Source organism: Ctenopharyngodon idella, chromosome 17 (genome assembly GCF_019924925.1).
Source record: "Ctenopharyngodon idella isolate HZGC_01 chromosome 17, HZGC01, whole genome shotgun sequence".
Lineage (NCBI taxonomy): Eukaryota > Metazoa > Chordata > Actinopteri > Cypriniformes > Xenocyprididae > Ctenopharyngodon > Ctenopharyngodon idella.
In genome coordinates, this window is record NC_067236.1 from 25,100,406 (window position 1) to 25,172,494 (window position 72,089).

The window sequence follows — 72,089 nt, forward strand, 5'->3', positions numbered from 1 at the left end:
CACTGCACTATTTTTTTTACACAATATTTTATTTGTTTATACTACTTGTTTATTCCATGTATACTATGATTTTACTTTATTTTATACATTTTACACAATACAAATACAAATGTAAGTTTTGGGCAATTTTATGACCCAGTTTTTTACATGAAGGTCACAAAAAATTGTCTTGGAAACCTTTTACCATTTTATTTAATTATTTATTTAATTATTTGTTTATTTATTCTATTTTTACTACTTTTTGAATGCCTAGTGTATAGATTTTAATGTTATCACAAACTTTCATGATAGAAATATTCATAAACTATTTCGGTGATTATTATGTAAAAAAAAAAAAAAATATTATTATTACATAAACGTTTTAAAAACATATCGCACGGTTGTGACGTCATTCTCACCGCAATGCTTGAGGTAGAATTTTAGACACAAACACAAATATTGAGTTAAATATAATTTGTGGACCGAATGCGAAAGTGTAAAAAATAAAATATTATTTAATTCGTTTACTAATTAATGTTAGCAGAACAAAAAAAAAAAGTTTACTCAAACACAACACAAATTTTGAGTTACGCAACACATGACGCTGGAATTATTTATGACTTTAACAGACTAGTGTGAGTATGAGATGTATGCTTCTTTTTCTTAAAAGGTCCACAGCCCATAGTTAAAGTTACCCGTTTATTTTCTGTCAGAGAACGGCGGAGACTTTTATTTTAAAGAACTATCTTTGCTATCGAATTGTTGTTTTGTCATAGTAGCTGTGCTCACATTTCCCGCATTCCTCGCAGTCGCAGGCTTCACACGCGTGCAGAAGCCTGACAACAGCAGCAGCAGCAGGAGGGAATGGGGAGAGAGGGGCGCCGCACCGTTTAACAAGACATTCTTCAACACAACACGACCAATAAAACAATTCACCATCGGTGAGCACGCGCCTCAATCTACAAACACATCGCGGCCTGATAGCTTGTGTTTTTCCTCTTGTGATCTTGAAATAATAAATAAAAACAACCGAAGCTAACACGAGCTCGCGTGCTAACCACTATCACCATTAAAAACAGAACTGTCCGGCTTACATTTGTTGAAAACTGTTCGTGCATTCAATCCCTGGCAGTGTAAATGCAGTACGGGGTCTATTATAAGACGTTTTAAGTGAGGTAAATCAATGCATGGTGTGTTTTTTTCTTGCATGACGGTGCCTTTTTAGCTACACGCGTCTGTTAGCCCCTGAAAGACTGATTCACATGGCAGACGTATTTATTATCAGGACAGTTTCAGATTCGGTAACGTTCTTCACATGTAATCAAATATGAGCATAGTGCAAGAATCACGTTTGTGATTGGCAAACTGACAGATTTACGATTTTGGGGGGGCCTTGGGTGTGTTGCTGGCTTAAAGGCCAAGGTCGCAATGAGGCCTAACTAATATGCATGAATAATAACTTTTAGCATGTAACGAATAGTGTTTAGATGCATCTGTGATTGTTATGATGTGTATAGTGCGGTAAATATGTTGCTGGAGGGCGTTGGCTGTCATCTGCTTGTTTAAGAAATGTGTGCAAAAATGCTTGTGTGCCACCAAGGATGATTAAAAGCGTTTTGTTTTTCCTTTTAATTTTAGAATAAAGTAAATGTGATGTTGCATTAAGATTATTGAAAATAATGTGCCTTTTTTTTGTTATCAAGGTAATATCATGCTATTTGGACATGAACTTTAGTAATTCCACAAGCTTTTTTTATAAATACCATGATAAATGAATATGTTATGATGTCTCTTACAAAAGAAAAAAAAAAAAATTTGCTGTGGTGGAATTATTACCATGATGCTTTAAAATATATCATAGAACTAAAAGTCATCCATTATTCCATGTTGCAGTTGTTGTACATGTCCAAAAAAACTATGGTAGTAGCATTTTATTTTTTATTTTTGTATGTAATTTATACAAGTCATGGCATCAGATGGTACTATTGTACTTCGATATAAACCATGCTACTGAAATAGAACATGAATATAATCTGCAGGATGAAGCTTCATAATTGGGATTATTTTAACATGCTTTACTTTTAAACTACTCAGTATTTGCTGTGAAGTTGAGTTGATTTGGTGACTAACTATATGCTGACATTTGGTGTTTTTATATTAAAGGATTTGTTCACTTTTAAATGAAAATTACCCAAAGCTTTAGTCACCCTCAAGCCATCTTAGGTGTATATGACTTTCTTCTTTCTGATGAACACAATTGGAGATATATTAATAAATATCCTCCTGACACATCCGAGCTCTGGGTGGTTAGTAAAGGCCTTCTAAAGTGAAGCGATGCATTTGTGAAAAAAAATCCGTAGTTAACAAGTTATGAAGTAAAATATTTAGCTTTTGCCAGGCCGCCTTCCGGAAAAAAAACGCAAGTAGCGCAGGTGTTTTGAACTGCGAGAGTTTTACACTTTCTTCGTAAGTTGAATATGGAAGGCGGTCTGACGGAAGCTAGATATTTTACTTGTTTAATATGGATTTTTTTTTTTCGTTTTTTTTTTTTTTTTTTACACAAATGCATCGCTTTCCTTCAGAAGGCCTTTATTAACCCCCTGAAGCTGTGTGGAGTACGTTTATTATGGATGGATGTGGATGGAGGCACTTTCTTCAGCTTCATACGCGTGACACCTGTTCACTGCCATTATAAAGCTTGGATACGTCAGGATATTTATTAATATATCTCCTGTTGTGTTCATCAGAAAGAAGAAAGTCATACACCTAGGATGGCTTGAGGGTGAGTAAATCATGGGGTAATTTTCATTTGAAAGTGAACTAATCCTTTAATGTTTTGAAAGTAAAATAATAATTTATTATTTTTATTGATTGAAAGATTGCATTAGAAGCCAGTTATAAATATTGCTTTAAAAATTCCATGTCATACAAAAGCTTTTTTCTTTTTTTTTCTTTTTGATTGGAAGATTGAAATACAAGTAACAAGATTTGCCATAAATTTAGCATGTTATTAATAAAGTAATCATCTTACTAATACATCTGGATAGAGTCATCAATTGCCTCTTAACAAAGGCTTCAAACTCTAAACTAAGTGTGATGCCATTTGATATGTGCTTATTTCATGAACGGTTTTTATCTGGAAACTGGTTTTAATAACTGATTTTAGTCTGAAGGTCAGGGTTACTATGAGCTGTAGATATGCAGACATCACAGAAGAATAACACATTGTAAAGTTGTGTACCACTTGGCTAAGTTTATAAATTGCTTACTGCTGCATCTCTTTAGAAAATTTCACCCTTGTAAACACAGGCGCTGCAAATGCCATATCGCACTGAATCAACTAGTTGCATTCTTCAAAATAAAAGTGACAGTAATGTAAGCAGAATGAATTATTGATGAGAATTTATGAGTGCATGAGAGACGGAGGTTATGGAAACTAGCCCTTTATTTTCAGGGTCAAATCAGGTGACCCGCTGGATAGGTTGGCCTGAGGGGCCCTTTCATGTGACAAGTGTGAGTTTGGAGGCCTGAAATCAGGTGTTGGGCACGTTTATGTTGGTACTCCTGCATGTGGAATTACTTTGAAGCCAGTTTTTGTCTTGTTTGTATATGAATATCTTCTTATTGGCTATGTAAGTGATTGAAGTTGTAATGGAACTCATAGTTCTCCTAAATGCATGATTCAGTGTATTGATTTATTTTTTTCTGCAGTCTCTAAATGAACCAATTTAAGGACAGCTGGTTTCACTACTGTTCACTACTTGCTCCACAGTGCATGTTCTCCTTTCTTGGCCACGTGTTTCTGCTGTAGTAAGCACTTTCTTGAGAGATTTTAGCTGTTTAATCTTGGATTGAATCTTACTAGTAAACAGTCAGTCCTCACAGAATCATAGCTGCTGCTATATTCAGAGTCATTCACATGGTAATGTAGGTCAGGCTCAGTGCTTTGTTCTGAAATTCGACTGGGTCTGCAGTATGCAGCCAGTCTGGCCTGCCGTTTTGCCTACAGTGTGTCTAGAAGTTTACAGGAAGTCTAGACGTCCATGCTGGTTTGTTTCAAGTGGGTGTAGTTCTGCTCAGTGAAAAAAAGCACTTTATTTTTAATTTGCAGTAAATCAACCTTGAAGTTAGTCAATGATCCTAACTTGAATTATAGATAGAATTAAGAATACTGGCTTTAGAAAAGTTAGTCATTGTAATTAGGGTTGGGAATCGAAAATTGATTCCAGTTCTGGAATCGGATACTTATCTTAGTTCACCCAAAAATGAAAATTCTGTCATTAATTACTCATCCTCATGTCGTTCCAAACCCGCAAGACCTTCTTTCATCTTCAGAAAACAAATTAAGATATTTTTGATGAAATCCGTGAGCTTTCTGGCCTCTGATAGACTGCAACGTTATTACCACTTTCAAAGCCCAGAAAGGTAGTAAAGACATTGTTAAAATAGTCCATGTGACTACAGTAGTTCAACCTTAATGTTATGAAGCGACGCTAAAGCGAAAAATAACGAATTTATTCAACAATTTCTTCTCTTCCCTGTCATTCTCCTATGTTGTTTACTTTGTTAACACAGTGCAGCACTTCTGGGTTCTACGTCAGAACGCCGGCTCAGTATTGGCCGATGCTGTACACTAGGGCTAAAACGATTAGTCGACATTATCGACAACGTCGACAATAAATAATTGTCGACAGATATTTTTGTTGCACTGTAGCGCAGTACTGTAATGCAGCCTTCCCAGATGCAATCCAATAAAAGACACGGCGCTTTGGAGTGCATAGTGCAAACAAAGTCAATCCTGTAAAATGTGGGAGTTTAATATAGCATAAAACATAACAAACATAACGTTTAGCATAACTACAAAAAAATGCTGTCATGCAGGGCCACCAACTCTCATTCAGACTCACTGTTCTCATGCCACACGTCCATTGTCTCATGCAGTAAAAGATACATAGCAGAACAAAGAGGACACAGACAACGCGCCGACAGATCAGGTTACTTTTGATATAAAACCAGTCTCTGCTTTTAAATTCGGTCAGTTTTACTGTGGGATTCAAACAATACATGTGGTTTTGGCGCTCTTTAATGTGGCGTGACAGATCGCTGTAGTGCCTCAGTTCAAGCGGCACATGAACCTATTATCTCTTCCTTTTTTCTGCTATTACAGCATGAAATAAACATGAATGAACATCAAAAAGTATGTTGAAATATACAGTACAATTTACTGAAATGAATCCATCTCTAATTTAATCACTTAATCAGAGTTATAACCACAGAAAGACGTCAATAAAACAGCTTGCAAACAAATATGTCACAAAATGTTACATTTACCTCAGGAAAGCCATTCAATCCCATAAACTCAATAGTAAAAAAAAAAAAAGAAATCTATAGAGAAGAGCATTTTTCAAAAAATATGCACAATATTACATTCATATTTTTACTCTTATTAAAAAGTTATTATTACAATTCCCAGACTCCCAGAAAACACAGTACCAGTCATTGTAACAGTTTGACTATTAATGGCTTCTGAGGAAGAAAGAAAACCTGAAGGAGATTGGTCTATTCAGTTAGCTCGAAATTCATTAAAAAATACACTTTCAAAAGCTGTAGTGATTTTTATTTATTAGTTAAAGTATAACATTATAATATAATAATATTTGGTAACACTTTATTTTAGGGTCTTTTAACTAGTTGCTTATTAGCATGTATATTACTAGAATATTGGCTGTTTATTAATAATTATTAAGCAAATATTAATGCCTTATTCTGCATGACCTTATTCTACATTCTTAATCCTACCCAGTACCTAAACTTAACAACTACCTTACTAACTATTAATAAGCAGTAAATTAGGAGTTTGAGGGAAAAGTCGTAGTTAATAGTGAATACATGTTCCCTATACTAAAGTGTTACCCAATATTTTAACTAATTGCTAAAGTGGAATAATCGAACAAAGCATATCAAAATTCAAAAATTATCAAAATAATCATTTGTTGCAGCCCTACTGTTCATGTGAGCAGCACAACGCATGCATGTGATGCTGACGCAGGAGCCGGCTAATAATGAGCCGGTGTTCTGAAGTAGAACCCGGTCTACAATGTAAAGTAGTGAGTGTACAACAGTGTAAATTTGCTGTCCCCTCAAAATAACTCAACACACAGCCATTAATGTCTAAACCGCTGGCCACAAAAGTGAGTACACCCCTAAGTGAAAATGTCCAAATTGGGCCCAATTAGCAATTTTCTCTCCCTGGTGTCATGTGACTCGTTAATGTTACAAGGTCTCAGGTGTGGATGGGGAGCAGGTGTGTTAAATTTGGTGTTATCGCTCTCGCTCTCTGATACTGGTCACTGGAAGTTCAACATGGCACCTCATGGCAAAGAACTCTCTGAGGATCTGAAAAAAAGAATTGTTGCTCTATATAATGATGGCGTAGGCTATAAGAAGATTGCCAAGACCCTGAAACTGAGCTGCAGCACGGTGGCCAAGACCATACAGCGGTTTAACAGGACAGGTTCCACTCAGAATAGGCCTCGCCATGGTCGACCAAAGAAGTTGAGTGCACGAGCTGAGGGTAAAGGTGATGGACTGGCCAAGCATGTCTCCAGACCTAAACCCTATTGAGCATCTGTGTGGCATCCTCAAACGGAAGGTGGAGGAGCGCAAAGTCTCTAACCTCCACCAGCTCCGTGATGTCGTCATGGAGGAGTGGAAGAGGACTCCAGTGGCAACCTGTGAAGCTCTGGTGAACTCCATGCCCAAGAGGGTTAAGGCAGTGCTGGAAAATAACAGTGGCCACACAAAATATTGACACTTTGGGCCCAATCTGGACATTTTCACTTAGGGGTGTACTCACTTTTGTGGCCAGCGGTTTAGACATTACTGGCTGTGTGTTGAGTTATTTTGAGGGGACAGCAAATTTACACTTATACAAGCTGTACACTCACTACTTTACATTGTAGCAAAGTGTTATTTCTTCAGTGTTGTCACATGAAAAGATATAATAAAATATTTACAAAAATGTGAGGGGTGTACTCACTTCTGTGAGATACTGTATATTTAAGAAAAATGTTATATTTATATATAAAAATTTTATATTTATATACAGGGCTCGACAATAAGGACTGCCCGATGGCCCGGGGCCAGTGTGAACGATGCTCGGGACAGTTGACAGAACTGTCACTTGCCCGATCGGGCCACTGTTGTAGGAGTGTGCGTTATATATCGCCTATGATATCGTAATTGTTGATTTAACAATCTGACATAATCTAGTATGTCCCCCACTTTACAAAAACCAAACAAAAACACACACATTGAATGCACGCATACACTACGTGACGTGGTCTAGTAGGTTAGACTAGTGCACGTGCATATTTAGAGTGCACGATTTCACTGCGTGATTAGTCTACTAAAATGCCTTTAGAATGTACCCAAAATTCAAGATAAGTGGCAAAAATGCCTCTGTATGTCTTTTATATGTATATAATTTAATATACTTAACCAATATTACACGAAGAGCGACATTTTTCTCCAAATATAAGCATGATTACAAATGTGATACTGATTTTATACAATGTACAGTTTAATAAACAAGCAGTTTATATTAATTGACTCACATTTTAGATACCAAATCGCCTGTTTCGCTCTATTTCGCCAACGATAATAGTTCCAAAGTCCACAGCATTGCTTTGCGTCTGAGCAACACTTCCTGAATGAATCAGCCGTTTGAATGAATCGGTTGAATCTCAATGACTCGCTCATTAACAGGGACTTGCTGCCACCTACTGGCGTGTTTAATTTCACATTTAAAGTATCTTTTCATTTTATAAATCATTTCAAATAACATTATTTAATGTTTTATATTTTCAACATTTCAAAACATTATTTATGCATCTGTAACTGCTCTTAACTTAGATAAAGTTTAATCTAGTTATATAGTTATACATTATATTACAATTTCTTTACCTGAAAATGGGCTGTTTATGCCTACATAAAAAACCTGAAAAGCCCTGTTTATTTCATTTGTTTATTCTGTTTTATTTATTTGTGCTATTACTTGTAATTTATTTGTTCCTATTTTATTAATTAATGTTTACTTGTCTAACAATATTTAAAATTTAAGAGAGTTAATCTAGGTGTCTTAACCTTATTTATTAAGGTTATATGAATCAAAAACAGTAAAAAATAACTAGGCTTATTTTATAGGCCCATTTTCTTTTCTTTTACTTTATACATTTTTTTTTTTTTTTTTTTTTTTTTGTGGGGCTAGTGAAAATTTTGGCAGGGCAAGTAAAAATGTGATATATTTATACATACATGTATATATTTCTTAAATATATACATATGTATTATGGGTGGGACGGTTCGCTGTAAAAAATCGGTTCTCCACCCACGGTTCGGCACGCGCTTGCAACGCGGTTCATCCCAAATCTGATGACGTATCTATAATATGGTTTGTTGAAAACAACGTGCAAAACAGACAGACGGATTTGGCTAATGTATGTTTCAGTTGATGGATATGCATTCTAGTTTCCCAATAAGTTACTACAGCGATGATCAAAAGAACATGGACAAAACTGTTCAGTGACGTGCCGAAAGCTCTGTGACCAGTCATTTATGCCGTCATCACCCGGGTGTTGATAGCGCAACGCGAGCGCAGGTGAGACCTGAACATCTCACGTTGCTATCTGTGTTTAAACTAAACTCCTTTAAACCTTGCCAATTTAAACATTCATCCGTAAGACGCGAAAAAGAACAAGAGACAACCCATGTGTATCAGTATCAGTGTACTGGGTCTTTGAACTTAGAGGGACAGCAGTGTAATATTCCTGCTCTTTGTTTTAATGTTAATCGAACAACAAAGCACGAAGAAATCACTCTTGACTGAATAGCTTTTGTAACTTCAATAATGTTTCAACTTTATTTAATTATTCAAAGAAGTTTATATTCAGTGTTATTTTATATTTGATTACTTTATTAAATTTCTGTACCTGAAAGCTGTTAGATACCTGAAAAAACCTGTAAAGCATTGCTTATTTTATTTGTATCTTAGCTCATGTATTTATTTGTGCTGTTTCTTGTAGTTAGATTATTTGTTTTTATTTTCTTTATCTTTATTTGACAATTGTCCTAGTTTTTACTGAACATAGCACTTACCGAACTGTACCGAAACCGTGACACTAAAACCATGATACAAACCGAACCGTGAGAAATCTGAACCGTCCCACACCTAATATGTATGTATATTTATATATACATAATTATACACAGAACACACACACATATTACGTAAACACAGACTTATATTTTGGAAACGATTAATCGTTGAACAGCCCTAGTCCCGTGCTTATTTAAAGACTTCTACTTACAGCACGATTTGCAGCGCTGAGCATTGTAACCAGTCGTGCTGCATCTGATTGAAAGCTATAGTGATTACATTAAAGGGAGTTCGCTTTGCTCACTTTATGTAGGCTATTTAATATATTCAAAATTTGAATAAAAGTTTCAGCCTATTTTTCATGCTGCTACAAAGAGGACCAGGACCGAGTGAATCTGCTAAACCCGGCAAACCCGGCATTGCGATGTTCATCACGGCGCCAAATAATATCCAGTATCCAGAAATTGTTGACTAAAGTTGTTGTTTTTGTTTGTTTTTTGCTCACAAAAGTATTCTCACCGCTTCATAACATTAAGGTTGAACCACTGTAGTCACATAGACTATTTTAATGATGTCTTTACTACCTTTCTGGGCTTTGCAGCCTTTGGTGGTCAGAAAGCTCACGGATTTTATCAAACATATCTTAATTTACGGGGTTGGAACGACAAGAGGGTGAGTAATTAATGACAGAATTTTCATTTTTGGGTGAACTAACCCTTTAAGGTCAGGAATCAGGATCGGATACTTGTTATGAAATTAACATTTAGATTCCTCTTATTGATTCCTTTTTGTGCATTTTAATGTGGTTTTAAACTATTCAAGCGCAAGAAAACTTGCACACTCTTTTCAGTGCTACACACACATCAGAAGCGTGTGCACAGAAATCCACCTCTCATGTTGCACAAATACTGAATTGAGTTCTCTTTCGTGGCATCTTGCACTTGAATGGACAAATACACAAAATTATATCAAATTATCCTCGTAAACGCAGTCGGTTTTGTCTTAACTTGAGAAAGAAAAAGCATGTGTAACAGTAAATTGGATCTGTGCTTTCGGGTTTAAAGTAATAGCAGCCTAATAATCCTGCTGCCGTCTGTGTAATTAACGTTAACCAAACAACAAAAGACTGAATAACTTTTGTAACTATAATTGTAATGTACTGTATTTATATTTTATTTAAAAAGTTCTTTATTTTTTATTTGATTACAGTTTCTGTACCTGAATACCTAAAAATCCTAAACTGTTTTTCATTTGTATCTTGGTTCAGTTGTTTATTTGTCTTCAGTAATGCTTGAAATTTATATTAGTTAGGCTAGTTGTTTTTGCTAATTTGGTATTTTTATTAAAACCATAGGCAAAAGTTCCTTGTGTAAGTGTTCTTTAGGCTGTTGACTTTTGTTAATTGAATTCAGCTGCAACAAAATGTTTTGCAAAAAGAAATGCAATTGATCCTATAATTTAACTTTGTCTATTCATGCATCCTGTTGCCTATTCATGCACCATAATAAAAAAAAATCTAACAAGTGATAATGCCGTTTTTGTTGACTATTATATATTTTCAGATATTTTTTTTCTTATTTTATTAGTTGTTCAAAATGACAGAGATTCTGGAATCTCTTATGCTGTTTAAAAGAAATATTTTTGATTTTTTTAATGGTTTTATGATACTGTAATTACTGTAGTAACGATTTTTGTGAAGATCTTGATCTGACTAATTAAGATAAAGTACCAGTAACAAGTTGTCCCGAGCCTTGATTTTCAACACTGGAAATCTGCTTGTGCGTAGTCGAATCGGGCAGCCGTGACCTGGCCAGCTGTTTTGCAGTCAAGCATTTAACATCGAATGTTTCGTTCACTGAAACAGATGTGTGTCAGCGTTTTCAAAATCTGAAAGTAAATAACCTATGTGGTTGCATTAGAGATTCATGAACCCGAACATGAAGTCTGAGAGCAGATTTTTAACCAAGAGCAAATGTGTTCACTCACTGAAAATGAAGCCTTGTGTTACTTGAGCTGAAATGACTTGTGGTGATTTGTTGCAGCTGTGTCGAACAGCGGTTGTCAGGAGGAAAGTGTGCGCTCGATCCTGAGTGGCAAAAATGTGTTGACAAGCCAGTTGTCATCCAAATTCAGCTGTCTTCTCCTTGCCAGAGATATGTCCATTATCACAAGCTATATTTTCTCTCTCTTCTTTTTCAGAGTATTGAAAGAATATTATCTCAGGCCCCCTCCCCCATCTGCAGCATTAAGGTACTGCGATTATTTCTGTTTGCTGAAATAGTTATATCATGTATTTAAATGTCCACTGTTAATGGATCAAAGCAGTGGATAATATATGTATGATTAAGTCAACTATTTAGTGCAAATAAGAAACATTTTCATTATTGAGGTGTTTCATTTATTATTTAGTAACACTTCCATTCAAATGTTTGGGGTCAGTAAGATTTCTTTAAAAAAAAAAAAAAAAAGTAATACTTTTTATTCAGCAAGGAGGTATTAAATTCATCAGAAATAAAAGTAAAGCCATTTATAATGTTACAAAGGTTTTTTTTTAAATAAATACTGCTTTTTTGAACTTTAAATTCTGAAAAAAATCATGGTTTCCACAAAAATTTTAATCAGCACAACTGTTTTCAACAATGATAATAAGAAGAAATGTTTCTTTAGCACCAAATCAGCATAAGATTGGAGCAATAATGGTTGAAAATTCAGCTTTACCATCACAGGAATATTACGTTTTAAAATAACAATAATTACTGTATTTTTGATCAAATAAATGCAGCTTTGGTGAGCCTAAGATGCTTCTTTCCAAACATAAAAAAATAATCTTACTGACCCCAAACTTTTGAACGCTAGTGTATATTAAAATTAATTGTTTCAAAAATAATTTTCACTTAAAGTTTAAATAAAACATTTTAGTTGTACTTTCCTTCCACATATATAAATAATGATGACTGCAGTAGAATAATTAGGCAATTAATCAAACAAAATTTGAATGAATGTCAGTTTAGGCTTGTAATTACACTCAGCTTTTTTTACACAGAGCTTTTTTTATTTTTTTTATTTTTATTTTTTTATTAAAGAATCACACAATTTAAATGATAGTAAAATTCCATCAAATTAAAGGGTTAGTTCACCCAAAAATGAAAATAATGTCAGTTATTACTCACCCTCATGCTGTTCCACACCCGTAAGACCTTCGTTAATCTTCGGAACACAAATTGAGATTTTTATTGAAATCCGATGGCTCCGTGAGACCTACATAGGGAGCAATGACATTTCCTCTCTCGAGATCCATAAAGGTACTAAAAACATATTTAAATCAGTTCATGTGAGTACAGTGGTTCAATATTAATATTATAAAGCGACGAGAATATTTTTGGTGCGCCAAAAAAAACAAAATAACGACTTATTTAGTGATGGCCGATTTCAAAACACTGCTTCAGGAAGCTTCGGAGCATAATGAATCAGCGTATCGAATCATGATTCGGATCGCGTGTCAAACTGCTGAAATCACGTGACTCTGGCGCTCCGAACCGCTGATTCGACACGCTGATTCATTATGCTCCGAAGCTTCCTGAAGCAGTGTTTTAAAATCGGCCATCACTATATAAGTCGTTATTTTGTTTTTTTTGGCACACCAAAAATATTCTCATCGCTTTATAATATTAATATTGAACGACTGTACTCACATGAACTGATTTAAATATGTTTTTAATACTTTTATGGATTTTGAGAGAGGAAATGTCATTGCTCCCTATGCAGGCCTCACGGAGCCATCGGATTTCAACAAAAATATCTCAATTTGCATTCCGAAGATTAACGAAGGTCTTACGGGTATGGAACGGCATGAGGGTGATTAATAAATGACAGAATTTTCATTTTTGGGTGAACTAACCCTTTAAATTGAATAAACTTTACGTACTTTAATTGAATAATAATAATAATAATAATTTTACTATTAATTAAATTGTGTAAATCTTAAAAAAAAAAGAGGCTAAATTTTGTGTACAAAATTGTTGGTCGCTTAACATGTAAAACAAGTGAATGCTTTGGCCAGAGTAAAATACAAAGTGGACCCAAATTATGCCTATGACCAAAGGAAAATTTTACCAGCAGCTTTTTCAATAAATAAGGCACTTGTCCTGCTTTTAAATATTTTTTTTATTGAATTTTGAGTTAATATTTTGTGTAAATAGGCGTTTTTTTTTGTTGTTTTTTTTGTTAATAATTTGTGTAAAATTTCAGAACATTTGTTTTTGCTTTAGAGTTGTGCAGGTTCTAAGTGTGTCTGTTTTTCTTAGCAGAGTAACTCGAGGGGAACAAGAATGAGCTGATTTTAAAAGCTCTGATAATGACGCCCAGAATAAGTGTGGCCTGGTCACACAGCAAAGTGGGGAACGTACAAGCTGTGAGTAAAAACACTCATCTATAATCAGTAACCCACCTGATCCAGATAACCCCTAACCAGCACTGAATAACATGTTTCTCAAAATACCACCGGACATAACAGCGACGTGACATAGTTGAATTCAGTGCTATTGTTTGTGACCTCTCACTGATCTGATGTTACGTGGTCTGTGTCTTGTAGTGAGCATTAGAAGGCCATGATGCAATGAGATAAACACTGGATGACTGGAGGTCCCCTGCTTAACTATCTATAAGCATGGCTGGCCTACAGCTGGTGACCCCTGCCTCCTCACCCATGGGGCCCTTCTTCGGTCTCCCGTGGCAACAGGAAGCTATCCATGACAACATATACACACCAAGGAAATATCAGGCAAGTCTTTTGAAATGGTTCTTAGGTTGGGAGATTACTGTGTTGTCCTTTAAAGGGATAGTTCACCCAAAAATGAAAATTCTGTCATTATTTACTCACCCTCAAGTTGTTCCAAAACTGTGTTCATTTCTTTCTTCTGTTGAACATAAATGATGATATTTGAAGAATGTTGGTAAACAAAACAGTTGCTGGTCCCCATTGACTGCCATAGTATAGAAAAAAAAAAATATTATGGAAGTCAGTGGGGACCAAAAACTGTTTGGTTACTGACATTCTTCAAAATATCTTCTTTTGTGTTCAGCACAAGAAAGAAATTAATACAGGTTTGGAACAACTTGAGTCTGAGTAAATGATGACAGAATTTTCATTTTTGTGAACTATCCCTTTAAGTTTTTGTTGATTGTTCATAGCTTTTATTAGGGATGTAATGGTACACACAAGTCACGGTTCGGTACATACCTCGGTTTTGGGGTCACGGTTCGATACAAGTTTGGTACAACAGGAAAAAGCATCAAATCCCCAGTGCTAGGTTTCTTTTCATTTATTTTGAACAGACAGTAGTGCAAAGTACAGTTTGTTCCACCTAGCGGCATTTAGTCCCCCTAAGGTAATCGGTACAGTACAGCCTCCTTTAGTGTATTAAAGGTATAGTTCACCCAAAAATTAAAATTATCCCATGATTTACTCAGCCTCAAGCCATCCTAGGTGTATATGACTATATTTCAGATGAACACAATCTGATTCTGATGTATATAAAAATAAAAATATCCTGGCTCTTCCAAGCATTATAATGGTAGTGAACAGGGGGTGTGTTTTGAAGCCCAAAATAAATTAATCCATCCATCATAAATATAATCCACCAGCTCCAGAGGGTTAATAAAGGCCTTCTGAAGCGAAGCGATGGGTTTTTGTAAGAAAAATATCTGTATTTAAAACTTTATAAAATAAAATAACTAGCTTCCGCCGGATGACCGTTACTTCTTTCAAAAAAAAAAAAAAAAAAAACACTGTTTAATTGTAGTGTACGTGGTATGTTACATTTTGATGAATAATTTCACCCAATTGCTTTTTCCCACCAGGTTGAACTTCTTGAAGCAGCTCTTGAACACAATACTATAGTCTGCTTAAATACTGGCTCAGGGAAGACCTTTATCGCAGTACTCCTAATCAAAGAACTCTCCCACCAAATCCGTGGAGAGGATAGAAAGAGAACAGTTTTCCTGGTGAATGCAGGTGAGTAATTGTCTAGTCTGCCATGTCACAAATGCGTTTCCATGTACCCCATTTAAAACATGATTCTCTGTTGATTAATCTTAATTCTCGTTTGTTCATTTTTCCCAAATTAAAGCATCATCTGTGGTTCAGCAAGCGTCTACTGTAAGAACCCACTCTGATCTCCAGGTAGGCGACTACATGTCAGAGGAAATGACAACATGGCCTGAGGAGATATGGAACAGAGAGATGATGGGAAATCAGGTGTGATTTATACATGTTCGTTTTAACGTGCCCATGAATTCATTCATATAATTGTTGAACGTCTTAATGAGGTGTCATGGTTCAATATGTGATATTTTCCATCCTCCTCATCCCTCTCTTTTCCATAATGTCTTGTCTTTCAGGTGCTGGTGATGACGTGCCACATCTTCCTGCATGTGTTAAAGAATGGAGTCTTGCCACTATCAAAAATCAACCTGCTGGTTTTTGACGAATGCCACCTCGCAATCACGGACCATCCTTATCAGGAAATAATGAAGGTGAAATTGCAGTCTGTTACAGCACTGAACGGATGCTATGAAATCATATCTGTCAGTGTAAAGAGAGGGATGATAGAGGTCTCATCTAACTGTCACTCCATAAAATGCTAAAAAGATGCCGATCCATTGGTATAATATTGGTATAATTTAATGGGCATGTATTTAGTCCTGAACATAGACACTCTGAGAAGATATTGTTGCTCATTTGAAACACATTCTTAACTGAACGTATTTATTTTGAAGGCTAACACTGTGCCATTTGGCCATATGTCAAAACATCTTAAATTCAGAATTAAAGTCAACATGAAATGGAAGTTGTGATCATCTTTCAGAATTGAGCTCTCTTTCGCGCCTTCTTGCACTCAAATGGTTTAAAATTGCTTGAATGTTTAAACTGACAGGACCTAAAACACGTGCAAATGACAAACTTTCTTTGTATGATGGTCAACTTTGCTATTAATCTGAGAATCAATGCATTTTGAACCGTAATGTCTGGTCCGTACGGATTAACAGCGCCTATACTAGACATCGCACATCCTGCAATGTGACTATCGTGGATGTGCACATCGCAATATCGATGCTAAAATGATATATCGTGCAGCCCTAATTGAGAATATAGTTTTTTTTTTTTTTTCCCTAACAATAAAAAAAAACATTTGCTGGGGATATAAATCAGTTTATGCAATTGTGTTTTCATGATTAATCACTGCTGTCACTTGAGTACTTTTGCCTAACTGCAATCCAAGATAAACGGATATTATATTGTAAGCTGGTGATATCCATCCCTCATTATAATGCTTTATTAAATGGTGTAAATCTTCTTTGCAGATTTGTGAGGGTTGCCCGGGCTGTCCTCGCATTTTGGGTCTGACTGCTTCCATTTTAAATGGCAAATGTGACCCTTGTGATCTGGAGGAAAAGATTCAGAACCTGGAGAAGATTTTGCAGAGCAATGCAGAAACTGCCACCGATCTTGTGGTGCTGGATAGGTAGTGTTTCCTTTTAAAAATTTGTCTAATTTATACAACAGGACTGTAAAAATGACTTTTAAATTGGTAATATGATGCTATTTTAAAAGTTTATTATCCGAAAAGCTTAGAGTGGCCAGCTGACCTAATGCATTGTGATTGGCCAAACACCTCAAGCGTGTGTCGGAAATGTAACGCCTCTTAACATAGTCACGAGTTTAAGCTTCCAAGGCTTAAAGCAATTGTAAACATAGATAATAATGTTGTCAGTTTTCCTGTATTGGGAATATATCATGGTACTGCTCAGGAACAGCTTTATAAATAAATCTTAACCTCTGATTCCTAGTTTCATCTGTTTTCGGAAGGCCAAACAAAGGCATCTAAACACACAGCGTCTCCGCAACATGATGACAACACTACAATTCACTGAAGCCTCGTCTTCTTTCTTTGCTTATGCCTTTGGGTGGACATTATGCTAATATTTTGCATTTGTGACGTAGACGTTTGTGGAAGTAGTATAGATCTTCTTGAAGTATTTTCTTACCTGTGAATTTACATCCAGGTATGCGTCCCAGCCTCGTGAGGTGGTGCTGGACTGTGGGCTGTATCACGATCAGAGTGGGCTCTCTGATAGGCTTTTGAGCGAGTTGGACGAAGCCCTTCATTTTCTTAATGACTGCAACTTATCTACTCATCGAGAAGATAGAGACCCCACGTTCATCTCCAAACAGGTTCTCACCTTAGGGTCTTAAAGCAACAAGACTCTTGACAGAAACGTCCTGTAATTGTATGATTTGTTTTGATTATGTGATTGTTTATCCCAAGGTGCTGAATGACTGTCGTGCCGTGTTGACTGTGCTGGGCCCTTGGTGCGCAGATAAAGCTGCGGGAATCATGGTCCGGGAGCTGCAGAAATATATCAAACATGAACAGGAAGAGCTGAACCGCAAGTTCCTGTTGTTCACGGACACCATTCTGAGAAAAATCCACGCATTATGTGAGGAGCATTTCTCTCCAGCTTCCCTAGACCTGAAGTTTGTCACTCCAAAGGTCATCAGACTTCTGGATATTCTCCACGAGTACAAACCTTTTGAGCGGCAGCAGTTTGAGAGTGTGGAGTGGTACAACAATCGCAATCAGGACAATTACGTTTCTTGGAGCGATTCTGAGGACGATGACGAGGATGAAGAGGCGGAGGCAAAGGAGAAGCCTGAAGCAAATTTTCCCTCGCCTTTCACCAACATCCTCTGTGGAATCATCTTTGTGGAAAGGCGATATACAGCGGTGGTTTTAAACAGGTTTGTTTGCACTGTCTTTATCTGAAAATACTATGCAAATGATAAATGCACTAAAACTAAAATCAGTCATTTTAAATGCTACAAGTGAATTTAGGCATCACAACATAATAATGTACAGTATAAAACTAGTATATTACTATTTTAGTAATATATAACTGAGCTGTAAATGATGGCAAAAGTAATCTAGAAATATAAAAAGCATACAATAGATATAATTTTTTTTATTTACAGATAAAATGTCTAATATTTACCAATAACCATTACGATATATCATGAATCCCAATATATCATGAATCCCTATTATTTTGTAGGGGTGTGCAGTGTGTATTTTAGAATTTGATATTATTGATTTCACAAATATACAATTTCAGATTAATTGATCACTTTTGACCTTTATGGGTTAGATCTTCAGTCTAATAATTTTTTTCTTGTTATTTGGGCACTTATGAAATCACTAAATAATATATTATATAATTAAAGCAGTATTTCAATCAAAAGTTGGGGGTCAGTAATATTTTCAAATGTTTTTGAGAAGTGCCTTATGCTCGCCAAGGTTGTTTATTTAATTGGGAAAAAATACAGTAAAAACAGTAATATTGTTAAATATTACAATTTAAATTAGCTGCTTTCTATTTTAATATATTTTAAAGTGTAATTTATTCCAGTTGCAAAGCTGAAGTATCAGCAGTCTTTACTCTAGTCTTCAGTATACTGTTTATTGCTTAATATTTTTGTGGAAACCATGATACATTTTTTTCAGGATTGTATGATGAATGAAGTTCAAAAGAACAGCATTTATTTGAAATAGAAATCTTTTGTAACATTATAAATGGGGTTTTGAAAATCGGTTCCGAATCGGTTTGGAATCGGGTACTTAAAGGGTTATTTCACTCAAAAATGAAAATTGTCATTAATTACTCACCCTCATGTCGTTCCAAACCCATAAGACTTCCGTTCATCTTCGGAACACAGAAATGAAGATCTTTGTGATGAAATCTGAGAGCTTTCTGTTCCTCCGTAAACAGCTATGCAACTTATCAAGAGATCGTAAAAATAATCCACATGAATTGAATGGTTTAGTCCAAATTTTCTGAAGAGACATGATCGCTTTATATGATGAACAGATTTAATTTAGGTTTTTATTCAAATATAAACATTGATTAGCAAACATAAACAGAAGCTCAACCGAACCTGTGTGACGTGCTAGAATAAACCTCATTGGTCTTTACGGAAGCTCAAAGCGATCGTGTCTCTTCAGAAAATTTGGAAATTTGGCCCCTCATATAGTGCACGAATACTGAATTAAGTTCTCTTTTGCATATTCTTGCATTTGAACGGATAAATACACACAGAATTTTGTCAAAATATCCTCGTAAATACAGTTGGTTAAATGAATGTAAACAGTTGAGAAAGAAAACGCATGTGTAGCAGTATATGGGATCCGTACATTAGGTCTTAAAGTGACAGTAGCCTAATAAACCTACTGCCGTCTGTGTCATTACTGTTAATCAAACAACAAAAGGAAAAGAAAATCACTTACTGATCTTGACTGAACAACTTTCCTAACTTTAATAAGGATTAATCTGTATTTTATTTATAAAAAGAAAGCTATACAGTGCTATTTTACATTTAATTTCAATTTCTGAACTTTGTTCGGTTGTATTTATTTGTGCTATTTCTAATTTGCTTATTTGTTCTTATGTTAATGACTGTACTAACTGACTGAATATGTTGGATATCTAAATGTTTGACTCTGTAAGAATCGGAATCGATAAGCAGAATCGGAACTACCAAAATTCAAATGATACCCAACCCTAATTGTAAATGTGTTTACTGTTACTTTTGATCAATTTACTGTGTCCTTGCTGAATAACAGTATTAATTTCTTGAAAAAAAAAAAAAAAAAAAAATGCTAAAACTTTAGAATGGTAGTGGATATATATTTAGTTAGCATTTAGCAAATGCTTATTTAAATTATCCAAAGCAACTTTAATGCAATTTGTATTATTTGTGTGTATCAGACTTATTAAGGAGGCAGGGAAGCAGGACCCAGAGCTGGCTTACATTAGTAGCAACTTCATCACAGGTCACAGCATTGGCAAGAACCAGCCTCGCAACAAACAAATGGAGGTGGAGTTCAGAAAACAAGAGGAGGTGAGTGAATTTGGCAGTCCTAAAAAGCCTTCTGTGCCCCTTCCTTAGCTTATGCTGAGCTTATGCTGAGCTTATGCTCATAATTGTTATTGCTGATTCACATTACTGTCTAGGTCCTGAGGAAGTTCAGAGCGCATGAAACCAATTTGCTCATTGCAACCAGCATTGTGGAAGAAGGTGTTGATATTCCAAAGTGCAATTTGGTTGTTCGGTTTGACCTGCCGACAGAGTACCGGTCGTACGTGCAATCCAAAGGTCGTGCCCGTGCTCCAGTCTCCAATTACATCATGCTCGCTGACAGCGAACGGACAAAAACATTTGAAGAAGACCTCAAGACCTACAAGGCCATAGAAAAGGTCAGCAGGTTGAATGAGAGCTATTTCTAATTTCTGAACTGTGTGCATTAAAACATGTCATTTTAAGAGTTGTATGCCTTTCAGATCCTCCGAAATAAGTGCTCGAAGTCAGCAGAATGCAATGAATTTGAATTGGAGCCAGTGACCGATGATGACAACGTTCTGCCACCTTATGTCCTGCGCTCAGAGGACGGAGGCCCCCGCGTCACGATTAACACAGCCATTGGGCACATCAACAGGTCAGTGTCCTTTCCTAAATCTAAGATTTCTGTATTTTGTTGCATGTCATGCCATTCTTAAATGTATTTGTTGTGTTGTGCAGATATTGTGCGCGTTTGCCCAGTGATCCATTCACTCATCTTGCTCCGAAGTGTAAAACTGTGGAGCTGAAGACTGGAGGTTATCGATCCACACTCTTCCTACCCATCAACTCGCCACTCAGAGTTCCTGTCACTGTGAGTTCTGGCCACAATATATTTATCACATTTTTCTAAATATTCTGACATTTAGGCAGCTTTGCTAGGAGTTAAAAATAGGGCTGTGCGATTTAATCGATTTCTAAACTGCAGAAAGCATGATTTTTCTGCCAGCCCCCTCAGTGTGCAATCTGAATACAAAAAAAAAACCTAGCATGAGAATAGAATGGAGCAGGTTTACCATTGCGATATTGAAGAAAGAACAGAAAAAAGGAAGATAAATTCAGGGCAGGATAAGGACTTGGCCAAAAAAATGAAAAATAAATAAATATCTGTGGTTTGGGAATATCTTGGATATAAGAGATATGTTTCATATATGTATCATGTAGGGGCCATTCACACAAAACATGTTTTTGTGGTTAAAAACACAAGATGCTGGTCTAGAGATGGGTTTTTTAAAAAGTTGAACGGCTCCATATCACAGACCTAGTTAAAGTCTGTTAGACAGACTTCCTTCAATGGAACACAAAAGGAGATGTTTTGAAGAATGTTCACGCTGCTCTTTTCCATACAATAAAAGTGGAAGCAAAAAGGAAAAAAAGCACCATAAAGGTTGTCAATATGTCTTGAGTGCTTTATTACACATCTTCTATAGCCATATGATGCTATGATGTGTGAGAAACAGACTGACATTTAAGAAAATTCATGACACCTATAGTCACCATTCACTTTAACTGTATGAAACAAAATAGCTTGGGCATTCTGCTATAAATCTTTTGTGTTCCATGGAAGGAAGTCATACAGGTTTTGAAGAGGGTGAGTACATTTAAATATTTGGGTGAACTATCCCATTTAAATACAAGAAAATGTGTAGAAAGGTGTGTGATTTTTCTATAAATCCCCTTTTAAAAGTAAAAAGAACACTTCTATATGTTTCTTCTTTCGTTTAGGGGCCAACAATGAATTGTGCAAGACTTGCGGAGAAAGCTGTCGCTCTTCTCTGTTGTGAAAAACTGCACAAAATTGGTGAGCATGAAAAGTCTTAAATATACAAGATTTGATTATGAGAATTGCTGACTGATACGCAATGTTCGTGTCTAGGTGAACTGGATGATCATTTGATGCCAGTGGGAAAGGAAACTGTAAAGTATGAGGAGGAGCTGGACCTGCATGACGAGGAAGAGACGAGCGTGCCAGGAAGACCAGGCTCCACCAAACGGAGACAGTGTTACCCAAAAGCCGTGAGTGTTGTGAACCCGAAATGCCTTTTTTCATGTAGGGCAGTAGCGAGGCTACATAAGGGCCAGTGTGGCACTGGCCCACTCAGATTGACAGCTGGTCCACCCAATCAAATAAGACAAAAAAAAAAAAAAAAAATTGTGGTAAAGGAGAAAAAAATCATGCATACATGGCAGTAATAATCGCTCAAATACATGAATTTAGTGGATGCCAATCCCCAACCTTTGCAGCGTGTGTACGTGGCTGCTGGTCAAGCAAAACAAAAGATTTATTTAAATTCTGAACTGAGAGTGCTCCCTTTATCACAGCTGTCACTCATCTTAGTTCACTGAGAACTAGTTCAATGTTGAAAACAGTTCTGCAGCTTAATATTTTTGTGTAAACAGTGATAAATTTTTTATTTATTTATTTATTTTTTAAGTTTCTTTGAATTTTTTTTTTTTCAATTTAATACATCCCTGCTTAATAAAATGATTATTTTCTTTGGGAAAAAAAAACAAACAAACAAAAAAAACATACAATGTGTAGACTGTATAGAATCATGTTGGGTATGATGTCTTGTAGATACCAGAGTGTCTGCGGGGGTGTTACCCTGTGCCAGAGCAGCCTTGTTACCTTTACGTCATAGGGATGGTCCTCACCACCCCTCTTCCTGATGAGCTTAACTTCCGGCGGAGGAAGCTGTATCCGCCAGAGGACACTACCCGATGTTTTGGCATTCTAACAGCTAAACCAATACCTCGGGTAAACACATTTAATTAATTTTATCTTTCTGAATCTGGAGGTCCTTGGAGAAAAACTTGTGAAAAATGTGAAGTTTGAATCTTTATTCAGTGTAAATTGCTTTGATAATTTAGAAAACAGTCAGATGTGTTATTCATTTGATATTTGATTATATCTGAAATGAACTTGCCCTGAACTTTGATTTTGAAGATGTCAAGTGAACAACAAGCTCTTTTTTTCTGGTTTTTTGTCATCAGATCCCTCACTTCCCTGTGTATACACGTTCTGGTGAGGTGACCATCTCGATTGAGCTTCAGAAGTCGGGCTTCACTCTGAGCGCAGAGCAGCTGGAGCTGATCACACGTCTGCACCAGTACATCTTCTCCCACATCCTCCGTCTGGAAAAGCCAGCACTAGAGTTTAAGCCTGTAGAGGCAGATTCTGCCTACTGCGTTCTACCTCTCAACATTGGTGAGTGGTGCTCCAGATGTTGTCTTGTTTGACTTTGAGATTACAGTTTGACTTTGAGATTACAGTTAGTCCTTCCTCTAATTGTCAATTTATAATAAGATCTTATCTAGATCTGGAAAGAATTTCTTTGATTATTTGAACAAAAGGAAAATTTTATGTCCTGTATTTTATTGAAAAGGCAGGGTAATTCCATATCATATCCGTAAATCCATTAATAATGAAATTTATCATCTATCTATTTGTTGCAGCAAGTGGTTGACCAATATATTGCCAAGGCTGATTTTTGAACGAATGAACATCATAAGGAATGTTAAAAGATACAGTCAATTTTTATGACAGTTACCATTTAAATGTTTACATTTCAAAAAAATGAATTGGAGTAGAAACATAATTATGTAATTATAAGTTAGTATTATAACTATTATAAAAAACTTGCTTGTATGTAATCTGTATGTATACAAATCCATTTATTAACCTTCAATATTGTAGTTATGCAGTACCATCTGACTAGCTATAGTTTACAGCATTAGTTGAGATTTTTTTTCCTTGAGGAAATTTGCTGTATATATCCAAATTAATCGATATTGAATCGGAGAATCAAGAAGTTGCTATCTAAAGTATAAATCTGTTTACAGGTGATTTTATTATTTAATTTTCAATATAAACATGAAATAGTGTGATATCATATATATCATCTTTATATCAGCCATCGGCCCCCTCCTGCTCTCTAAGATATTGTGCTCTGTTCAGTTGAGGATTCCAATACCTTGGACCTGGATTTCAAGTTCATGGAGGATATTGAAAAGTCTGAAGCACGCATTGGCATTCCAAATACTCAGTACACCAAGCAAAACCCATTCATTTTCAAATTGGAGGACTACCAGGATGCTGTCATCATTCCGAGGTACAAAAGTTACTTGTGATCTTTGAGTCTTATTTCCTGTGTAATTGATGACTTATACTGTGTTTTTGTTTTCACTGTAGTTGAACTCTGCTCTTCTGTCTCATTCCTCTCTCTCAGGTATCGTAATTTTGACCAGCCACATCGGTTCTATGTGGCTGACGTTTACACAGACCTCACCCCACTCAGTAAATTCCCCTCTCCAGAGTATGAGACTTTTGCTGAGTACTACAAAACCAAGTACAACCTGGACCTGTCTAATGTTAACCAGCCTCTACTGGATGTGGACCACACATCTTCAAGGTAGGAAGTCAAAAAAAAAAAAAAAAGACATTCTGGTATGTGCTTTTTTTTCCTCCCCAAGAAATTCATTGTATGTCCGTGGTGGTCTTTTCCTGTAGATTGAATCTTTTAACTCCCCGGCACCTTAATCAAAAGGGGAAAGCCCTTCCTCTCAGCAGTGCGGAGAAGAGAAAGGCCAAGTGGGAAAGCCTACAAAACAAACAGGTATTTACTGACGGAAAGAATTTGCGGTGAGAATTATAAGCCATCATACCTGAATTAAGTCTAATCATACTGTGTGTACTGTGAGTATTTCCTCCCACTGAGAGTGGTAACGGTCGTACAGAGGTTTGACTCACATCAGATAACTGTCTTTGGTTGTGTTTCTGTTCCATCTGCTTAGATTTTAGTTCCGGAGCTCTGTGCCATTCACCCCATCCCAGCCTCTTTGTGGAGGAAAGCTGTCTGCCTTCCCAGCATTCTCTACAGACTTCACTGCCTTCTGACGGCCGAAGAGCTGCGGTCTCAGACAGCCATTGATGCTGGCGTAGGGGCTCAGACCCTGCCTCCTGATTTCAGGTCATTTGAAAATCCACAAATCAGACGCAATACATTAATTTGCTTTTTTCCAAAAACTAGTGAGCTCCCTTCATAGGTGGCATTCTAAGGCATTGTAGGTGCACTCATGACAGAATGACTGTTCTAAAATGTAGGCAACATTATGCTGCCTCTTCTACTGTGATTTAACAAAAGTCGTCAGCATAGCAAATATGCTTTGGTTAAAGCAATCTTATAATGCACTGTGTCAAGCTTGGTTTTAGGGCTGTCGCGGTTAAGGAATTTCCCTTGCGGTATTTTAGTATCGGTAATAGCGCAATATGCGGTGTTACCGCCATTTATTTATTTATATATATATATATATATATATATATATGTGAATCAGCATGGGGATAAGAACGCGGGGGCACCACGATGCGACAGCAAAGGGCACTTTCACTTTGCGATCAAAGGGGCAGGGGCTCAAGCGATTTCGCTATCCTTGGACACGACAACCTTTTTTCACTAATATATGTCTCGGCCTGAAAGACAGATGCAGGTAATCACACGTGCTTAGTTGATCTCTCTCACATTCACTGTCTGTTTAGGCTTGTTTAGTGCAAATCTACAGAGCCTCTGTACAAATCACCATGGTACACATTATGCTATCATTATTAACTTATATAATATTTAGTACGCATGCATGAAATGTAAAACCAGAAAGATATAATCTTTCAAAAAAATAGAAAACATGCAAATATATTTTTTGCAGTCCTCTGCGGTTGGCTCGTCAATAGCGCGGTATTACGATATTGCAGTTATCGCGACAGCCCTATTGGTTTAAACATAAAAAATGATAAACAAAGTTGAAAAAAAGTACTTGTTTCATTCAGTTCTGAAAATTATTGTAAAATTATTTTAATTATTGGTTTACCAAAATATCGGCATTTGCAGATAAGTTTTCCTGTTTTACTTTTAAAGGCACAATATGTAATTTTTCACTGCTAGAGGTCGCTTATTCAAAACAAAGGCGTAGCTTGATGACTCCTTGGTTTCGCGGAATCATGGGAGGTGTTGTCTTTATGTCTACAGCCAGTGGAAAAGAATCCGACAGGGCTCGGGCAGAAATCATATGAATGGATGAGCTAATGTATTAAAGATTTCTTAACATTACTGTAGTATGAAGAAGGGTTTGGCTGAAAGCCATTGGTGCGGAATGAGGTTGCTGGAGCGATTGCTAATGAGAGACAAGCGTAAAACATGGCTCGAGAGCAGTGGAGCTTTTATTATGCCGCAGACGAGCGCTTCTGCTTCTTCCGGTCATGTATATGTGAGGTAACAGCGCTGTTTTATCATATTAGACACTTTTGTGTGTTGAAAGTTGTTATAATGCTACTCTGTGCGTTCGCTCGGCGGCTACTATGAGACACTTGTTGCACACTGCAGTAAGCTAGATCGATATTAGGCATGGTAAAACATGGTACTCGTGGTAAATCAAGAAAATTATATTTAAATAATAAGACTTACTGTGTTGAGCTATATAACAATGATTCGTTTTCTGTCGATGAATGTATCCAAACAGTTGCTCACCTGTCTAATAAAACACATAATATATTAAAGTGTTTCCATGGTTTCTACAAAATAAAACCGGAAATCGAGGGTAACATGGGTATGATGTCATTGATAGGCGACGCACGGACATGGTCCATGTCCTGGTTAAAATTGCTTATTTCTCTGGATTTAAACATTATTGGAAACAATTGGGATAATGTAAGTACACAAGTCAACAAAATATATAACATTGTTCTAGTGGGTTTTGGATATTTTAATTAAAAAAATCTTACATTTTGTGCCTTTAAGTGTTGGAATTGGGCTTTTATTTTGACAGTGCTAAGAATGCGAGACTTCTAATTTGACAGTGCTGAGAATGCCAGGACTTAAGCGCAGATGCACAGAAGCTCCAGTTCTCCATCTTCATTAGTTTACTGTCTTTATTTAATGGTTGTCTAATAAATTAGTTGACAGAAATGTTGTACACAGAAAATAAATTGTATATGATAAAGTATTATAGCGTATTAGTTAGTAATAGACTACATAAGGCTAATGTTCTTTTATTCTCATTAGTGTTGAATCTTTAGCTTAGCAGCAACATGCTAACCTCAAATTATTGGATTTAGTTGAGACATTTGGCACAGAGAGTTACTGTCTTTTATAGGTTGTTCCAATTCAGTAATTTGTGAGATAAAATCTTGGTTAGGATGCTACCCTAGAAAGCAGCTGGCTTCAGCAATGTTATTTTAGGAAGTGCAACTAATCGAGGCCTAATCTCACTGAATATTGACCCCAGGTATCCTAATTTGGATTTTGGATGGAAGAAATCCATCGACAGCAAATCTTTCATTTCCTGCCCCAGTGCATGTATGGAAGACGACGATCACTGTAAACACGGCTCAAGCTCAGATTCAGACCACACTGCCGAGGAGAGCTGCAGTATGGAGGCCTCCCAGCCTCCAGAGGGCGCTCTCCCCTGTGAGAACTGCAACACACCAGATGAAAAGCTAGAAACCCAGGTGCTCCCTGTGACTGATGTCCAGACGCTGAACAAAGACAAGAGCAACTGCGTCTGTTGCCGAAACCTCCCTAACAGCACTTGGGGCGACAGTGACGACCTCCCACACAGACATGACATTTGCCAATGCTCTCAGCTGGGCCCTCTGGAGAGTGACCTATCAACGCAAACCACTACCTCAGTTCCTGTGCGGCCCTCTCCAGCCGGCGAGCCACAGCCCCAGCCCAGCGATGAATGTACCCCAGGCAGGAACTCAGATCTCTGCGACAGACATGTGAAAAAACCTACCTCAAACTGTTGCCCCAAACCAGAGACGGCAACCAGCACCACAGCACCTTTAGAAGTGTCATCAGAGGTATCTGACGTGACATCTACAACAACAACCTGCACAGGTCCAGCCTGGGATTCTCCGAAAACCTTGGGCCCCAATCCTGGCCTCATCTTGCAGGCCCTGACCCTCTCCAATGCCAGTGACGGCTTCAATCTGGAGAGGTTGGAGATGTTGGGCGACTCTTTCCTGAAACACGCCATCACCACCTACCTGTTCTGCACTTATCCTGATGCCCATGAGGGCAGGCTGTCATACATGAGAAGCAAGAAGGTAAGATTTTGCAACAGTTACTAAGATTATTAGAGCAACTGCAAAACAAAAAACACTAAGTATACCTTAGTAATCACATAGTAATGCATTGGGAGCCGCTCACAGTATTCTAGGATTGTGGCAGCAAGATTTACATGGGCAAAAAAATAAATAAATACATAAAATTACTATTCTTTTTCTTTTTCTTTTTTTTTTCTAATATATTTACAAATCTAGTTATTCTTTTCTTAAATTTTTAAATACTTGTAATTTGACTTTTTAAATACATTTATTTGAATATACTTGTATTTTACTTAGTATTATGAACTATTCTTTAATATTTATTAATAATATTATTAAACATTTTACGTACTACATTTTAAATATAATCTTTTTTTTATTTTTCATTTATTTTAAATATATTTACAGTTCTTGTATATTACTAAATTGTAGATAAATTAATAATTTCCCTTTGCACTAATTACCTGTTACTAATTTGCACTAATTACTTGGTAATACTTGTTACTAATTACTTGCTTTAATAGAATATTTGCCATTTAAAGTCCAAGTGATTAATTTTTATTTAAATAAGAATATTTGCATACTGATTTGTTATTGGTTTTCATCACACATCGCTTTGGAATTACTGATGTCAAAAGATGATCATTTAATTGACTACTACCATTTATAAATCTTTTGACATCTGCTACGATTATTTCTAAATATTGATTAATTTTTAATTCATGTGTTATATGGAAAACAAACGTTTTGCCTTTGGTATCTCCAGGTCAGCAACTGTAACCTTTATCGCCTGGGGAAGAAAAAGGGCCTTCCTAGTAGAATGGTGGTATCTATCTTTGATCCCCCGGTAAACTGGCTTCCTCCGGGCTACGTGGTGAATCAGGACAAAAGCACCACGGACAAGTGGGACTCAGATGAGGTATGAGTCAGAGAGCATCTCCAGTTGTTTACCCAATAGCTCAAGTCAAGCTTAACCCAATATCAACATGCATCTTTATGCACAATTACAAGTCTGTTTACATGGCTCTGTGCCTTGAGCTGAGGAACATCTTGGCAGCATTGAGCTGCAGCTGTTTCCTGTATTTGCCACCAGGGGGCAGGTTCATCCTTTCTGCATCAAGCTGAGTTTCAGGATAGAGGGCAGAAATTATTTATTTATTTATTTTACATTAAAGTTTTTAGCCATAGTTCAGCGTGACACACCTTTGGTGTGATTTTAAGCTAATGCCTACAAATCTTTCACAGTTCACTTGTCATCTCTAGGGTAATTACTTCCAAACCTCTAAATACAAGTAATAGGTAGCAGCATAACTAATTATAGATTAAATATAATAATGCCAGCCTACTGAAATGAGTTGGGAAATTACCCTTGAACAAATTGGAATTGTTTGTAAGCTAAAAAGCATAATATATAGGGGGAAAATGCGATTTGCAATTAAATTAATAATAATGCAATGACAATATTTAGGATATTGTGTCAGTTCAAGTAAAGTTGATTTAATCAATTTAATTAGATAAAGGGTTAATCTTATTCTTTATATTTTAATTACACAATCTGTCAATCCTAGTGCTCTCATTCAAACAATGTGCAAATGTGAGGACCATAAAAAAAACAAAAGTAAATGTATGCATGTATGATATATGGGCTATATTTGGTGCAGAACGTTTTAAAATTTTAGTAATGTTTGTGTTTTTACACTAAACTGCCATTCAAAAGTTTGGGGCAATAAGATTTTTTGGAAATTTTTATTTAGCAACTATGCATTAAATTGATCAAAAGTTACAGTAAAAACATTGATAATGTTACAAAAAATTATATTTAAAAAAAAAAAAAAGTTTTTTTTAATGTTTTTTTGAATCCTAAAAAAAATTTATCATGGTTTCCACAGAAATATTAAGCATCACAACAGTTTTTAACATTGACAATACTAAGAAATGTTTCTTGAGCAGCAAATCAGCATATTAGAATGAATTCTGAAGGATCATGTGACACTGAAGACTGGATTAATGATGCTGAAAATTCAGCTTTGTCAACACAGGGAAAAAAAATACATCGTACATATACATACATTGTAATAATGTTTCATAATATTGCTGTTTTAATGTATTTTTAATCAAATAAATGCAGCCTTGGTGAGAATAAGAGACTTGTAATGTTTCAAAAACATTACAAATTCTTACAGACTCCCTGATGCTTTTCACATTATTAAAACAAAAACAACTCTTAGTCTGTAATTTGGAAATGCAACCGTACCATATCGCATCCCTCATGATAAGCTTACTTGAATATATCATGAAATTCAAGAAATCTTCAGCTCTTAAGCCAAGACACAATTCAGAGAAACATGTCAGGTCAGGAAGAGGTGCTACAATTACTTAAAATATGTAATATCTTTTATTAAATATAAGCCACGGTTTTCCATCTGTGTTTAAGCATATGTGATGTATTAGGACATGTGCAGAGAACCAAGTAAGAAAAATGGAAAGAACTCTGCTTCTGGTTTCTACCAGCCCTCGCCATGGTTTCGACGGAGACTGGCTGTATGTTTTGGGTCGCTCTGTGTGGTTCGAGGTGTATATATATGGTACGAGTGTACTAAATTTGCCTCGGGTGCTGTAATTTTAAGTGTCACTTCCATGTATTATTACAGTATTAGGTGTCATGGGTATTAACATTTTAATGAATATGCAATAGATGTTTTCTCATATGGTCAAAGTTATGGCATATTAACGATAAAAAAAAATTCAGAGTATGTTTTAGCTTTTGAATCACAGATTGGATGAGTCATTGAATTGGACTGTGAGCCTCGGCTCTGTTAGAGCTCTCCTGAGCAAACATAATACTGTGGTTGAACTAAAACACTTTTAAATTGTAATCTTTGCAAATCTGTTGTAGATACTGAGCCTTGGCTTCACGGGGCTCTTGGACTCGACGTTCCTTTCGTGATGTTTGGTTTTTTTGAGCTGTAAGACATTGGGAAATCTGTTTTTTGTTTCTCAGAATAAAGATTTGGCCAACGGAAAAGCCAGTGATGAGGAGGATGACGACGATGAAGCAGAGGATGTGGAGGTCGAGCCGTCTAAAGAAGAGGTCAATGTGGAAGATGATCTGGAGTACTACTATGAGCACATCAGATTCATCGATAACATGCTGATTGGCTCCGGCGCCTTCGGGAAGAAGATCTCCCTCCAGCCGGCCGAGCCTGGCTGCGAATGGAAAGCACCCAAAAAAGCTCACAACTCCCACTTTTCCCCAGACGGTGGCGCTGACGAGTTCGACTACAGTTCCTGGGACGCCATGTGCTACCTGGACCCCAGCAAAGCTGGTGAGGAGGATGACTTTGTAGTGGGCTTCTGGAACCCTTCTGAGGAAAACTGTGGCACGGATATTGGGAAACAGTCCATCTCCTACGACCTCCACACCGAGCAGTGCATCGCTGATAAGAGCATAGCTGACTGTGTGGAGGCCCTGCTGGGGTGCTACCTCACCAGCTGTGGGGAGAGGGCAGCCCAGCTGTTCCTGTGCTCCCTCGGCCTGAAGGTGCTCCCGCCGGAGAAGCAGAGTTCAGGGGGGTCGGCCGAGCTGCAGTACGGCTGGCTGAAGATCCCTCCGCGCTGTATGTTTGACCACCCGGATGCCGAGCGGACCCTCAACCACCTCATTTCAGGCTTCGAGAACTTTGAGAAGAAGATAAACTACATGTTTAAAAACAAGGCATATCTTCTGCAGGCCTTCACCCACGCCTCGTATCATTACAACACCATAACAGGTCCGTAGATGGTATTTACACAGTTGCTTTTAAGAATGATAAGGAGTTCGATTGTCGTCTGGTTCCACTTAACAGTTATGATTTCATCATTGTTTCTTTTAGGACTTGTAACTCTTTGGTTCCTTAGTTGATTTGGGTGACTTGCAGGAAATATATTGTCGTATATACCTATCATTTATGTCAGGTACTGAAATTTGCAAAAAAAAAAAAAAAAAAATGTAGATGTCACGCAACCCCAAGTGTGATATTAAGTATTCTCATTTGTATAACATTTGTTAAAAAAAGTGACCTTTTACACCAGAACTCCCAACTGATGCAGTAAGACCGTTTTGATTTAATTTAAACCAGTAACTCTTGAACTTTTTCCTGATTTATTATTAAGAATCGTATTATAAAATAATAATTTGTTTTTAAATCAGCATAGGCTCATCGCACTGTTTGCTGTGTGCGCCAGGCGAGAACAACTGTACTGTTTTTTTTGTTTTTTTTTTAACGATTACTTTATATTTCCTGTGGTGTGGCGCTGTTATATTAATGGTCTGTGATATAAATGGTCTCATTTTAACCTTCTTTGTACCACTCTGAACTTTGGACAGATTGTTATCAGCGGTTGGAGTTCCTTGGTGATGCAATTTTAGACTACCTCATAACAAAGCACCTTTATGAAGATCCCCGGCAGCACTCTCCAGGCGTGCTGACCGACCTGCGCTCTGCACTTGTCAACAACACCATATTTGCTTCCCTGGCTGTCAAGTACGATTACCACAAGTACTTCAAAGCTGTCTCGCCCGAACTGTTCCACGTGATCGATGATTTTGTGCAATTTCAACTGGAGAAGAATGAAATGCAAGGAATGGATTCGGAGGTGAGCTATCATCCCACTGTTATCTGTTAAAGTTATTAGGCCTTGGAAATGTTCATTTCATTTAAATGCCATTGTCAGCAGCGTAGATGTATAATATTTCATAAAGATTTAGTACCGTGACATCCTATCACTGGAAGTCATCGGGAATCTGGTCTGTGTTTGTATTTGTTTTCATTTTTTGGATTGTAAAAATGCAGTTGGATTTAATTTATTTTGAAATGGTTATCTTGGCACTGAATCTAGTCTTGTTTGACTGGAAAGCATTTTATGCCTAAGGGACAACACTGGATACTGAAAGAGGAAAGACAAATTGAATAAAATAAGTAATGTTCCCCTTAATTACATAGCTGGGTAATGTTGTCCCCAATATTGGACATTTAGGCCTTTTAAGTGTTATAGTAAAAGTAATTGATCGCAGTTCATTTTGAGAGGAAATACCATTACAGTACAGCATATCTGTCAGTTCACATTGTGACCACAGTTATTTTTTTCTGCAAATCATTTTCTGCTGTTTGTTGTGTGTTATTAGTATGGGGATGTGAATTTGACATGGATAAGCACAGTTTTCTGTCCTTAGAGAAAACACTTATTTTCTGTGTATGGGAAAGAAAAAAAAGAAACCGGAATTGTTTTTACTCTCTCATAGCTTCGCCGATCGGAAGAAGATGAGGAGAAAGAAGAAGACATTGAGGTCCCCAAAGCAATGGGAGACATCTTTGAATCGCTAGCTGGTGCAATTTACATGGATAGCGGGATGTCACTTGAGACAGTTTGGCAAGTGTATTATCCAATGATGAGGCCGCTCATAGGTAAGGGCCAAAGACATACGGACGAGTAAATCAGTTCTGCATTTCTGTTCTGTCTGATTGTCTGCCGGCTCATGTGGCGAAGACCATAAGTTCAGTCATTTTCAAACATCGTGCCATTTTTATGCATGATGAAATGTCAGATTGAAATGCTCTGCTTTTGTTTTCGCCTCGTTTTCTAGAAAAATTCTCCGCTAATGTCCCTCGATCCCCAGTGCGTGAACTCCTGGAGATGGAACCGGAGACTGCGAAGTTCAGGTGGGAATGTCTTTCCCTTATATGCAAGAAACCTCTTAACATAATCATCTGCAAAATACACACATAGTAGCGATAATTTGAATGTGCAAAACTGTAAAACTTATTGTATCAGTGTGTGGTTCAGAGCAAATATCAGTCATTTTAAAAATTCTGAATCCTGGCAATTTCCGAGTCCCTACAACCTGCCTATAAGAGATTGGAATCTGTAATGTGAGTACGGCTGGATAGATACCAAAGTCATGAATTCATTGCATTAATATCGATACTAAAGACCATATTAGGCTTGTGAGAATAATAATGATATTAATTTGTTTTGCAGCCTAGGTAAGATACCGAAATGTCAGAAATTATACTGTGCATGGTATATTTATTTTTAGAATATCACAAAGTATAAAATATTATTGATGGTTGATATTAGGGGTCGGAATCTTATGGTACCTCACGTTTAGAATCAAATCAATTCCTGTGGTCACAGTTCGATTAAAAATAGATTCTCAATTTTGAATCAAATTTCGATTTGATGTATGCATAGATTTGATTCTAGTTTACTGTTTTGTGTTACTTTTCCTATTCGACTGTGGTAGACAGTTTAATAGGTCTTGAAGGAAAAAAATCCCACTGAATTAAATGTGAACTCATTTTAGTCAGCCCAATATTATAAAACAAATGCCATTTAAGCAGACTGCAATCATTACACACATGACTGACAGTCTTCTGTAATAAAGCAAGGCAGGCAATTTTTTCTTTTGTTTGTTTGTTTGTTTGATATTAAAAATAGGAACAAAGAAGCACATTACAAACAATTGGACAAATACAATAGAAAAAAAAAATACAAATTAAAAATTAAATGAAGTTTTTCAGGTACAGTAGCCTAGGTTTATTTAACATGTAGTAAGAAATACTACAGAAATTGAATAAAATAAAAAATATAAATAAATATAATAATAAATATAATAATATAAATAAATTGTGTAAAATAAATAAGTGATTCAGTCAAAAGTTTTTTTTTTTTTTTTATTAACATTAATGAAACAGATGGCAACAGTTTATTAGGCTTTTTTCCCTTTAAGAATGAATGCACAGATCTAATACACCATTACACATCCAATTTTCTCCTAACTATTTATGTTCACGTAGGACATAACACTGTGTTTACGTGAATACTCCACACAATGTGTGTGTATTTGACTATGCAAGCACAGAAAGCTTGCATAACTTTAAGTACTGCGATGTTAAAGAAGGGTAAAACTTTAGAAAATTGATTTTTGAAATTTGTGAATCAATGCGAATTGGTAGAAGATAGAATCGCGATTCATATGAATACATTTTTACCCCCACCCCTAGTTGATATAGCTTAAAAAAATTATTTTATAATTTAAATAAATTATTTTCAACAAGTTATTTGTTTGTTTTTTAAATCACAAAGTCCGCACTTGCTTGTGTCTTTTTTTATTGTGCAACAAAGCACATATAGATCAAGATAAATGATTGACAAAACATTTGATTGATCTTGATCTGTATGTGCTTTGTTGCTTAATAAAAAACTAATAATTCATTAAGAAGACACAAGCGAGTGCGGATCTTTCGGTCTTCATTTGAAAGTATTGCAATTTCCACTGATCTACGCATCCAAGAAAAAAAAATGGTTGAGCGCAGTGATTTTATCTTTTTTGATTCATCAAAAAGTCATTGCTTTTCTGTAATTGTCATATTTTTAAATAGTCATAACCATATCATTGTTTTTCTTTTTCTGCCTCCGACAGCCCTGCGGAGAGAACCTATGATGGAAAAGTACGGGTGACCGTGGAAGTGGTGGGCAAAGGCAAGTTCAAAGGCGTGGGACGCAGCTACCGGATAGCCAAGTCAGCGGCTGCCCGCCGAGCCCTGCGCAGTCTCAAAGCCAATCAACCTCAGGTCCAAAACAACTGAGCTTCAGACAGCAGACACCCCAACACACCAGTCAAAAACACAGCAGAGAACCCCTCTCGGCACCAGTTTACGACCGAGTGAAGAATTGTCGCTGACTGCGTCAAACTCAAATGAATCGAGTCAAAAGATTTCAGAGTAATTCACATAGGGTTCATGTTTCATTTTATTCTTTACGTGCGCAAACACAATCTTTTTTTTTTCTCCCCAGCTTTGTTTGATCACGAGTGCTTTTTTTATGTATTGCAAGTGTTAAGAAAAAGGTCAGGTCTTCTTTCCCCCCTTCCTTCCCTTTTTTTATTAACATTAACAAAGATATATGCTCTGCTTTGTGGTAGTTGTTAAAAGCTAAAGCTTATAGGTAGTATTACAGTGTACATAGTTCAACTCCAAGGTATCAACTAAATAAGAGAAACAACAGCGACATAAAAACACAAAATTCCTCAATCTGTGCACTAGTGCCAGTTTTGCTGCCATTTGGCAGGAAAGGCACGTGGAAAGAAAGATAGTGTTGGTGTTGTTGGAAATGTTTTTCTCTATCTTGAGATGAGATATTCTCAAACAAAATTGCACTTCTCTAGTGTCCGCTTTATTTTGACGAGAGTTTTTTTTTTTTTTGGTCAGATCACAGCAAAATTCTTTAGATCTCTATTGTATCGAGAGAGAAAGGCCATCGCATCCTTAAGACGGATAGGAATTTGACATTCCCGATTACTGTAATCAACAGTTGTAAACGGCACTTGAGGATGCATGTTCGTGTAGCCAACCGGATAGGTTGTATAGACGTCATAACTACGTTATATAAAATATATGATATTAAATGTTTATTACGAAATATATGTTGATACTTGGGGTTTCAGTAATGTCTTTTGATACTGATATTGGTGATATTTAGTTGACAGTCTTTATGAACATTAGATGTATCCATAGACTGACTTGACTGACTTAGTTTTGATATAACGACACGAACGATAAACAGGAGGACATATCACCTTGGAAAATATGCTGCAGATTTTATATTAAAAAGCGGAAAGAGGAAAATAGGATCTGATAATTCTGTAAGACACAAAGCACCTTTACGTACCGTCTTTAGGACAAACCGATATTCCGCTAGACTTCACGTGCATCACTTACCAAAGTCGATACTGATGCAGCGTTGTGAGGTTGCACCTGTTAAATCAATCCCTCAACATTCACACGTTTAGAGATGTGGTAACCAGCCTTTTTTTTTTTTTTTTTTTTTTTTTTTTTTTTAGCGTTAATGTGTTGTAGCCTCTTGTCTAGCCTAAATGTTTTCATATTAATAGGCATTCTTCACTTGAATACCTCAGTTAATTGCATGCATTTTTTTTTTTTTTTTTTTGGTGCTATGTTTAAGCTTGAATTTCTCATCTTTTTGCACTGTAACTGTATTACCTCTTAATTTTACCTTTTTGAAATCTGTTGGGTTGGTTTTTCTGTTCTGTCAGCTCGTCAGGCTGTAGAAATTGTTTCCCCATTTGTTTTTTTCCTTTGGATCCTTTGGTTTTTATGCTTGAAGGGGAAATGCTGAGAAAAAAAAAAAAAAAAAGTTCTCTGCACATAAGCTTGATGCTTCTCTGATGAGCTTGGATTTTCCTTCACATGAAAACAATAGTGAATCCGATCAGAAGGGTTACTTAACGCTTGAGAAAATCGATAGATTGCACTCTGATATGATCTTATAAGCCATGCGTCTCGCCCTCGTCTCTTGCAGTCTTACCAACTATAATTGCCGGGTTTTTTTCCCCAATGTATTAATAGTAAGAAAACAGAACACACTTATCTATCATTGTTACCCCTAGAAAAAGGGGTGCAAATTTGAACATCTTGAAGGCTACCTAACTTTTCCCTTCCTCATTCAGTCTGTTCTTCAGTTATTATGTTACGGACAAACTATTCCTGAAGTTACATAATCCTTGGCATTGCTACCTCAGAAGACCCTTGTGAATAGTTTGGCCTTATCATAAAACGTTGATTAATATATTTGTGGATATGCCTTTTTACAAATCTGAATGGCATTGAGGCACAGTATTGTATATGCTCATCAGCACCTTACAGGGGGATAAATATATATACTCACGACTATTTGCACTAGAATACATTCCCACTGACATTGAATTTGCATCTTTTAATGGAGTATGCTCTAAAGTGGTGCCTTTCAACCCTGTAACATTGATGTAACATCTAAACTCTCATCCTTTCTACTGTAGCATTATGGTTTCTGTTTGGTGAAGGACTTTTGGTGCCATGCTTCATACTGGATATTGCCTTCCAGTTTTTGTTTTCCTGCTTCTATATCTCATAGGCTATTTTACTTTGATTTGATTTGTGGTTAAAAACTGTCTTGTAGTTTGATTAAAGCCAAGATTTCGCGAAAATTTGAAGCTCCAACCGAAGTACTCCCCATCTTGAAGAGTGAGTGCAATCTGATTCCGTTTTAGCAAGAGTTGAGTGACCCTCTTTACATGATCTCAGTCACAACCCCAGAGTCGAGTATTGGAAGTCATTGGAAATGAATGGGTTTCCATATTCCCTCAACCAATGGCGTGAGTTGCATTAGGGTCAGTGCGTGCTGGCCCTGCGATATGACACTGATTCTGTAACCCTTAACCCTCAGACTATTGCAACTTTTTATTTTTTGTGTGTGTGTGTGTTCATTTTTATTTTTCTCCAGCTTGTTCCATTTTTTTTCTGAGCCTCTGAAAGGCGCACACTTTTTTCCTTCACTTTTTGTTTAAGCTTTCTTCTCACTGTTGGTTTTTTAACTTTCAGAGAATGTGAAATCACACATGGTGCCACCACATGGATATGGAGATTTTTTTTTTTTTTTTTTTTTTTCCTGAAGCAAAACAGACTTTTATTTTCACAACCAATAATCGATCATCATGCCAGAACTAGTCCCACAGAACAGATATCACAGTAAAAAAAAAAAAAAAGTATCATCTGTGGGAGTGTTTTCTTAAAGTGCTCCTCCATTGTATCATATGCTGCAGATTGTATTTTCCTTCATGGTGGAGAATAATTTTTGTGTGTTTTTTTTTTTTTCTTTCTTTCTTTCTTTTTTTTTCTTTTTCAACATGTAGCACAAATAAGCATTGCACTCGGGCGCCATACTTTACCTCATGTCAGAACGATAAAAAAATACAAAACATGTATATATGATGCCGTAACGTTTAAAGGAATAACTTGTGGTTTTGGCCTTGCTGCTGTTTGCATCGCTGGTATTTTACCAATGTATTTAAAAGTGATCAGAAAGATACAATGTGCCTGCAGGATATCATCAGAGAAAATACACTGTAGAAAAGTAGTTTTGAATCTCTACAATCTGGGGCTAAATATGTGTCCTATGTGTACATTCATGTCCTGCCTTAATGTAATACTTTGAATATGGAATTGTAATGTAACCCGTCAAGTCGTTCGACTGGCATGATTTTAATATGTTGGGACCGCATTGTCCCTCACCCATTACATCCCCTCCTGCCCATTTTAGATTATATAAATCCAGATGTATTAGTGCATGTCAGTGAAGACTTTCCTTTCTCACCAACCTATATTTCCTTTTTAGACTAAATTCACTGTATAGATCTGATTAAATCAGCCCTAAAATTTATTTAAAAGGGCTTTATTTCATAGCAAGTGTCATAATTACTATTTTTTTTTTTTTTAAGAAAAAAAAAACTATATAATTACCTGATTTAAAAGTCAAATGCACTCTTAGCAGCAGCAAGGTGTTCAAAGACAACATAGCAGGACTGGAATGTGTGGCGAGCGCCTCTTGAAGGGGTTTATGGGAATGTTGAGCACCGTAGAGCACTAACAGTACGGGGATTTTAAACGGGGAATTATGGGTCACAAACTGCAGCGCAATTTCTGTATTTTTAAGGGACGTGTATTTAAATGACTATTTCTCATTCATACTGTATCAGTGCTGCAGTGGTTTGCATTCTGCACCTTATGGATCACAAAAACCTTTAAAAATTCTGTCCCCCCCCCACCCCCCCACACTTTTTTTTTTTTTTTTTAAGTAATTGTAGCTGAGTATATCTACAATAAAGTTATGGTATGGTCGTTCATTTGTGATGTTATGTGTGTTCTTTTCGCTGCTTTCGCTGTAATCTATATGCATTTCCAGATCCTGAAAGGAGAAATGATGTATTAGATTGTTTTATGAGCTGCACGGCTGTGGCTACTAATACTGTGTGAAAAGCCGGTCGCAGGCCACAGTGTAAGTGTGGGCTTCGCCATGCAAGCATATCCTGATGACCTCAGTATTTTCCTAACCCAAGGAGTGCTCTTGCCTCCCGTTTACGAGTGCTAGGAGGCCGTTCGTGTTTAGATGGACTCAGCAACCATGACCGATGTTTTAATCACATTTGCACAGAGCCTTATGTAATAGATGAAGTAGGTATGAACTATGTTTGCAAGTATACTTTTTCACTCTCGGCGGGCCTTTTTTATAGTCTTGTGTATTCATTTCGCCACTTGCACATTTTGTATGGCTGCATCGATGTTTGCCAAGAAGTAAAAAATAGAGTTGGAGCGCTCACTCTTGGTAGGTGAGAAATGACCTCACATCAGCTGTGCAAGCATTGGAGCATATATTCTGATAGGAGAGTTTTGCCACACTATTACAAATTCTAATTAAATTTTGGATTCAAAAAGACACCCGTTCAGCAGTATACCATAAATTATTATTCTTAGTGTGATGTTTGCTGATTTGGGACCATTTGAGACCAGTAATCCCAGCATGATGGTCTGAGTGTGCCTTCAGTGGGGACCAGATGTTTGAGATCACATTGAAAATCTGAAATATTTAAGGGTTTTGAAAACTTAAACAAAGACACTTTATAAATTTAAATAAGAAATATTAGGTCACACTTTATATTAGGTGTCTTTAACTTCTATGTACTCAAACTTTATATGTTTGCAAGTATACAAATAGAGATATATACATAATTTTTAATATTATTATCTCATAATTTGGCAGCAGATATATTAAGCTGCTGTCACTTTAAGACCTGACACATGGATCCATTATAGGCTACTGTTACACATGCGTTTTCTTTCTCAATTGTTGTTTATTTAAAACACAACTAAGGCCGGCATTTTGACATTTTTTGTATTTGACTGTTTAAACGCAATAAGCAGTGAAAAAGAACTAAATTTAGTACTGAGAGGCAGCTTTATGTGTGCGCACTTACGGTGTGAGCACAAAATCTGAGGGAATGAGTAAAATTATGTGCAGTACGCTCAATCCTACCCCAAAATTCAATCCCTGTAACAACAACAATATTCATCTGGAGCAAATGAAATGAGTGAAATTGCTTGTGTATCTATTCTGTGGAAAATGGGCACCGTAAGCATTTCAGATATTTCTGTATCGATATGCATCGAAAAATCAATATTTTTGACAACACTTAATTATTTCAGATGCCTTTTTAAAAGACTACAATTGAAAAATGTATATATTATATATAAAAGTGACTGCGTTACATGCCACTGTAATTATAAATGTATTACAGAAATTAATTACAGCTGTAATTTCAGATATTTTTTTATATTTCAGTACAATGTAAAAACATGTACAATAAGTGCTTAGTATCACATAGAATAAATTTATTAATTTAAATGTTAGTACATAGTATTTAAAGACACAATATATTGTGGCACCAAATGTATTAAGTATTTTCTATATCTCTAGCTCTTATAGGAATGCGCACGAATCCCAATCCACATGTAACTATGAGTTGAGAAGTGAAAGAGACGGATGCAAGCATGCAGAGAAAATGTCCATTTCTGTTTCAGATAAATCAGGTATTGGCTATACTTTACAATAAGGTTACATTGGTTAACTACATTAGTTATCATAAACTAAGATTATGAACAATACTTCTACAGCATTTATTAATCTTAATGTTCATTTCAACATTTACTCATACATTATGGAAGTCAAGAGTTGCATTTGTTCACATTAATTAATGCAATAAATTATTACACACACACAAAGAAATTGTCCGTCAGAATAGGATTCATGTTCAGAAATGGTTTCATTTAAAACAGGGGTTTTCAAACTGGGTCCAGGACCCCCAGGGGGCCGCAAGGGAATAATGGGGGTCTGCAGAAAAGTCTAGAAAAAATGGAATGAAAAAATGCCCTGAATGATAAGATTAAAATAAGTAAATAAAAATAAAAAATGTGATTAAAATAACAAAAAACAAAAAAAATCTATTGTTAATCTACATAATTAAATGCAATTAAAGTAAATAAATAAAAATTACATTAACATTAAACATAAATAAATAATACATTTAACAGTACATCACAGTGAGAAGAAAAAAATAGAACAATGTAACTTAATAGAAACTAATTTTAAACATAATATTTTTCAGTGTATAAATTGGGTGTTTCTAAAAGATAGATGCCTTTTAAATTTTAGGATGGGGGTCCCTGGCACAAGCATGATCATACTTGGGGGTCTGTGGCATCTAAAAGATTAAAAAAAAAAAAAAAACTGATTTAGAAAACAAAAATAAATACCAGAACCAAATGATTTTTATAAAGTTTGATTATTTTAACGGTTTTCGCTCATGCATTTTTTTCACCAATGCAGAAACTAAATACTAAATTATAGTGTTCCCTGCATTACTATTGAGTGAGAACAGCTATGGCTAGTGAAACTTAAGTGTAGTTAATGACTCGTTTATCATATGACAGTGTGTTATCATAACTTCTAAGCCAAAGTCATTTAATATCATGTGTACAAGTACCAAGTACAATGAAAAAAATCCCAATGCTTCTCCACAGACTATAGGCAATACAGAATACAATAGACCTCTCTGCTATGTGTACATACACTCACAAAATAGATATATACAGAAATTACTAAATAATTGCTAGACAATAAGACAAAGTGACACTTTATAAAAAGTGACATTATGAAGTGTCCAGTATTCTTGTAGTGCGTGTTCGAATTGTCCTAAAATATCTAAAATGTGAATTATGTTTTTTGTTCTTTGTTGTTTTACATTTGTTATTGAAACGAGCCCAGCTGGCAATGAAATGACTGAAATCATCAAATTCCTTACAATTTTCATCGCTAATAATGAAGAAATATGTTTATTGCAGCTCAGTGGTGTAGTTACAACAGCAGGGGCTAACAGGGTCATGCTAACCAGCCAAACCTTGACCCCTTGATCCAAACACTGGTAGATGGCATTATTACTTCATTATTTATTTTTCCAATTTTGGTTTGGTGGCACTGATTACAGACTTTACTTTTAAAATGTACATCCTGGTTCCTGTTTCTTTGTTCTTGATTCCAACTCTGACAAGGATAGTTGATTAAACTGCTTTGCGTCATTTTAAAGTACAAAAAAATGGTCTACAACTGATTTGACCAAAATACAGCACTCTTGATGAAGTACTCATAGCAGATCACCTGGAGCATGTCCGCAGAGATGATCTAGGAGGGAAAAGTTGAACAAGGCTTTGTTCATCAAAATGTAGATAAAGGAGGGAAAGAAATATCTATAACTGTTGAAAAGAAGTACATATGCTTCTATGGGTAATATATGTAGGTGGAATGCAAATGACGGCCAGTGTTCTGGGCTGGGATCAGGCGGGGCTGATATGCTGAGTGTGGGAATGAGAGGCTAATGGTGACTTATTACCTGTGTTGACAATGTGCAGGCTTGTGCCGTGTCATTTGAGCCATTTATTCTCCGCGCTATAAAAACAAAGAGATGACGAATAAATATGCAGAGGGGGCTCATTGTTTTCCGCTTGCTCAGTTGCCAAAACTTTTTACTGACCTTTCGAGCACAGGTCCCAAACCAGCGCTAAACCGTCTGTCACTCAGCGCACACGCGCTTACACAAGTCGCCCTTTCGACCTCAGCATCTTGTTTTTCTCTCTTTCAAGCTCCAGGAGCAGGCGACAATCATAATCGAGCATAGCAAGCATTCCGTGCAGTGCGCCTCTTCATCCTCATACGGTCATTTGTTTTCCTCTTTTGTACAGTCCCTCTCGATTCCCCTTCACATGAGGATTACAGTGCGTTGCAGTCAGGCCCTTACAATGCGCAGAACTCCAACTGGTTATTAATGCGCCAGTTTACTGATGGCCCTTCAGCTACAGGAACGGGCCTGCGCTTCCTCATGTGTAATTAGATCCAGCTCTGTGCACCCTGTCTTAAGGGCAGGCCGAGGAATAACCCCGGCATCAGGAGAGATAAGGATCGCACACGCTTCCACATATATGGCCCCAAATCAGCAATCACATTTAGCATCACTCTATCAGTCAAATCTCTTTCTCTCCATCGGTTTGTGGTTCTTTCTGTCTCCTTTGGTGACAGAGTACTCTTTCTAAGAATTGCTAGGTGGGCGCTGTGGTCGATAGAGTTGCTTTGCATCGTCAGTTTGAGAGTCTACATTTATTCATTTAGCAGATGCTTTTATCCGAAGGGACTTGTAAATGAGGAGTACTACAACAAAAGTCATTTATCATAAGGAGACTAATGTGAGAAGTGAGAAAATTACAAAGAATGAGCTTGTACAGAAATTTAAGTGAACTCTGAATATTATTCTACATACACTGCCGTTCAAAAGTTTAGGGCCCGTAAGATTTTTTTTTTTTTTTTTTTTTTTTAAGAAAGTAATACTTTTATTCTGCAAGGATGCATTAATTTGATCAAAAGTGACAGTAAAGATGTTTAAAATAAATGTTCTTTTAAACTTACTATTCATCAAAGATGATGTATAATGGTTTGTACAAAAAGCAGCAGAACTGTTTTCAAAATTGATAATAATAATAAATGTTTTTTTAACACCAAATCAGCATATTAGAATGATTTCTGAAGGATCAGTTTTGCCATCACAGGAATAAATTACATTTTGATACATATTAAATAGAAAACGGTTATTTTTAATTGTAATAATATGTCAGTATTTCTGCTTTTACTGTATTTTGATCAAATAAATGCAGCCTTGGTGAGCATGAAAGACTTTCAAAACTGTTTGTGTCTGTGTATATACAGTATCTCGCAGAAGTGAGTACACCCCTCACATTTTTGTAAATATTTTATTATATCTTTTCATGTGACAACACTGAAGAAATGACACTTTGCTACAATGTAAAGTAGTGTGTACAGCTTATATAACAGTGTAAATTTGCTGTCCCCTCAAAATAACTCAACACACAGCCATTAATGTCTAAACCGCTGGCCACAAAATGAGTACACCCCTAAGTGAAAATATCCAAATTGGGCCCAATTAGCCATTTTCTCTCCCCGGTGTCATGTGACTCGTTAGTGTTACAAGGTCTCAGGTGTGAATGGGGAGCAGTTGTGTTAAATTTGGTGTTATCGCTCTCACTCTCTCATACTGGTCACTGGAAGTTCAACATGGCACCTCATGGCAAAGAACTCTCTGAGGATCTGAAAAAAAGAATTGTTGCTCTACATAAAGATGGCGTAGGCTATAAGAAGATTGCCAAGTCCCTGAAACTGAGCTGTAGCACGGTGGCCAAGACCATACAGCGGTTTAACAGGACAGGTTCCACTCAGAACAGGCCTCGCCATGGCCGACCAAAGAAGTTGAGTGCACATGCTCAGCGTCATGTCCAGAGGCTGTGTTTGGGAAATAGACGTATGAGTGCTGCCAGCATTGCTGCAGAGGTTGAAGGGGTGGGGGGTCATCCTGTCAGACCATACGCTGCACACTGCATCAAATTGGTCTGCATGGCTGTCGTCCCAGAAGGAAGTCTCTTCTAAAGATGATGCACTAGAAAGCCTGCAAACAGTTTGCTGAAGACAAGCAGACTAAGGACATGGATTATTGGAACCATGTCCTGTGGTCTGATGAGACCAAGATAAACTCATTTGGTTCAGATGGTGTCAAGCGTTTGTGGCCAGGTGAGGAGTACAAAGACAAGTGTGTCTTGCCTACAGTCAAGCATGGTGGTGGAAGTGTCATGGTCTGGGGTGCATGAGTGCTGCTGGCACTGGGGAGCTACAGTTCATTGAGGGAACCATGAATGCCAACATGTACTGTGACATACTGAAGCAGAGCATGATCCAACATATTGGATTCCAATATGATAACGACCCCAAACACACCTCCAAGGGTAAAGGTGATGCACTGGCCAAGCATGTCTCCAGACCTAAACCCTATTGAGCATCTGTGGGGCATCCTCAAATGGAAGATGGAGGAGCGCAAGATCTCTAACATCCACCAGCTCCGTGATGTTGTCATGGAGGAGTGGAAGAGGACTCCAGTGGCAACCTGTGAAGCTCTGGTGAACTCCATGCCCAAGAAGGTTAAGGCAGTGCTGGAAAATAATGGTGGCCACACAAAATATTGACACTTTAGGCCCAATTTGGATATTTTCACTTAGGGGTGTACTCATTTTTGTGGCCAGCGGTTTAGACATTAATGGCTGTGTGTTGAGTTATTTTGAAGGGACAGCAAATTTACACTGTTATACAAGCTGTACACTCACTACTTTACATTGTAGCAAAGTGTCATTTCTTCAGTGTTGTCACATGAAAAGATATAATAAAATATTTACAAAAATGTGAGGGGTGTACTCACTTCTGTGAGATACTGTATAAGTATATAAAATGTTTATTGATATTATATATTAATTTTAATTTTGCAGATTCTTCTAAGTAGACATGTATGCTGATTTTGATATGCTGGACACTTGTTGGCTGCGTATATGTCACATATTGTCTGTGCTGTTTGGTTCCTTGAGTTTAGTTTCCTTACCTGTTTAGTTGCCATAGTTACTGATTTGTTTATTGATTAGTCCCACCTGTTCCTTGTTTTCTCCCTCATTTGTCCTGTGTATTTATACATATAAATACATAAGTTTGGTTCAGTTCTTCGTGTGTTCTCATCATGTATAGTTTGGTTTTGTTGTTCTCTGTAGTGTTTTTCCTCATGCTTCTGTGTTCCAGAGTGTGTTTTCTCTTCAATTAGGGTACATTTACATGACAATGTACTAAACACGGAAAACCTTTTTTCCTTTGCGTTTTTCGCGTACAGGCTACAACGTTGTCAAAATCATTCCACGTTGTCATATGGATCAGCAAAAATGACTAAAAATGCAGTATTATGCATGCCAGGCCAGTAGTTGGCGATGTCACTTAGTAAATAAAAACTACGCACCTATAGACTGAACACGTGATATGCATGTGCACAAATTTACGTTTTTACCTGGAAGAATGGTTATAGTTTAACTTAAAATCAAATAATCCTACAATTAATGCATCTTATGCTCTACATAACAACAAACTAAATATAAATTATTTTTTTTTAACACGCTATGTTCTGTGTTGACAGAGCACTACCATAGTGGTTGCTTTATTATCAAAGCAATTTGAATTCTTGTTAGCAGGTCCTCAACCCAAGCACAAGCTCCACGCTTCACCACAACGGTAACCCCCCAAAACCACTAACATAACAGAATCTTTTAAATACCAACATAATAGAACATTAAACATTAACAAGTCTCTCAATTTTCTCATCTTGCTAAAAAAAATGCATAAAATAACACTTTGTTTCAACATTTACTCTCCCGATTCAGCCCCTTTGCAAAGCATGATGAGAAGTGAAAGTCCTGTTTGATTGGCTTAATTGATTAAAACGTTATTTCAAAATGGACACATCAAGTTAATTCAAAGAGTAACGGTTTCATCAAGTCAATTTAACATGAAGCAATCACATTTGAACCAGAAACATGATACAATGGTGTTAAATCAAAACAAATTGTTTAAATAAAGTGAACAGCAGCAAAAACTCATTTTTTGAGTGAAACTGTGAAAATATCAAAATTTAATACAAAATTTGTAAAATAAATAAAATTATAAATAAATACACAATTTATATTTCCAACAATACTAATATGAAGTATTAAGGCATAATTATTATCATTATTCTTTTATTTTTTGAGTGAAGCTCCTGGGCTCCTTTACCAGCATATGTATGTCTGTGTGGTGCATCTGAAAGGTCTGTCTCATGGGGGGATTAACTCTCGGGGGCTCAGGTGTTAATGGAGTGTCAGAATAAACACACTCTTAATCCCCACTATCTTTTCACTTAGGAACAATTACAATTAGGAAGTCAGTTGTTAGCTGGCTAATACGCCACTAGAACCATTGTCTCTCTATTTAGGATGAATTGGATCATGCTAATTGCTTCATCTCATTATGCATGGAGAGCTTTGTAAGCGGTTTAGAATGGGAGCGTCCCCAGCACTCTGTTAACACTGTGTATTTTGTTTGGGAACATCATGGATGTGTAACAAGGGGAAATGCATTTACACAGCTATTAATTGCTTGTATGTTTAGTTTGTCCCTCTTTTGCTTTATTAACAGCTGAATTCAAGCTGCATGGACTCCATAAGATTGTGTAAAACCAAAATGATGATGTTGTTCAGTATGATTTGAGATGGAAGCAAAACATCTGACCGCCTACCCATCCAACTTATTTTGCGACACAGAATTAAGTTATTTTCCATGGATGTGTGAGGCTTTCAATTCATTAGCTGCTTTACTAGAAGAATAACAAGTGCAGTAAACTGTAAAACTAAACCAGTGTTTGTATGCTTACAATAATTAAAATAATAGGTAACACTTCATTTTAAGGTTACACGTTACTACATGTGCTTACTCCAGTAATAACAGTAAATTATGAATAATTACAAGTAACTAACCCTAACTCTATAGTAATTATATGTAGTTAATTTTATATTAATCAGTAGTACTTATTTGAGTAAGTACAATGTAACTACGTCAACTTAAAATAAAGGGTTACACGTTACCACATATGCTTACTCTAGTAATAACAGTAAATTATAAATAATTACAAGTAACTAACCCTTAACCTAACCCTAACTCTATAGTAATTATATGTAATTAATTAATATTACTCAGTAGTAATTATTTGAGTAAGTACAATGTACCTATGTCAATTTAAAATAAAGGGTTACAGGTTACCGCAATCGCTTACTGCAGTAATAACAGTAAATTATGCAAAATTACAAGTAACTAACCCTAAACCTAACTCTGTAGTAAGTAGATGTAGTTACTTAATATTACTCAGTACTTATTTGAGTAAGTACAATGTAACTACGTCAACTTAAAATAAAGGGTTACGTTATTTTAAGGTGTTTTTGTTACACTGTAATTATACATTTAAGTACTGAGAAGTATTAAGTAACTACATGTACTTACTATAGGGTTAGGATTTGGTTTAGGGTTAGTTGCATCTAAAATAAAGTGTTACCAAATAAAGTGTAACCAAATAATATGTTAACAAATACCAGTTTCCAATATCAAGTACCATAACAGCTAAAATAACTGGAAGCGGATGACACCAGAGGCCAGCAATATTCAAATTACAAATGATTGTGATAGCGCTTTTACGTTAAAAAATAAGGTGGATGCTAAGAGTTGCATGATCAGTTTGCTTATTTATTTAGAAATGTTGCAAAATGTTCTATATATATATAATATATAGATAGATAGATAGATATTTAATTCTAAAACTTTCTCTTTCTTTATTTCCAGGTGAAAATTCCATTTTAAATTCCAGATTTTCAATATGTCTCAGTTTTGGACCCCACAGTATAAGTAAAATCCACAAGAGGGGAAATGCTTTGATACATCTACATTTCTTCATCAGCTTGAACATAATTTAACCATCATAGAATTCCCCATTAATCTGCACCAAGGACGTATTTTGCAAACACATTAGAACAACAATGCAGGCGGGCATATATGTAATATCTCATTTTACAATTCTTAAATGCTGAACAGAAATGGAATATGAATATTTCTGAAAGCAAATCCCTAAAGAGCCCAGGTTATAATGTCCACAGTTAGCAGTAATGAGAGCAGGATGAAAGCCATGATCAGATGGTAATTACTTTACACAGCTCCTCTGATGAGCCACTGGGTATGTTTGATTTGTCATCATCACCTGTCGTCAGCTCAGACAAGCCTGCCTCCCTTCTCCTCTCACTCCTGGCCACGCACCTATTTTCTCCTCTCATGAACCACAAAAGCAATCTGGGGAATATTGAAATGAAGTCTGAGCAGGGGGCTTTCGAACAGCATGACATCTCGGGCTGGCGAGATGCAGAAATAATTAACAGAATCATTTGGGTCCCAGGGCCTATTTCCATTTGCAATAACAGTGTTTTAGTCTTGAGTGGTGTCTGTAAATTGCCCCCACTGTTTGCAGAGGAGAGTAATGAGAGTTTAGTCTAACGGTCATGTTCCCCTCGTTTAGCTTGAATGAGAAATGTCATCCGTCTGAAAAGCAATCAGGGGTCCGTCAGAATGGCATGTGCCAGTCCAAAAAGCAATGATTGAAGGAATACAGGAAAGTGTGAAATTGACTTTCTTGACACATTTTAGCCTGGCTAAATTTTAAATTACGGTTAAAAAAAAAAATTAGCTATTTATTTGCGTGACAATAAACATCAACGTTTTATCCCTCTGGTGTCACTTCGGTCATAATTTTACATTTTGATTTTTACTTCATCAGAATCATAATGGTATATATGACACTTTTGTGGCACTTATATGGGAACACACATACACAAAATCGTGGGCATGATTTGATGATTTGAAAAGGTTAAAAATAGTCACAATTGTACTTCTCGAGGTCAAAAATGACCAGCATAAAAAAAAATTATGTAAATTTAAATGTGTATATATATATATATATATATATATATAGTCTTTATATATAAACACATATTTAAATAAAAATTTTGGGGGGTCCAAGCTACAAATCAGCCACAATGCAGAGAAAAAGCACTCAGCAATGAAGGGGTTATATGAAAAATAAAAATTTAGAAAAAAAATAAATAAAAATTGTATGTATTAATTAATTGTATTGTAAAAACTGTGGAAACAAATGGATTCAAAGGTTAAAAATATATTAATTAATAAATACTAAAAAAAACTTGGTCTGGTCTCTGTGATAGACAAAATCTTGGCCTGGTCTCTGTGATCCGTTTTTACTCGCTTCATATCCGTTGTTATGGACACAGATTATAGTATTTTATTTTCACGGCACACGCGGTTGTGTTCAGTGAAGTGGTTCAGCCTCTAATGCCTAACTTTTCCACAGGGTTGTGGTCAGTTGTGTTCCCTTTCATCTGAATGTAATTACCCTTGTATGCTGAACCTCCAGAAATGTAGTGTTTGTTGAGATGTGATACTAAGCAGTCGTGTGTCCCAGCCTTGTCTTGACAAGAGGGCCTGAATAGATGGACAAGTCCACCCAGTCAAACGACACCTTTCGTTTTTCTCCCAGGAGTGCTTTGGACTCGCCCTTTTGCGGAGTTTCTCCCACCCACATCATTGCTGGATAAATGCTTGCAGATTGTTTCACTACAAAGTGGAGGTTTCTAATTATGTTTATAATTAAATAATATGGCCCTTTTTTAATATTTGTGGATAAGATAACAGAGAGTAGTGGCCCTGTCACATTTTAGATTGCTGTAAAAATCAGCAGTAACAAGGAACAACTATGCTCAGTGTAGTTATTGTTCTAAGGAGAGCTAGTTATTTATTCCAGATGGTGAGAGGTGAGAAGACAAGAGTGGAAGATTTGTTTTCGTTGAACATAAGACTGTTTGATCCTTCCTGTCCGAGAGAGCAACTGATGTCACGGATAGACTGGGTCTTAAAAATTAGGTTTTGCTATGCAGAAATGTACATATTCCTTTTTTTGACACTCTTGATGTTTTACCATTTGATATTATAGGAACAGTTCACCCAAAAAAATAAAATCCTGCCATTATTTATTCACCATCATGTCATTCAAGCTTACTTTTTATAAATATATAAGAATCTTCAGGTAATAGATCTCAGGCTGTCAAGCTCTACAAATACAAAATATTTAAAGTTTGACAGTTTATTTGAGAGCTGCAGTGAAAATGAAAACTAGTGAACTTGAATGATTTAAAGGCCCAATGAAGTGCCTTGGAAGGCGCAGCTTTATTCACTGTGTTAACGTCATTTCCAACGAAACAGGAATACAGGGTGTGATATATCTAGAAGCTCCTCCCCTTTTTTCAAACTAGCCAATAGCGTTTCGCCTAGATCAGTGGTTCCCAACCTTTCTTACGCCAAGGCCCCCCTCCTCTCCAAATCAATACTGCACGGCCAATCACAGAATACGTACGAGAGAGGTGGTGCCTTGTTTTAAATGATTTTTTAATTAATTTAATTGATCTTTTTTAATTTAACGTATTAATAATTAAATTAATAAATTATATTAATATATTTAAATTCATTTTAAGTTATCTCGCGGCCCATTTCATTTTAAGGATCACTGAGGACCCCTAGTGGGCCGCGGCCCACAGGTTGAAAACCACCGTTGAGCTTGTAAAACTTAATTTTCCTCATAATCTCTTACCATTTCTCCTTAAAATATAGCATTGTTTGTAGAATTCAAATGTGTTTGAACGTTTGTGGTCTGTGCTGACTGGCGTGTATGTTCCATTCTGTTCTCTCGTGTCTCTGGACCGGAGCAGACTGTGCTTGCGCTGCAGCGGTTCACGTGACACTAACGCAAAAACGGACTTCATTCGCATCAATGGAAAGCATATATACACTGCACTATGTGCCATTCACCATATAGAAACTAGTAAATGTGTGAACAAATGACCGATTTCAGCCGCAGCTCAGCATCTGTTTATAGTGTAGGAGGGGCGAGACTTCAGATTCTAGAGAGCATTTGATTGGACAGAATATTTCATGAGATGCTGAAGTCCGCGGTGATGTCATGAAAATCCGTGATCCATTTTAGCGGAAGTGAAAGACTGTAAGTTTTGAATGCTTATATCTCCTAATGCAAATTTTGTCATTGTTTTGGAACACACCAGCTTATTCTTAACCTTGAGGCTTACATATTCATACTAAAAGCTAAAAAACTGAAATTTTGATTTCAGGGGGACTTTAAATTTTGGTTTCTCACACAAAAGAGAATCATAAAGCTTCTGAAGACCTAAGATATAATATAGGCCACACACTGTAAAGTTTAAGGAGTGACAACCGCATTTAAATACGGGAGTGAATCAAAGACTATAGATATATAATGACGGTGCACTCCTATTACTTATGAATGGGAGAAACTGCAGTCTGCAATGCGCAATATGGCGGAATGGGCGGAATACGTCCTGCTTACTGGTCTATATACAGATCAGCTGTCCCACCTTCTAAATAAAAAAGCCAATTGCCAATTAGTAAAGTCATTGCATCACTGCAGCTGCCGCTAGAAGCTTCGGTTCCCATAGAAACATGAGACTCTCGCTTAGGACTGCGCATGCGGGTCTAGCCTGAAAAATAAGTTTTTTACGCTATTTGAGCATAAGAAACAACATTTTATGGGACAGTTCATGTCAGATTTTGTTCGTCAAGCAGTTTTTAAGATTTCAGGATTCCCCCATTCAAACAGACAGGACTTTCTGCCTGGAGGCGTTGCAAAAATGGTCGCCGAGTGAACAGACTTTCCTTTTATATATAGTTTTTTACTTTTCATAACATGATAGCCCAGGTGTTTTTATTATGATTATTATTATTAATATTATTATTTACGGATAAGGCTAACTGACCGGTCAGAGTGGATATTCAAATCGAGTGGTGCAGGTATGACGTCACGCAGAAACGGGTTAACATTTTAACACTTCTGGTTCCATCGTCCTGGAGTCGATAGGTTTTTTGAATGGGATCTTGGTTAAATGGCTGAAATAAGGTCTGTGGTTAACACAAGCTCTATGTGCTTCTATGACATAAAATACATCAGTGTTACCCAACTCGTGATTTTTTGAGCTGTTACGTGTCTTGAAAAATGCGGTTGCTAACAGGTAGCTAAATGGAACTGAGACTGTCGCGGACATTAAACTAAACAGGTAAGCTCAGTCCACCTTTACAGCCTCGTTATGCTTATAATTGCACTCTAACAAACCATTCTAACTCAAAATTTCTGGGAAAATGTTTTTTAGATAACTGAAAGAGTTGTGGGAAGCTTAGTGGTGGGGATGTTGAAGTCGTGGGACTGTGGTGTAGTTTGTTTATAGCCCACCTTTAGCTTTTTACTTCTGGTGACTGCATTTAGGCTTCACAATTCATAAAACTTCTGTGAAAATTATCTTGATCGACAAAGCGTGTAAGTATCATAAACTTTTGTTGATAACAGAGCTTGTTTATTGCGATAATCCAAAAGCCTATGGAAAGATCCTATTGGGTTTTTGTCAAGGCAACAGGTGTGATGCTAACTGCCGACTGGCCTACAAAGTGACGTCATTTCTGCACCACTATGACGTCATTTACATCTGTCCAAAAATGTGGCCCAAAAACCACAGGAGAAGCTGTCTGAAAGCTGAAAAAAGTGTATAAAATAAATGTTAGTGAACAACTTTTTGAATCTTTGATTACATTTCTAGTGAGAAATTAGTATTGTAGTAAAGCGAGGCAACAAGCCAGCTGCCTAAACTTTTGTCAAGAAATGTTCCTCCTTCCACATAGCAATCATTGTCAGTGGTGACCGTTCAAGCCAATCAGATTTCAGCATCACAGTGCGTCATCAAACCATGAAGTTCATCGACGCATAGGTGAGTAGATGTTATGTTTTAAAATATATACATATATATGCATGAGCTTGACAGCCTCAATATGAACTGTCAGTGTGGAAAAGATAAATATGATCCTTTAAAGGCACACTATGTAGTTTTCGCCTCTAGAGGTCGCTTATTCAAAACAAAGGCATAGCTTGATGGCGCCTTGATTTCACGGTCAGGAATTCGTCAGTCAGGAATGTATCCAAACAGTTGCTCACCTGACTAAACAAAACATAATATTATAAAGCGTATTTGGTGTTTCCATGGTTTCTACAAAATAAAACCGGAAATCGAGGGTAACACAGGTATGACGTCATTGATGAGCGACACACAGACACGGTCCGTGTCCTGGTTAAAATTGCAGATTTAAACACTCTTGGAAACATTTGGGATAATGTAAGTACACAAGTCAACAAAATATATAGCATTGTTCTGGTGGTTTTTGGATATTTTAATCCAAAAATCTTACATATTGTGCCTTTAAAAGTAGTTGGCATGAGAGTGAGAAAATAATGACAGAATTTTCATTTTTTGGGTAAACTACTCCTTTTAAAAAAATTGTTTTATAGCTTACAATTTGTATGTACAACTGTATACATTTAAAATTACAATAGGCTATATGCAATTTCTGCACTGTCCCTCCCAGAATTAAAGGGTTCGCCCAAAAATGAAATTTCTGTTGTTAAGTACTCACCCTCATGTCATTCCAATTTCAGAATGCAGTATTAACCGGCTCCTGTGTCAGCATCACACGCATGCGTCGTGGTGCTCACGTGAACAGCGTCAGCCAATACTGAGCTGGCGTTCTGACGTAGAACCTGGAAGCTCTACGGATGTGGAACGACATGAGGGTGAGCAATTATTGATAAAAAATTAATTTTTGGTAGAACTAACCCTTTAAAGTTGGTAATACCGAACATATATTGTGTCAATACATACTTTTAGGAATACATGCCATGGCTGTACCATAGTAGGCCTGTTTATTGAAGTATCTTGGTGTAAATACCACTGTACATGAATGTGGTCAATATTCTGTCATTCATATATATTTATAAACATGACATCACTATCTGATTGTCACTATACTATGGTTCTTTTTGTGTATCACCAAATTCTTCAAAGATATTGTGAAATTGATTCTGATGTACAGTGTATAAAAACAAGAAATATGTTAGAAATATATTACGAACTGATGTACGAATCTCAATCCCTCCCAGGCTTTCATGTGAGGCCACATAGTGTGATTACTCAGTCTAGTCTTCAAACACTGGTTATTTAGTACTCTTTTTTCTCTTAGCCATGAGTAACTCGATACAAATCCATGAGCTTGATTGTGCCGAGAGCTTTGTGAACACACAGCCATGAGGCATGTATTATTAAATGAGATGAATTCAAATAATTGTTGTATGCTTCAAGAATTAAACCACTGCAATTTATGTGTCCATTTGAATTAGGAACTGATAACGTCACATATTTTGTTTGGCGTATCATGTTTACGCCACAAATTGTGACTCACCGCAAGACTGACAAGAGCGTGAGGAGGCCAATGACTGGCGTGCCAGGCGGGAAATGCTGGGAAAATTACTTCCATTGGAAACTCATGAGTGGCCATAATATCAGCAACCCAATAGAGAAGGTAAAAACTCTATTTTTTTTAGTACCATCAGCCTGGTGAGGTACTTTTTTTTTTTTTGTGGTAATCAAATTGATAATGGACACAAACCCATTTAGGCTTGTTTTCATTGCCGAACTTGATTTTGCACATGCCAATTCATCATTGATGGAGCCTCAAAAGGAGTGTCTCAATCATGCATGCCTGAAGTGACATCGATATCTGTAAGATAAGCCACAATATTCCACCCATTCCCTAAAAAAAGAAACCACAGCTCAGAATGTATAGATGCTGTGATTGCTAATACAATGCAGCTGTGACCATGAAATCAGGACTTAGTGTAATGAGCTACTTTGAAGTAGAGACTTGATACTAAAATCTGCTACAAAATAAGGGGGAACTTGTGCTACTTGATGATAATCTGATATCCAAGCCCTTCATCTATATATTTTTCCTTTCAAGAAGGCCAGATTTTCACCAAGAGGCAACCTGGGATAGATTTGGACTGTCTATTTTCTGTCTAGGCACACATATGCAGTGAAATTCCTGCCGGGTGAACTTAACACAACACACATATTATTTAGGAAAAGAAAAATAAGCCAATATATAAAATTACAGTATTATTAGAGCACATATTCTCTTACTGTACGTAAAGTGCTCCACGCAGGCATGTCTGAGGACAGGGCTTGAATTGATTTTGTATGCTCGCAACGGATAAGAATGTTAGGCTGGTATGTAGCTTAAATAAACCAACAGGCCGAAAATTAGCCAGATCTGTCATGGGGCGAATATAATCGATGTGTTTTGCGGATGATGACATGTATGTCAGAAATATGGACTAGACAAAAAAAAAAAAAATTGGCTTGCCCATGCTGCAGTTAAAACCGATTTTTATGCTTAAATGTGTTTTGCTAAATGTAATGTCTGTCACTGTGCATAAACATCAAAATGGTCTTAAAGCAATATTCTGGGTTCAGTATAAGTTAAGCTCAGTGGATAGCACTTATGGCATAATGTTGATTACAGCCAAATTAATTACCACTTGTCCCTCGTTTTCTTTAAAAAAAATAAATAAATAAAAAAAAAAATAAGCAAAAATCTGGGTTACAGTGACTTACAATTGAAAGGAATTGGGCCAATCCATTAAAGGGATAGTTGACCCAAAAATGAAAATTATGTCATAAATTACTCACCCTCATGTTGTTCCACACTCGTAAGACCTTCGTTCATCACCCAGAAAGCTACTAAAGACGTATTTAAAACAATAAAGTCAACAATAAAAGTTGAATAAAGTCATTATTTTGTTTTTTTGGCACACAAAAAGTATTCTCATCGCTTCATAACATTAAGGTTGAACCACTGTATCACATGAACTGTTTTACATAAGTCTTTAGTAGCTTTCTGGGCATTGAAAGTGTTAATTGTCTTGCTGGCAATGCAGGCCTCACTGAGCCATCAGATTTTATGAAAAATATCTTAATTTGTGTTTCGAAGATGAACGAAGGTGTGTGGAACGACATGAGGGTGAGTAATTAATGACAGAATTTTCATTTTTGGGTGAACTAACCCTTTAATGTTAAAATACTCACTGTTTCAATAGTATTGCCACAAGATGTAAACAGTAAAATGACCACACAAATAACTTTACAGCTCAAATAATATACGTTTTAACAGAGCAATTAATATAAATGCTTTTTATAAAATTATAAGCTTCACTTTTCTGCTTATCATCCAAAAAAAATGTCCACATTCACTGTAACTTCCCTTTTTCTCCAAAAAACTGGAGAAAAAAAATATTTTTTGTTAATCATCATAATACCATAAATGCTGTAATTGAACTTAACTTGTATTGAACCTATTCTTTTAAGACCTACTTGGCCATCAGGAGTATTTTACTAACTGGTGCTGGTGCAGAATGAACCGGAGGGCTGATTCAGACAAAGTAATCCCTCTAAACTAGCAATTGGTTGTTTATACAATTATCCTAAAAGCCATCAAAGCTGATTTAAACGGCTCTTGCCTCTCAGATAACATTTGAGTTAAGACCGCAACAGCTGATGATGATACACAAACACAGCCCTGTTAGGCCCCACCACAACAAACTCACCATGTCAACTGCTTAATGCCTGCTTGGAACAGCGGGGCATAGTTTTGGGAGCCCTAATTAAGTGGTTTCATATGTAAGGCCCTTTCAGACCAGGCCTCTTTTTCCCATAGCACCGCACAAGAGCATTTAAGGTTTGCTGAGTGTTGTGAGGTTGAATCATCTATTTTCTGGTGTACGTTACCGCAGTGTCCAGATTTAATGAAGCTATGATATATTTATGGCTTGCCAAATCCTACCCTAATCCTACCCTTGATAATAAGTGGAGTATATTAAGCTCACTGACTGTTTTGTTAAACATGCTTCATAGGGTCGGCTAGGACCTGTGGGCCGCTGCTCTGTGTACACTACTGGGTAACCTAATTTTCACTTGGAGTGTAATGTATACCTATAAATAGCAGGGGAGCTGATTCTCTGGGTCAACTCTGAGGTTCCCCAGTGATGTGTATAGCTCGGTTAGTAACTTTTTTTGAGCGTCATGAAGTGGGCATCCATTTAGGCACACCTGAGAGGGTACTTGTGAGTTTTTAATAAGGTGTTTCTGGACCAGGCTCTCAGTTTAAATTACACAGCTAAGATGTGAGGTATGCCAACCCAAAAGTGCATTATTAGTATGAAAACTGAATAAATCTGATTGTCTTAAAGGCACAATATGTACGATTTTTAGATTAAAATATCCAAAAACCAATAGAACAGTGATATATATTTTTACTTGTGTAATTACATTATTTCAAACATTTCCAACAATGTTTAAATCCAGAGAAATCAGCAATTTTAACCAGGTCACAGACCTTGTCATTGCGTCGCCTGTAAATGACATCATAGCTGTGCTACCTGCGATTTCCAGTTTTACTAATATCGATCTAGATTACTGCAAAGTGCAACAAGTCTCTCATAGCAGCCACCAAGTGAACGCACAGATTAACATTATAACATAACTTTCAACACATTCAAATGTATTAAGTATGATTGTTTTAACCATGTAAAACAGTGCTGCGTTACCCCACATACGCAACGAAAAGAGCGGAAGTGGCAGACTGCAGCATAAGCATAATAAAAGCTCTGCTGGACTCGAGATCGGTGTGCATCGCAGGTGTCTATCATTAGTATTCGCTCCAGCGGCCTCGTCCCGCCGTCATGGCTCCTGCTTCATACCACTGTAACTTTAGTACTAATACATTAGCTCATCCATGAACATGATTTCGGCCCGAGTCCGTCAGATTGCTTTCCATTGGCTGTGGAGGTGAAGACGACAACGCCCATGATTCCATGCTCATTCACAGCGTCCTCAAGCTACGCCTTTGTATTGAATAAGCAACCTCTAGCAGCGAAAATGACATATTGTGCCTTTAAATGTAAACATACTTTATTTCTTGTAATTTAAATAGTTTCTTAAAACTGAGACTACATAATAAAATTACATAATAAAAATGCAATTTAATATTTCACAATTGCAACTTTATTTCTCATAATTGCGACTATATCTCAACTAGACTTTGTCTTATAGTAGTGACTTAATATCTCAAAATTGCAATTATTTCTTAAATTTGCGACTATTTTGCATAATTGCAACTTTATATCTCACAGTTGTGACTTTATATCTCAAAATTGCATCTGTCTCAGAATTGTGATTTTATATTTCGTAATGTATCTTTTTATCTCAATGTCAGTTCATTTCTTATTTTAAAATTTATCTCACAATTACCTGTTTTATTTTTTAGTCAGAGGTGTAAACACAGGCTATATATTGTACTAATGAAAAGCTGTTTTTGAATGAGTATACGCAAATCTTGAGGGATTTCTAAAATTAAGGATGGTAGACAAATTAACCCTGGTTTAAATTCCTTCTTATTTTGTGTGCCCAGGTCACTGCCTATAAATTTGTGTCTTTAGACTCTTAAAAATCACTTACGATTACAAGTTTTTACACAAGGTGAGCCTTTCACACCTGGCCGGGCGGGAAGTGTGATCCGAGCCGCAGTCATGTTGGGAGGCTTTTGGCCTGAGAAAGAGCAGAGGCCATCCTGCAAACTGTTGATGTCACACTGTTTATTTTCAGCATCTCAAACAGGAATTTTAATTTATTTCTTCATTCTTTCATTTTTTTTTTTCAAAGACTTTGACCGTTGTTTAAGGATACCTCGTTCCCCTGTGCACAGCCCTGAGCAATTACTGTGTCAAAAGACTTAAACAACTGCAGCGGGGTAAAAGTGAGCTTTACATTTGGATTTTATGTGTCGCTTCTCACTGCAGCTTGTGTGAATCCACCTCCCCGAAGCCCTTAAAATTGTTATAATCCCTGAAATGAAATCCTGATGTATTTCCATCACTGCTAGACGTTATGATAATATCAAACAAGACACTTTTGAATCCCAATCCCTCAAACGTGCAAGAAAGTCAACTGCAAATATTAGCGAACTCAAAACAGGCTGTTTAAGGGTACGCTTGGATGTGAAATGCATTAGAAAATTGGTATGTGTTTATGCGTTTTGTGTGATCCTCATAATCAAAACCTTAAAGCCAGCCCTTGGCTCATGATTTGTCCATTTCTTCTCTTTCGCAGCTGTGCGAGAATATCCTGCTGGCATTTTTGTGGAGCAATAGTCATGGCTAAAAGATGGATTAGCATTCTTTTACCAGAAATGTGCCTCTGTTAGCTCATTATCTTTTGACAATTTTAGGAGATATGCCTTTAGAGTCTGTCTTTGTTTAAGCTATGAGCCTTCCTATAAGAGCCAGTCAGCTGGATGTATATGGCCAGTGTCAGGCATAATTAACTCTGACAGGGGCATTTAGTGGTTGTAATTCAAATCTAATTCAGAACATCTTAACCTTCAGTCTGTCAGAAGTTGAAATGGGCCCCAATCATGGCCTTGTGTAGCGGTACAATGATGTGTCAACATGCTTGCTTAGAAAAACAGCTTCCCTTGAGCACAGAAAACTCCCTTACAGTACACATGAAGGAAAACAAAGGCCTCAGATAGTCATGGCCGGGTTTGTGCGAATTGAGCTCGTAATTGGCTGACGCTGTTTAAAGTCACAAAAACTGAATAATGTAAATACAAGAAATCTGCTTCAGATTTTCCCATTCCATGTGTGATTGGCTTTAACGTCTCATCGTCACATGCCGTACGTTCCGTACTTGCTGCCGCACTCTTTTGAAGTAAACTCATAAGAGTGTCAGCGGGAATAAGCGTAGCTTTGCCAAAAGGACATTTATTGCATTTAAACGACAAACACGTAGAACAGCATATGACTCATAATATTGTAATATATTAAATATTAACATGGCATTTGGAATAAAGCACGAATTATCTGAGTGAAAAAGAGGAATACTAAGGTATTTATATTATGGTGATGCAAAAATAACTACTGTTTCCAAACAGGTTTCCCAAACTCTTCGCTTACCTTCCACTGGGTATTGAATGCATGGCCCCACCCCAAATATATGCTATGAGTTGAGTCAGTGTTGATTTGTCATGCTGATTGTGATGCTTAAAGGGTTAGTTCACCCAAAAATAAAAATAAAAATTCTGTCATTAATTACTCATCCTCATGTTGTTCCAAACCCATAAGACTTTCATTCATCTTCGGAACACAAATGAAGATCTTGAAATCTGTCCCTCCATAGACAGCTACACAACTACCAATTTGAAGATTCAAAAAGTTCATAAAGAGATCGTAAAACTAATCCATATGAATTGAATGGTTTAGTCCAGGAGACTCGATCGCTTTATATGATGAACAGATTGAATTTAGGCTTTTATTCACATATAAACACATCAGTTGTGGTAAATGGAAAGCTCAAGCACGTTTGCTTGACGTGTGCGAGAATCAGTGAGGTTCGTTCTCGTGTGTTACGCAGCACGTTTGAGCTTCCGGAAGAGGTTTGTTCTCATGCGTCAAGCAGGTTCAGTTGAGCTTCTGTTATGTGAGACTGTCCTCCTTCAAAAAATGACCCTATAGGTCGTTTTTCAAGCATCTTATTACGACCTATATTTATGTTTCAAAGTCATGCGCCCTCTAGCTGGCGTAAAAATAATGACAGTGTCATGTTACATCTGTCGTCATGAAATGACGTATGACTGTCGTTACCAATCAAAATGCGTGTTCATTTAAATATGATGTGTGGAGTTTTTACACAGTCCCTTACCCACCATTTGTCCTATTTCCATTTAGCAAAACTCATTTTTTTATTAACGACTACACCTACCCTAACCCTAAACCTACCCTTAGTGTTTTATAGTGCATATACACTTCATGAGCACATGCGTTCCCTGGGATCGAACCCACGATTGCATGATCACATGATTGCATATTGTTGTATATTGCAATGCTCTACCAATTGAGCTATGCAAAACCCAAAATATGACGCAGATAAATGGGTACAATGCATTAAAATGAAAGTGTCCTGTTGTCGATAGAGGCGCAACTTTAGTAAATGCTCCTATGAGTTGTATTTCAGGGAAGTGACAAACAACCTATATGGGCATATTGGTTGGAGGACATGTTGGTTTATGTTCACTGATCAATATTTATATGTGAATAAACGCCTAAATTAAATCATATAAAGCGATCGAGTATGAGTATTTGACACTTTTTGAAGTGTCAAAGTGGTAGTTATGTAGCTGTCTATGGAGGGACAGAAAGCTCTCATTTTTCATCAAAAAAGATCTTCATTAGTGTTCCGAAGATGAACGAAAGTCTTTTACGGGTTTGGAACGACATGAAGGTGAGTAATTAATGACAGAATTATAATTTTTGGGTGAACTAACCCTTTAAATAAGAGGTATGTTTTAATAGATAAATACAATAAAATATTTAATTAAATTCTAAAAATGCTAATAATAATAATATTTGTGATCATACTAAACATGATGAACCAAAATAACCCTGCCATTAATATTTTTTTTGTGGACTGCAATCAATGATTTACACACAGAATAGCTCAATATTACATTTTCTTTTGCAAAATGTTTGTGACTCAATTACCTCAACAGGAGGAAAAAAAACACCAGCTCTGCCAGAGTGATCACTCATTTCAAAAGGACAAATAATGTACCAGAGGACTTCTTGTAATTATCTTTACAGTAAAAACAGTGTGTACACATTCAAAGAGAGGAAGTGAGCTGTCTGACAGTATTCATTCAGCTCAGCACATTTCACCCGCGTGCACGCTATTGCCCCGGCGCTCAATGACGGATGATTGATGATGCTAAGACCGGTGGCTTTTCTAACCCTGTTAAGTGCTCTGAAAACAAATTACACCTTTCATCCTGACAACATGTCAATTACTAGATTTGGTAATAGCTGTCGTTCTATCAAATATTTTGTGTGTCTGAATAATTCGTAGAAATTAAACTATTAATCATCCTGGAAAGACGTTGGTGAAAGATCACGCATTATGGCCATCTGAGCATGTGACCCCGGCTACAATACACTTAGAGGTGTTTATGGCTTATTCTGTGAAATAGTTTTAATTGCCTAATTGCCACGTTGCTGCTGGTTCCACCTTGGGTAGTGTGGCTTTGAATTATCAAAAGTAAAACCAAATGCTGTTCCTGGAGTTTGTTAGCAAAATCAATTACTGTTTTTATTTTTCCGTCCCACCCAACCCCTATTTTTGTAATAACAATATAAAACAATATATATATTTTTGTAATAACTAAGATATTTTAATTTTTTTCTTTCTATTTATGTGGGTGTGTTTAGTCACAGAAGTTGGTGTAAAGTGGCAGCTTGTTTATGTCTGTAATGACCCCCCTCTGTGATCGGACTCGAAAGCAAAAAAGCCTTTGCAGATGGTAACATGCTGAAGCGTCAAAGCCTGTGCCCTCGGCAAGCCGTAGACATTCACGTAGACCACTCAGACTTCTCTTTGTTATAAAGCAGGTCCAATAAAAATACAAAGGGATACTGTTTTTTGTATGAGTAATGCATTAACCTGCTCGGGAAAAAGTTCACGTTGAAAGTATGGGCTCGGACAGCAGAAGATTTATGGCGATGGCTGCAGAAATTATGCTTTTTTCCCCCCATAGGCACTTTAATTATGTAATTATTAGCAGCTGGTTTTCATTTGTGGTGGGTTGTTAATTAGGGGTAGGGGTCTCCAGTTCAAGTGCTCCGACTCTTGCGATAAGTTGAGAATTGTCCGGGGGGCTTCGAGGCCTGGGATGATTAGCCAAATCCGCAGCAAACTCATTTGTTATTCAGGCTTTACCCAGGAGCCTCCTGCTGGGTCCACGGAAAAGACCTGGGTGTACCGTTTCCTCTGAGTGGTACCTTCCTTATCACTCGCTCTCATCAGCTACAATTGTCCGTAGATAAGATCCAGAGATTGCACTGTTTGTTTTACCTATTAAGCCTAAAGGTGGAGTAATCAGATTGGGTTTGGCTCATGCCGCTGCTAATCTAAATTAATCTCTCAATCTTGGGTTATGGAACGTCTTCTAGCAGAACCGCAGGGGGGTGTGGGGCCTGGAGCCGTCCCTTTCAGTGAGCCCTCTGCCTAATTATTGGATTGAGAGTCAAGTCAAGGGCAGTGTATTTGAAGAGCTGCAGGTCTATTCAGTCGGCTGTCTTAAGGCGCAACATCGTCTGAGCAAACGCAGATATATGCTAGTAGAGTTGAGGTGTGTGTGTATGTATATATGTATATGTATATATATATATGTATATGTATATATATATATATATATGTATACACATATACATATACATATTTATATGTGTGTGTGTGACCCTGGACCACAAACCCAGTCATAACGGTCAATTTTTTGAAATTGAGATTTATACATCATATGAAAGCAGAATAAATACGTTTGGTTTGTATGGTTTGTTAGGATAGGACAATATTTGGCCGAGATACAACTATTTGAAAATCTGGAATCTGAGGGTGCAAAATATTGAGAAAATCACCTTTAAAGTTGTCCAAATGAAGTCCTTAGTTAAGCATGCCCACTCACAAAAATACATTTTTTGATATATTTACGGTAGGAAATTTACAAAATATCTTCATGGAACATGATCTTTACTTAATATGCTAATGATTTTTGGCATAAAAGAAAAGTTTATAATTCTGACCCATACAATGTATTGTTGGCTATTACTACAAATATACCCGTGCGACTTATGACTGGTTTTGTGGTCCAGGGTCATATATATATGATACATGTATATGTGTATATATATGATACATGTATATGTGTGTGTGTATATATATATATATATATACACATATATATGTGTATATATATATATATATATATATATATATATGTATGTATGTATGTATGTATGTATATATATATATATATGTATGTATGTGTATATATATATATATATATATATATATGTGTGTATATGTATATGTATATATGTATTTGTATGTATATTGGTGAAGTTATTCAGAACGTTACATTTTCAAAAAATATATACAAGAACCAAATGCCACCAAAAGCGCACTAAAATACTCTGACAGCCACCACTGTCCATTTCCTAAAAAATTTACTTTAATGAGCTGGTTCTTTTCAGTCAATCAAAAACATACAGCATGACTACTGTAGTTCGATCCCTGAACGAGAGACTCTTATCAGCCATTTCTTTTTAGTGAATCAAAAACATAGAGCAACAGCCAGTGTAGTTGGACTCACAACCAAATGACTCAATTGAACCGGTTCTTTTTAGTGAATCAAAAACATATAGTGTGACAAGTGAAGTTTGATTCATGAACAAATGACTCCTATGACTTTGTTCATATGACAAAAAAACAAAAAACAAAAACAAAAAAAAAAAAACATGTAAAGACACTATGCACTTTGTCATTCATATTTTATAAACATATGGATGAAATATGTTGTTTTAGTATTCTTTGATGTATTGTTTTAATATAAGCCTAAGCTGCAGTGCTTTTTGTGCGCCTCTAAAAAGACATTTTCTCTTCATTCTGAAACAGAATTGCATTTTTTCTAAATTTGAATCATTATTAACATAATTCTTTATGTTGATTCCCACATATATAATCCCTTATATATTAAGCAAAGAAACAGTATTGTTAGAGAATCCGAATAATACATTTGATACCCTTAAGGATGTGAGAAAACACTTCTGTTGTCTGATAAATTGTCATTTTTATTCCCTCGCTGCACTTTTGCAGCACAAACGTGTTACGTCTGTCAGCAATGATTATGAATTTAGTGCACTTACGGTCTTGTAGGAACAGTCAAAACATTTTCTGTGTGTATAGCTAATTCAGTGAAAAATGAACATGGCCAAAGTGCATTACTTTTCGGTAAACACTTCTTCGATTTGTTTTCAAAGATCTATTTTGAAGAAACATCACAAATTCACTCGAAAATTACCTCCAGGGAATTTGAGAGAAAACCGTAGTGCATCAAAGTGTAGCAGACAAATAGCCGTTTACGCAGAACAGTCGGTGTGTTCAGAGAGTATTCACGGACATCTGAGTCACAGATGATGTAGTGCACTCCGAGGCCTGACAACGTGTGTTATCTGATATATAGAAACAGTGAAATTGCGCAAGACAACATGAGAAAGTTATTTCAAGATTAGCTATGTTGTCTCTTTGCTCTCTAATATATCATTTCAACGTACTGGCAAGCACGTTGAGAACATCTCGCTGCATATGTTTCTCTCGTCCACAAGAAAAAGAGAGAGGGATATTTATTCACCCTGGGACTGATACCCATCTGCTATCAATGATTTTTAGAGGCGTCTTCATTATAGAACATGACATTTATAGTACATGCCATGACCTATGGATGTTAACATTCACTAGTATATTTTCTAAATCATGGTAGAGTATGAAACATAGCTCTTTTTTGCTTTTACATGTAACTCATAAGCTTCAATATGGAAAGCGTCGGATGAGAAAGAAAAATAGTGCATAAAAAAAAACACAAAAAGATGGAGGTAAATTGGTTTTTCAGACCTCTCCAGCATCAGGCCATCAGATGTCAGTGTGTAGTGGAAAATGGAAGAGAAATGACTTGCAGTGGGCTGAGTGCGGGCAGTTTTTCTTAGCCAGCCGGGCCTGTAATAAAAGTGACACTTAGAAAGGACATGTCCACTGTGCATCCTGCGGCTCCTGCTGATGTTTGGCATATGTGAATGAAATACTTCCCCCATGTGCATTACTATTCATCTCAGCATGAGCGCTCACGATCAGAAAGAAGCGCTGCCTTGATGATTCTCTGCCAGTTCTAACTAGCACACATCAAACTTTTATAAGTTTGAATACAAGGAACTGAAGGAAATTTTGTCGCTGTCACTAAATCTATCATCGCTATCTCTAACATTGCTGAATGATCACCAAATAACAGAGATATATGCCTTAATACTGTGTGTGTGTGTGTGTGTGTTAATATGGCTGTGGTCAGAATGGAAGCTTAATGCTTGCTGAACACTGTGCAGTAAATACTGTTCACTGCTCACAGTTGTATAAATAATAGTAAGTGAAATGATATCCATTATTCCATGATAAACATGTAATTAGTATTAATTAGAATGCTAAATTATTGTTACAGGACCTCATTGTATTGTTTGTATGTTTAATTCAGTGAATGGCGTCAGTGTATCTTGGAAATAATCATGGTTATTTTCCATTATTAATCCGATTTTGTTGATTAACTTTTGGCCATCAAATCATATGGAATATTTTACTTTATTTCTAGAAATCATGACTTTATATATTATAATTGCAGCTTTATTTCTCATAATTGAGACTTTAAATCTCAACATTTTGACTTTTTCCTCTTCATTGCAACTTTGTCTCAGAACTGTTACTTATATCTTATATATCTTATTTTAAACTTTATCTTACAGTAACTTTTGTATGAATAATAATAATAAATTCCATCCATTACACTGGAAATGCAGGTCAAGTGCATTGCATTATGGGATACAGTATTCCACATGCCTTTTGGATCATGCTTTTTCTGTAAAGCTGCTTCCAAACAAAATGTATTGTAAAAAGCGCAATAAATGTAAATTGAACTGAATGTAGTAGATCAACAAAAAGAAAATTTGTAATATTTGGCATATATAGTAGGATGTTAATGTGCTGTTCTGAACATAGCCAATGTAATAGTTCTAGCATTACTTACAGAAAACTGTAATTGCAGTGTGACATTGACAGTGTAAATGATCCAGTGAAGATATAATGCCTTACATCAGACTATCATTAGCATTTGAAGAGGAAATGCACTTTACTTTTAGATCAGACCTGGAGTTTTATTGTTTTCTGTGCCTGTTTTCTGTTTTATTATGTTTTCATTTAATTTAAAATAAGATTGTTGGAAACTAATCTGCCAAACAAAACACATATAACTGGAACCAGGGCCTGAATCTTACAAAATCCAGGCCCCAAAGCTAAAAGTAAAGGGAAATGCCCTTGATACTTTACTTTACGAGGGTCTGAAGTCCCTCATCATATAATAATATATAATGCCTGCTATAGTCTCCTGCGCCAAAGCTACGGCCTTGACCCCGGCAATTACACATAGGCATCAGAAAGCCTCTCTCCAAGTCAGCTCAACCTCAAATCCTCTGACAATGCATATTAACGTTCTGCCAGGTCGATGCAACCAGAGGGTTTAACACAAAAGCCTATAACTAGCTAAGTCTTGACATTTGATCATATTTGGAGAAACACTGCGTTCTGTGATGTTGCGTACCTTGTCGCATACAAAAACCCTGTGTATATTCCTCAGGCTTAAGCAAGAAAGGTGATGAATTTGGAACCCAAACCAGCTACGACTGCAAGTTTTTATTGGCTTGTCTATATGCAAAACAAATTAATACAGCATGTTCATGCACAGCAGATCTGCTGCGTGGCATATTGTACTTCTTTTGCCCCATTTTTTTCTATAATCACTTATGATAGTCACTCATCTTATTTTACTATTAAAATAAGAGACATCTGAATTTTGTTAATCCATACTTGCACGTGATAAGGCAGTCCACAAGACTCAACAACTCTACCATTTGGTTTAAGATGCTAAATACTTCTGCACATCAGTTAAATCATAGTTGCTTTATCTATCCACTCATTTTACACATTGATATGTCTGTTTCCTGCTGAACCCGAGCAGGACCTCATAATGGTTTTATAGGGTTCAGCAGCTGTTTATGGGCAGCAGCTGCCAGAACCCGTATACTTTTATGAGTTGTCAGAATCTTCCAATGCATAGCGGTCAGAGCAGAAGAGCAGTGAGTGTGGTGAAACACAGAGGGGGCGGGGCTTACCTGTCAACACTCTGTCAATCATTATGGTTCAATGAGAACATATAGCGATTAGAAAGTATTTATTTATTGCTGCCATCTTGTATGACATACATATTTTTTTTACATTTATATGATCTGTTATTATTGATACATGTGAATAATTACAATTTATTAATTTTTTAGCATATTATATAATTAATTCAACAAAAAAAAAAAAATCAAATTAACAGGCTTAATTAATATGTTACACTTCTGATTGGCTGGTTTGCAGAGTGATGGATGGTGACTGACTATTTATAATAATAATAATGGTAACACTTTACAATAAGGTCTCATTTATTAACATTAGTTAATGTATTAATTAACATGAGCTAACAATAAGCAATACATTTTTTTACAGTATTTATTCATCTTTGTTAACATTAGTTAATAAAAAAAAACAGCTGTTCATTTTTTGTTCATGTTAGTTCACAGTGCATTAAATAATGTTAAATACAATTTTTGTTTTTAAATATGTACTAGTAAATGTTGAAATTAACATTAACTAAGATTAATAAATGCTGTAGAAGTATTGTTCATGTTAACTAACGTAGTTAATTAATGTTAACTTATGAAACTTATTGAAAAGTGTTACCATAATAATAACAATTTTTAATTATTTTTAATGACATAATTTTTTTAAATCTATATATATATATATATATATATATATTAAAAATTGTTATTTTTTGTTTTGTTTCATTTTTTTAATGAAATAAATACAGATACACCAAAGGGCATAACAGGAATGCTTGACAAATTTATTTTTTGATAAAAGATTTCATAAACATAAACAGACATGAACAATGTTTTTGTGTCTTGAAGTTTAATTATAAATTTGATTTCTTTTTTGTATCAGGATTTCAAAGGTTTTCTTGAAAACGTGACAGTGTCGAATCACATGTTTGCTAACCTTGCGCCTAAACTGTTTTTGTTTTAGAACGAGACCCTTTGATCTTCAGATGTCACTCTTCATGTCCTCTGCGACTTTTGCCCCGTGGCTGCGCCTCTCCCTCCGTTGCCGGCTCTGTGTTTACGCGACCGTTAACTTCTTCAACCCTCCGATGATGAGGCCTAATCACATTTGAAATGCAGGCTCTGCTCTGTGAGTTAGTGAGTCTGGGGTAAAACAGTTTGACTTTAGGTGTCTGTCAGAGCCCTGCTGTGTTTAGACAGAACTCAAACAAGTGTGTCTGCTCCTTGCGTGATCTCACCCCCTCCGCCCCACCCCCGAGCGCAGCCCGCCACTCCATCAGCTACTCGGATCTGTCTCCGCGATGCCTCAGAGGTGCTAATGAGTCAGCTCGCTCGGCCGGGAATACTTAGCGCGCCGGGACTCCGCCTGATCGTCCGCCGAAAATCAAGTACGCAAATTCTGACCTTATCCATCCCCTCCCATCCCCATCATCTTGATTTGTAAGTAAATCATGCCTGTCAGTATAGTAGCAACCCTGATTAAAGTTCAGGGGTTTAATAGATCATTTTAAATAACCCCAAATTACTCCCCTCTCCCTTGCCGATCCACCTGGACCTCTGCCCTGGGTGCATGGCTGTTTTCAAGCAGCGCAGCTCAGGCCAAGTCCAAGCTCGTGGTTCCTGCCTATTCCCAGAGGGTCCCACGCTGCAGGCCTACACCAACATTCTCAGCTGCATTTAATCTGCCTTCAGACAAGCTGGCTATGAGAAAATGCAAAGGAAAAGGCGCACCAGTGGAGACATGGAAAATCCTGGACAGTTGGTGTGCTTTGTTCACTTGGTGAACTGGAGGCCGTCCAGGAACACCCCCCTCCACCCGCCTCGCTCCCCTGGCGATGCGAGTCCGTTCCAATTAATCGTGTTTAACCATTCTAATCACACTTTAGCACATTAATCCTATTTTCAATCCAAAACACATCTGAAACGGGCAGCATGTGGAGGGATTTTCTCCCCCCCCCCCCTGCACCTTTATTGCCACCGCAAATCAGATGAAACCCAGAGACTACGGGGCCCTGGTTCAGCCTGCACTCTGACTGAACTTGGACTTCATAAAACACATGCTCCACACTTTTTTAAAGGTGGAATTTATTGCGAGATGGTGATTCCACGGCTGAAAAAAAGGATTCCCTGAAGAGTTTTCGAAATTGCCTATGATAAAGAGGCAGTTAGGAAAATGCTATTATGAGAAGGGATCATGGGCTTTTCCGGCCCCTGCATTATTGCTGTGTATCCCATAAACGCTTACAGTCGCTAGGTCTTATCAGTTGCGCATCCACAGTCGCAGAGAGAGTCATGGTCTTTAAACCCAATTCGTCTGTTAACGGACAGCTCCCCAGGCAGCCCCGAGTATCCAAATTCTTGTGTTTACTTAAAAAAGTACTAATAATTTAAAGCAAACGTCTATATTTCTGACATCGCAATGTATCTCTAGAGTCAATGAAATAAAAAAAATGAAACAAAGAGTTTCTCAAGGAGCTTTGCATTGGCTTCAGCAAAGTGTCAAATTCTCCCCCAGGCTCTTCTAGTGAAATCCTGCATCCAATATGGGGAGGTACTTAAATTTTACAAGCAGTAATGTAATAAATGGCTCTGCATTGTTAATTAAGGCCCTCAGAGCAAACAGAGAATAAAACCGTGCCCTAAT

The 72,089-nt window shown here is 36.6% G+C and overlaps 1 protein-coding gene across 2 annotated transcripts; it reads left to right on the forward strand.

Moving 5' to 3' along the window:
• The first annotated feature begins 318 nt into the window (after positions 1-318).
• Positions 319-39,904, forward strand: dicer1 (dicer 1, ribonuclease type III). 2 transcript variants are annotated; one of them, XM_051868264.1, is made up of 29 exons: positions 319-920; positions 11,336-11,386; positions 13,441-13,547; positions 13,728-13,916; positions 14,996-15,149; positions 15,265-15,392; positions 15,536-15,670; positions 16,499-16,659; positions 17,201-17,369; positions 17,464-17,936; positions 19,958-20,090; positions 20,204-20,446; positions 20,531-20,685; positions 20,769-20,901; positions 21,813-21,888; positions 21,964-22,103; positions 22,666-22,845; positions 23,082-23,295; positions 24,046-24,199; positions 24,317-24,499; positions 24,598-24,703; positions 24,882-25,057; positions 27,363-28,185; positions 28,952-29,104; positions 31,187-31,955; positions 32,552-32,820; positions 33,467-33,629; positions 33,809-33,884; positions 35,648-39,904. In XM_051868264.1, the coding sequence occupies exons 4-29, from the start codon at positions 13,803-13,805 to the stop codon at positions 35,811-35,813; spliced, it is 5,646 nt and encodes a 1,881-aa protein (XP_051724224.1). In that variant the 5' UTR covers positions 319-920; positions 11,336-11,386; positions 13,441-13,547; positions 13,728-13,802; the 3' UTR covers positions 35,814-39,904. The 2 variants fall into 2 exon arrangements, with proteins under 2 accessions (XP_051724224.1, XP_051724223.1); XM_051868263.1 differs by having other exon boundaries at positions 13,444-13,547.
• The last annotated feature ends 32,185 nt before the right edge of the window (positions 39,905-72,089 follow it).

Coding starts and splice junctions, on each gene's coding strand:
- dicer1 (XM_051868264.1), top strand. CDS start 13,803: ATGGCTGGCCTACAGCTGGTGACCCCTGCCTCCTCACCCATGGGGCCC. Junction 24,200..24,316: donor GATGCTGTCATCATTCCGAG/GTACAAAAGTTA, acceptor CCTCTCTCTCAG/GTATCGTAATTTTGACCAGC. Junction 24,704..24,881: donor AAAGCCTACAAAACAAACAG/GTATTTACTGAC, acceptor CCATCTGCTTAG/ATTTTAGTTCCGGAGCTCTG.